General features: G+C 35.5%; 5 protein-coding genes across 14 annotated transcripts; 4 read left to right on the top strand and 1 right to left on the bottom strand.

The window, feature by feature from the left end:
• The first annotated feature begins 7,365 nt into the window (after positions 1–7,365).
• On the top strand, positions 7,366–13,526 carry LOC137403889 (repetitive organellar protein-like). Of its 4 annotated transcripts, none has more exons than XM_068089991.1 (8): positions 7,366–7,397; positions 7,842–8,529; positions 10,701–10,796; positions 11,030–11,257; positions 11,485–11,646; positions 11,880–12,041; positions 12,231–12,326; positions 13,052–13,526. In XM_068089991.1, the coding sequence occupies exons 2-8, from the start codon at positions 7,848–7,850 to the stop codon at positions 13,165–13,167; spliced, it is 1,542 nt and encodes a 513-aa protein (XP_067946092.1). In that variant the 5' UTR covers positions 7,366–7,397; positions 7,842–7,847; the 3' UTR covers positions 13,168–13,526. The 4 variants fall into 4 exon arrangements, with proteins under 4 accessions (XP_067946092.1, XP_067946094.1, XP_067946093.1 ...); XM_068089992.1 differs by lacking the exon at positions 7,366–7,397 and having other exon boundaries at positions 7,693–8,529; positions 11,030–11,087; positions 11,154–11,257; XM_068089993.1 differs by lacking the exon at positions 7,366–7,397 and having other exon boundaries at positions 7,692–8,529; positions 12,231–12,322.
• A 13,780-nt stretch (positions 13,527–27,306) lies between these two features.
• LOC137403748 (uncharacterized) lies at positions 27,307–34,224 on the top strand. Its single transcript, XM_068089773.1, has 5 exons — positions 27,307–27,457; positions 28,932–29,041; positions 29,749–29,843; positions 31,258–31,411; positions 33,997–34,224. The coding sequence occupies exons 1-5, from the start codon at positions 27,398–27,400 to the stop codon at positions 34,034–34,036; spliced, it is 459 nt and encodes a 152-aa protein (XP_067945874.1). The 5' UTR covers positions 27,307–27,397; the 3' UTR covers positions 34,037–34,224.
• Positions 34,225–40,505: 6,281 nt separating this feature from the next.
• LOC137403766 (uncharacterized) lies at positions 40,506–41,690 on the top strand. Of its 2 annotated transcripts, XM_068089798.1 has the most exons (3): positions 40,506–40,690; positions 41,126–41,342; positions 41,430–41,569. In XM_068089798.1, exons 1-3 carry the CDS (start codon positions 40,559–40,561, stop codon positions 41,498–41,500), a joined length of 420 nt encoding a protein of 139 aa, XP_067945899.1. In that variant the 5' UTR covers positions 40,506–40,558; the 3' UTR covers positions 41,501–41,569. The 2 variants fall into 2 exon arrangements, with proteins under 2 accessions (XP_067945899.1, XP_067945900.1); XM_068089799.1 differs by lacking the exon at positions 41,126–41,342 and having other exon boundaries at positions 41,430–41,690.
• On the bottom strand, positions 41,688–44,623 carry LOC137403764 (uncharacterized). Of its 4 annotated transcripts, XM_068089796.1 has the most exons (7): positions 44,458–44,623; positions 43,302–43,706; positions 42,977–43,165; positions 42,738–42,891; positions 42,522–42,607; positions 42,413–42,426; positions 41,688–41,981 (listed from the first exon to the last, which is right to left on the bottom strand). In XM_068089796.1, exons 2-7 carry the CDS (start codon positions 43,697–43,699, stop codon positions 41,959–41,961), a joined length of 864 nt encoding a protein of 287 aa, XP_067945897.1. In that variant the 5' UTR covers positions 43,700–43,706; positions 44,458–44,623; the 3' UTR covers positions 41,688–41,958. The 4 variants fall into 4 exon arrangements, with proteins under 4 accessions (XP_067945897.1, XP_067945895.1, XP_067945896.1 ...); XM_068089794.1 differs by having other exon boundaries at positions 41,688–42,426; XM_068089795.1 differs by lacking the exon at positions 42,413–42,426.
• Positions 44,624–63,835: 19,212 nt separating this feature from the next.
• On the top strand, positions 63,836–71,398 carry LOC137403963 (ankyrin repeat domain-containing protein 24-like). 3 transcript variants are annotated; one of them, XR_010979640.1, is made up of 7 exons: positions 63,836–64,975; positions 68,731–68,826; positions 69,057–69,284; positions 69,514–69,675; positions 69,865–69,960; positions 70,371–70,596; positions 70,892–71,012. XR_010979640.1 is itself a non-coding variant. In XM_068090103.1 (6 exons), the coding sequence occupies exons 1-6, from the start codon at positions 64,279–64,281 to the stop codon at positions 71,005–71,007; spliced, it is 1,395 nt and encodes a 464-aa protein (XP_067946204.1). In that variant the 5' UTR covers positions 63,836–64,278; the 3' UTR covers positions 71,008–71,398. The 3 variants fall into 3 exon arrangements, 2 of the variants coding, with proteins under 2 accessions (XP_067946204.1, XP_067946206.1); XM_068090103.1 differs by lacking the exon at positions 70,371–70,596 and having other exon boundaries at positions 70,892–71,398; XM_068090105.1 differs by lacking the exons at positions 69,865–69,960; positions 70,371–70,596 and having other exon boundaries at positions 70,892–71,398.
• Positions 71,399–71,635: the final 237 nt, after the last annotated feature.

Below are 71,635 nucleotides of genomic sequence, written 5' to 3'. Positions count from 1 at the left end.
ATATCGCAATTCCACATGGAGTAGAGTTTTCATGATCCAAAGCTGTTATTGAGAACATTGAGATACAGGCAAAACAAGAAAATATTTCAATGTTTAAATACCATGCAAAGCATACCACCACAACTGATGACTTATGACAAGCGCTAAACTTTGTGGCCTTGTTGGCATTAATGGCCCCACACTCGTACTTCATCTGACAACTAGAAATAAGAACGAAAATATAAGGACAGCTTATTTTTATTTTGATGAGACTGGGTGTGTAAAGTTCTGCTGTCTGTTAAATTTCCTAATTTGATAGTGCACTGCAATATCTAGTCACCCTGTGTGATTCACTGTTCCTGCCCAGAGCGAATGCCAGTTGATCTGTTGATCTTGGGTGGTCTAATGGTCTTGTGTGGTCTGTCTGACTTGCTACAGTGCCATACGTTTGATTAGGTGTCATTGTTTTGTCAGCCTTTGAGCCAACAACATGTAGTTTTTAAGCCTCATTTTTTGATGCTGATACTTTCTTTTATCTATATTAAGTTTCATCATTACACCAATATCTATCGCATACACATATAATCAAGAGTTAAACAGAAGGTGAATCACATACTATTTAGCAATCTCCTGGATGTGTTATTAAGGTAAATATTATATCTTTCATTTTATGTGTTTTATTTTATATGTTTCTAAATGGCTTTGCAGATGACTACCTGTATAATTAGCATACTTTCAATAACCTTTATCGACAATCGAGTTATTGTTTTATTGTAGTTTCACGGTGTTGACAAGCATATATAATAAACTTTTATTAGAATATACACTATGCCTCATCACCCGTATGTGACAATATAACTACGAACCAGGGGATTCGCTACAGGGTGCTTTGCTTGTGAATTAAAACAAATTACTATAAATATGGCAAAGAACTAAAAGGGCAGTGAGCTGACTGTTTTAAAAAAATAAACATGTTTATCCCATGCATTGTCTTTATTTTTAGATATATCTACTGAGCTGCTACAAACACTACAATATCATTCCATAATGCTTCAAGAAAAACATAGACAAAAGAACATCAAACAATAAAATATGAGGTGGTGGTGGCGTAATACCAGTAATATAAGTAATAACAAGGAGACACCCAAACAGTCTGACCGCTTCCCGCACATAGAATGAGCCGTGAAATATGTTCGTAAAACAAACAATAAAATGAAAAAACATATTGTAAAGACTTTATTGCTTTAAACCATATATTGGGCACTTGTGCATGGTTCACTGGTGATTCATGATAATAGTTTAATTTTCGTTTTATTTGAGTAAACTGAATGTCGCTTCACGTGGTACATGCCTAGCCTAGGAACCTGGTCTCCGGTCTCAAGACACAGTCAAAAATTTGTAATGTTAAATACTAGGTAGGTACTAATTGACGTGCAACATGTGCCAAATAGATTAATAATAATAAAATTAAACAATAATAAAAAATTAATGTGCTAATTATGGAGATTTATTTTTCCAGAAGCTGTGCTGTCCAGATGCAACAGAGCACCTAACAGAAAAATATATTGCTCAGCAAAGACTTGACTCGATCGTAGACTGGCGCTGACCACATTATATGCGGTTGCATTGTCGACACTATCAGTCGCATATGCGTGGCCTTTTACAACGACCACATTTGCCGACCCGTGCCCACAAACTCTATCGAATAATATTGCTGTGCGGGTAAGGATGTACTGAAGAGGATTTATATGCATCGATCTATCGTAAGCCATGTTAAAATGCCTGCAAGGTGTGTTACTATGGATTACCATTAAACACATTACCACTAGGATGCTTTCAAAAATATGTTATACATGTATATCTGCAAATTTATAAGTTATATAATAATAAGCTATTAAATACTGCTAATATATATTATTCAAGAACAAATGTGACCCCGGCCGTCAGAATGTACAATCGTGCGGTAATTGCATTGTTCACAATAGCCGGTAAGCGTGCTTTACGCTATAATATGACTCACCGTTACTATTTTAGTAAGCAGTGGTTTATAGTGCAATGATTTTCAACCACTGTGCTGCGGCACACTAGTGTGCCGTGAGAGATCCTCAGGCGTGCCGTGAAAAATTATCCAATGTCCCTTTTTAATTACAGGTTCCTTAGGCTTTGAGGCAACCTATGAGGTAGGAGTGTTGTATTTGAATGCTAAGGCCTTGATGTAGTAGGCTAAATATCCAGGCACCATGATCTAGGTGCATCTACTCACGTGTTTGATGCATGGTCAATGCATTTAATATCGGCCCACAAAACTCAAAGTTCATCAAAAGCGAGAGGTCGTTTAGTGCAATATACCTAGTTAGGCACCTTTGATTACTAACTAGTGTGATGAATGTCAAATTGTCACTCAAATGTAGGTGGCCTTCAAATAAAGGTGGCCTTCAAATACAGGTTTTGCAGTAATATTCATCCGTTTGGCACACAGCTGACTGATGTACCCGAGAGGCCGTGGTGACAGTCATGGAGAATTTTTTGTAAAGGACAACTGCAAACTCCGAATTGGTCTCTGTACAAGATTCTGACCCGGATGAAGGCCCTAGTATGATTGGTGGGAAAAAGAAAGCAAAGACGGTGAGCTCAAAGTAATATAGTAAAAGCTATCATTCATATGGATTCACGTTCACCAGGGATGAGATGACAGCTACTCCATTATGCCTGGTGTGTGGCGAGAAGCTATCTAACAACGCCATGGTGCCGGGCAAACTTACACGCCATCTCCAAATGAAACACTCTTTGCTTCAAAACAAGCCTACAGACTATTTTGTTTGCTTGCTTGCGTGTAAATACAGAGAAACAGGCAACCTTTATGAGAAAAACCACAAAGGTAAATGAGAAAGCACTAAAAGCTAGCTCCATAGTTTTAGTCCCACTGCTGCACTGTGTGAGGTAATATGTAAACATTTAAAAAGTCTCGAGCAGAAGTTGTCATTTTATTTCTCTTCAGCCACCACTGAGTACTTTGACTGGGTTAGGGACCCATTACCCATGACCCATTGATACAGCCCAGCATCAGTTGGTGGAAAGGATATGACTTTACAAGAGCAAGAGGAACTAACTGAACTGAAACAGGATCAGGTTTAAAACTAAGATTTGCTGATCTTCCTTTGGACAGTATTTGGTTGACTGCTGCCAAAGAGTTTCCCATTCTGGCCAACAAAGCTGTTTTCACATTGCTCCCATTTTCCACCACATATCTGTGTGAGCTGTGCTTTTCAAGCCTAACTTCTATATAAACTAAAAACAGAGAGAGACTGTTGAAGAAGACCTTCGTGTCTGTCTTTCTTTCATTCCTGCCAGGATATCGGCTTTGTGTTTATCTATACAGACCCAGGTTTCCCACATACTGAGTATAAATAAATTGATGAAATATATTGTGATTAAATATACTGTTCAGAGTGTCATTTTACAACATTTTTGGTTAGTGATGTGCCACAAAATTTTTCCAATGTAAAAATGTGCCTTGACTCAAAAAAGGTTGACAAACACTGTTGTAGTGCATTTAACCCTGCTCTTTCACATGGTCTTGTTTATTTTTGTGTTTGACCAATCATAAAGCCAGAATTGCCATTTAACTGTACCCAGATCGGTGGTTGCTATGGAATTTTCCATAACCCAAGATCATAAATATAGGCTCTAACTGCCGGTGTGTGCATGTATGTGGCTATTTCTTGTCTTAATGCTTCAAACTAGAACAAAATAAAACCATCACAAAAGTTATGGCTAGTCCATGCTAGATGAGTATTTCCACTTAGAATCCGAGCCGGCTGCCTCAGATCATAGTGAAAGCGATGATGAAGATTGTGATAATAAGGCAACCTTAGAAAGACAGCTGCTTACGTAATATGTGGCTGTTAACGATAATGGGAATAAATTAAATCAAATTACAAAGAATAACGATCAGTCTATCACTGCTGATAACATTGCCATTCTAGCTGTTGACATCAAACTAATACGTGGGTGCAAAGGTAGGGATTTATCCACTAGTTTTATGTCATCTGAACAATTAGGCCTCATTAGAACTGTGTATCAAGGATTACCGAAGGAAACATTGGATATGGTTGTGTTGGGACAAATTGCCACTAGCTTAACAAACAAACCTCTCTAATGCGCTACAATAAATATCTGCAACGTACTCGTGCTACACTGTGTTAGTGTTAAACTACATAAAAGAGCTCTAGATTGAATGGTCACTTGATGAGTTGGGTTGGATGAGATGAGTTTCCACATCCTGATGACCTCTGTTGTCACTTTTCGTTGACCTTACCATGACCTTCTGTATAGGTAGACAATTCTGAATACACTTCCAACTCTTTGTTAAGTTGTTGGACTGTAATTATATGCAGTCATAGCAATATAGCTTGATGTGAAGTGCCCAGTTCAAAGCATACCCTTTTAATGAATATCTCCAGAACGGTGAGCTTTTAGCCACATATATTGTTAACCTTACCATGACCTTTGGGAGGTCAATGGTCAATCGAATTGAAATAAAAATGCAATGATCTTTTTTTTCAGGGTTTTATTGTGAATGATGCCAGGTTTCATCAATATAGGTTGAGATTAAGTGGTTGGTTGCTATGGCAATTTGATTTGTAAACAAATATCATGATTTACAGATCATGAATCACCAACTTTATTCTGCTTAAACTCAAAACAACAGTTTTAGTTCATCACGAGACCTTCTCTACTAAATCTTGCATAACCTATTCATAAATAAACTGATTTAAAAAAAATTAAAATGCATTAAAATCCTCAGAATTTGCTGATTTTAAGCCTTTAGATAACTCAAAAATGTGGTTTTAGCACGATTGTACATTCTGACTGCCTGGCTCACAAATGACATAAACACACTTCTAATAGTTGCAGAAACAAAAATTAACATTTTTAGAATGAAAATATTTGCTAATTTGCTCAGCCAGTTGCGTTCTGATTGTTGCTTTTGGTGAAACAAGGCTTCTAGCTGAGCAATGCCTTTTACAATTTTTTCTGGCTTCAACTGTTCTTCTGCGCTAACGAACTATGCGATATTAGCGTTCAAACACTTTTTTCAGCAGAGCAAAACTTTTACCTCTTGCAGTTTGCGTAAATGTTAAACCTATAGCATCCTCATAAAGTACCACTTTAAAATTAGTCATTCATATACCATTGTAGATGTATGTCATTTTTCACATACGCCGAAGTATCAAGACCGCTTTAAACAAGGAACTACTTTTAGCCTTTTATTCATCTCGAAAACATTGCTTTCAAAGTTTTAAGAATAAAAATGAAAGCCTTCGGAGTTGGAACAAGGGCCTCAATACAGACAGAAACAGCAAAATACTTTTAATTATTAATGTAACCGAATCATTATTAGCACCTTTTTGAGAACATTTTTTCTACTGGTCACTTGCTAATATGTGTTCATAAAAATCGAAAGATATCAAAGTGGTAGTCAAATGGAGGTCACATAGAATTTGACTGAAACATTTCACTCTAAAATTTAATGGCATTCTGTTTCTTGTCTCTATTTAAAAGTTTTAGTTAAGACTAAATGAGTCAAATAGCTAAAGACTGGTTCACACTATACAGCCATATGTTGGCATTTTCCATCATGCAGTTATTTGTTGTCTAAGACCATCGTAAAATGAATGTATTGCTGAGGCAACCCGAGTACATCAAAAGAGATTTCATCTGTTCATTTTTCTGGATCTTCCAATGAGTCTTCACAACAACCTATTGGATGAGCACCACTTGGGAAGTAGTGATTAACTGTCATTGATTGATTGATTTCTATTTGATTTTATGACAGTTGCTAGATGACTAGTAATTTATCATTTCAGCAATTTCTTTGTCTAGTCAGAATTCAATGGCACCTGACTCTGTGCTTATGTAAACAGAGATGGGTCTCTGATGGTGTGAACATTGTTAATACTGAGCATGATCAAAGTTTCGTGGGATTAACACCAACATATGGCGATTTAGTGAGAACCAGTCATAAAACTAAATATTTGAAAAATGACTCAAAGCACAATTTTCTCAATTTTGAAGAAGGATTAAAATACTAGATTGTCTCCAATTCATATTTTTCATGATACAAAACACAGAGCGCATCTTGGAAGTTAGGAAATAAATTTGATAATTTTGCAGAGAATCTTCATATCGTAATTTCACCATTAACTAAATGCGGTGAAATCTTCAAAAAATGATTGGTTTTCATTTTGTAGCGGATGAGTCTATTGTCCATTTTAACTTTTGTAGCAATAAATTTGGCTCCAAGACCTTAGTTGGGCCAATCGGCAAAGTTAAAATACCTAACTTTAATGATTTAAGTAGGCTTACCTTATCAAAACAGAAACTACCTTTTTGTAATGGAAGGACAAAGCCTTATGTCTATGTAAAACTTCATGTGTCTTTGAAAAGCGTTTCAAGCTCTCAATCATCCTTGACTTCAAGGACATTTATTATCCGCCCTTAAGCGAAGTGTTTGCTTGGTTTGGATATTATTAAGATTGATTGGTATTTAGGGATTTATCTGACAAGCACTTGCCTTAATTAGTAGACCTTGGCTAGCACCTGCCACTAGCTAACTTAATTACTAGGATTGACATCGGCTAGCAAGTGACTATAAGTTATGCACTCTTGTTGCGAGCTGAGTGTAAGCGACTGAAATACTGGGATAAACAACATAATGTACATACTCAGGTCTCTAAATGTTTTCATTAAATAATAACTGTTTGCGATTAGTTATTAATATAATGCACAACATTATACTTAGTTCCTATTAGTAAAACAATAAGGGATATTTGTGCTGAACTGTAGTTAACAATGGCAACCAAAGTTCTACATATAAAGATCTATTTCAATAAAAAATCCTATTTCTCACATTACTGCCAGTGGCCACAATGCCACTACTTATAGTGCCTGAGGCTATTATGTCACTGGTGAAAGCATTTGAGGCCACCTTGTTGCCAATTATATTGCCTGAGGCTACTCTTTCACTAAAAATAGTACTAAAATAATTTTTTATTTCATAATACGAAATTAAAAATATTTCGTGAAAGTTTATTATCAAACTGGGTGGTAATAGTTTTGCTGACTTCCCTAGTGCTTCTGTTTACTCATTTCAAGCGAATAAACCTACCTTTAGATATTAAACAGCAAGTACAACCAGACAATTCATGGCTGTAGAACCAACCATTCAAAAAGCTGCAGTCACAACTAGGGCCTGTTCCTTTATTCTATATCTGATAAATTCCTCATAAATCACTGTTTGAATAACTTTTATTCAACTCAGCCAATCAGGAGACGGATAAATTTATTATAATCAGCTACAAGCTTTAAAGAATCCTGTTAGCAGTCAGAGCAGGTGACAAACAGAGTAGCAACAGGTAAATATAACTTATAATTTATATTATCATTTCTTAATATTGTACTTACTGGGAAGAATAAAGTAGATGAAGAGAGACACTGAGTCAGTGTGATTTTAATATAACTCTGGCCTCCTGAGACTATCACTTTCTACCCTGAGTGAACTCATAGAGTCTGTCATGTAGTGATGTTAAGTTAAGGTCAAGAGGTTCTGGACTCATTCCTCAGTCATAATCAGACCAGCAAACATCTCCTACTGCAGATATTACATGTCTCTCAGCTCTGCCAGATTATGGCATATGTGACCTACTTTTTATTTTCTGCAAATATCCAGAGTTCACCTGCAGCAACTATGTTATGGTTGGCAGCTTTATAAGGTAGCAGGTGAGTCACATTTTTTACTCATTCATCTATCATATTTTACTGTACGCGGCAGCTAATACAGTGCAGTACATATGTTACAGTTAAATATGGAATATTTACTGAATGAGTATGTAAGTCTTGGAAAGATAGAGATCCGTGAACTGAAAAAAGCTGTAGAAACACTCCATCCAGCTCAGTTACTAAAGCTGCTGAATCGTATTATCAGGAGTGACTCATACACAGCTATTATGGTAGCTGCAGAAGTCGGACACACAGAAGCATGTCATCTGCTTCTCTCACCAATCAGAAAAACAGCAGATGAGCTGCTCTTGATGAAGGAGAAGAATGGACGCACAGCACTACACATTGCTGCAAAGAAGGGATACAGCGAGTTTGTTGAGTTACTGATTGATACAGTAAGTGATGAGAAGAAGTACAAGTTTGTAGCTGAGAAGGATGTAGCTGGCTACGCAGCTATAGGAGAGGCTGCACTGTGGGGACATAGCAAGTGTATAGAGCATATTCTCTACAACTTCTCCTCACTGCAGAGAGACTACCTATTAAGTATACAGAATAATGCCCTTTACACTCCACTACATTGTGCAGCGTACAATGGAGAAACAGCTGCTTTGAAAGTCATGTTAAAATCTGTGTCTCCACTGACTGTCTCCTCACTGCTCAACATAAAGAATCGTGACAAACGCACTCCATTGGAGGTTGCTGAGAATAGGGGAAAGAGTGTCTCATCAGAGCTGTTAAAGAGATGGCCTCTGGAGTCTCTAGTAGAAGGTAGGCTTGTTATAATAGTAAAGGTAGGATTGTTATACATTGTGATACCAGCTACTCCTTTGAACTTTTCTACTGCTAAACTCATATATTAGTCTCAACCACTTTCTACTTAAAATCTAAGCTAAATGCTAAAATTTCATTCATTGTATACATTTAATGTTTAGCCCTGGGACAAAACCTGGATTTGCATCTCTATTTTCCTATAAACTCAGTGATTCTCGCAAAGACAAAGTGCTGCTAGTTTAACACTTTATAATCTGAGTATGTAAATTAATATTATTATTTAAAGCTAATAAAATTGAAGTAATGTTTGCAGCTCTTTAAATATCAACTCCCTGTGACAGACCCAGTAGCTTGGCTTTTGTGTTTAACGCTATTCTGTCTGTTAATATTTCTGTACTTTGAAATGTTTGAGATGCAAAAAATTTACTACAATATATTTTAGCGCCTTGCAAACTACAAACAGTATTTTATTAACAGAGCATCTTGTGGAGCATCAAAGTAGTTTCTAACAATACACAATAGTAATTATACTTTGATTATTGTAGCTAGTGGTATACTAGTGAGTCATTCCTTCAAGCTGAGGTTGGAGGTAAAACGTTACACTCCTTTTTTATAAATAGCTAAATCATCTATGCAGCAGTTTGTGAGGGAAGGTAGAAACTGTTACAGCCATATTTCAGATTGTTGTAGATCATCCACAGTGTTTTAATTGTTAAATGGTTTAAGCTCTTAACATAACATGATTTTATCCTTTGTCATGTTTAGCAGTAAACTAAATGACAGACAAAAGTAAATATCGTAGCAGCTTCATGCTTCAATATTCAGGCTTTAAATCTATAACAATACTAATCTTTGATATGAGGATTAAAGTTACAATAGTTGATCTGTCATTGTTAAAACTATAAGACATTGTGTGGTTTAATTTTTAAGTCAGGTGTATAAGGAACATTTAGTATGATGTTGAGTTTTGGCTGAACTTCATATTTGCCGGTACTGTTTAGAGGACTTCTTACAAAATGCCATCAAATTTATTTTTACCAGATGCCTTCAACCTTTCTTTCATTAACACCTGTATATGTGAAATGATGCGTTACTTTTATTCATTGTACACATTAGATATTGTGCCATGTTAGGCTTGGCTGGCAATAGTTACAAATTTTTAAAACTTTAAAACATTTTTGTTTTTTCTTGAGCAATGGCAAATTTCTTCTGCGCAAAGGCACCCTAGCCCCTACTCCAATGCATTTAGTGGCCAATCGTTATTCAGCCAAGGAAATAAGCTTGCTCTTGTATTGTTGAAATTAAAGCTAGTGTATTGAATCTTTGTCAAGCAAATCTTATTAACAAGTGACCAGCCTGCCAAGGTGTGCTGGAGTGTGCTGGTACGCAAGCTCGAGCAGACTGACAGCATTCAGTTAGATGAGCAGACCTGCCAATAGTAGTAGCAGTACGTGACACTTCACTTCCTAAGAAACGTACAAAGCCGAGCATTCTGCCTGCCAAACTCACTTGTAGGTCTGTTAGCCAACCTGCCCACTTGTAACAGTTTCACGCAGATCTTGTACATTGCCTTCAAGTAGAAGATGAATGCTCAATTCTACTGCATAGTACTTAAGGCGACCGCACTCGCCGCCTAACCGACACTGTTGCAAATTTTTTTCTTTCAAAATTGGCTACGTTTCCCCTTTTTTTGCGTCGAGAATTTGGCTTGACTGAACTCGCTTTGAATCTTTCTGCCAGTCTGCCTGTCAGCCAGACTGCAAAATATCCGCCAGTCAGATAACCCGCCTGATCAAACTGGTTTTGAAGCTTACATCTCCAGGATCAAGTTTAAGCTCTGCTGCCCCTATCTGCCTCTACACCCCTCAACTTGCACGCCCCTCTGCCTCTACAGCTATCCGCCCCTGCACTCTTCTTCCTCTACACTCCCCTGCCTCTACACTGCTCTGTCTCTACACTCTTCTGTCTCTACACTGCTCTGTCTCTACAATCCTCTGCCTCTACACTCCTCTGCCTCTACACTTATCTGCCTCTACACCCCTTTGCCTCTACACGCCTCTGTCTCTACTCTCTTTGTCTCTACGCCCTTCTTCATATTGCCTTTTACATTTTTATGGGTTTTTACGGCTTTATGATCTATCTGCAGATTTTTTTTTATCATATTGTAGCATTGGATGACGCTAAACAACAGGTAAAAACACTTCAAGGAAAAAATGACGAAAAAATCTACAAGCTAATGGAAAAAACTGAGCAGCAGGGAAGAGGTAACTCCCTATGTTAGTGTTCCTCTAGTCCATTGTTGGTATAGTACTAAAGAAGATAAGTCAGTTACATTACTTCTGTAGTTTACAAAAAAAGCATTTCAAAGATTTGTTGAAAGGTAAATACGCTAAGGTACATCTAAGCACCAATTTGTTCGGCTCCCGGTGTGATTGTAAATGCAAGGATATAAATTGTAGCATATCTATCAGCTGGTTCTGTTTTCACTATGTTGTAGTGTTGGCTGAGGCTAGACAACAAATAAAAATACTGAAAAAAGAAAGTGATCAGAAGCTTTCCGCTCTGCAAATAGAAAGTGACCAAAATCTCTTTGTTCTACAGAGAGAAAGTGATCAGAAGCTCTCCGCTTTGCAGAGAGAAAGTGACCAAAAACTTTCTGCTCTACAGAGTGAAAGTGATCAGAACATCTTGGCTTTATGGGAAACAACTAAAGAGCAGGAAAGAGGTAACTCCCTATGTTAGTGTTTGACTAGTATGTTGTTAGTATAGCAATAAGGAAAAATTCAGTTACTCCTGTAATTTACAAAAAAAAATTTTTAAAGTCTGATTAGCAAGTAAATACGCTAATTTACATCTAAGCACAAATTGATTCGGCTCCTGATGGAATTGTTAAATGCAAGGATATAGATTGCAGCATATATGTCTCCTGGTTATTTTCTCACTTTGTTTTAGCATTGGATGAGGCTAGGCAACAGATAAAAACACTGCACAAGGAAAGTGATCGGAAGCTCTCTTCTTTGCAGAAAGAAAGTGACCGAAAACTTTCTGCTCTACAGAGAGAAAGTGATCAGAAAATATTGGCTTTACAAGAAAAAACTAAGGAGCAGGCAAGAGGTAACCTTCTATGTTAGCATTTGACCAGTCCATTGGTAGTATGGTAATAAAAACGAGAATTCAGTTACTCCTGTAACTTACAAAAAAAAAACATTTTAATGTCTGGTTAGCCGGTAAATATGCTAAAGTACATTTGTAAGCACAAATTGGTTTGGCTCCTAATGTGATTGTTAAATGCAAGGATATAAATTGCAGCATATATATCTGCTGGTTCTTATTTCACTTTGTTTTAGTGTTGGATGAGGCTAGACAACAGATAAAAACACTGCACCAGAAAAGCAATTGGAAGCTCTCCTCTTTACAGAAAGAAAGTGACCAAAAACTTTCTGCTCTACAGAGAGAAAGCGATGAAAAAATTTTGGCTTTACAAGAAAAATCTAAGGAGCAGGGAAAAGGTAACATTCTATGTTAGTGTTTCACTAGTCCATTGTTAGCATAGTACTGAGGAAAAGAAGTCAGTTACTTCTGTAATTGGATATGCATATCAGAGTCAGGGTAGGCAGATCTATTTACATCCAAGCACAAATGTAAGCAGTAACAGTGTGGCACATGTAACATAAGATTTTTCATGCTCACTTTTGCAGCATTGACTGAGGCTAGGCAGCAAGTAACAATACTACAGGAGGACAGTCAGAAGACGTTGTCATTAGTGCAGGAAGATGCTAGAGAGCAAAGAGCAAGTAATTTTATTTTTTTAGGCTCTATATGACTACTTTCTCTCCACCTCATATCTTAAGTCTCTGGTATAACCCGATGCTAGTAACCTATAAATTACCTACTAGTATATTTTATACTAGCTGTGGTATTGCTCTGAAGGTCTGATTCTATAAGGCTGTTGTTGGTTAATCATGGCACCCTTCTGGTAATTTAATTTAGATTTGTTGACACTGCTTGAGTTACATTGCATGGAAACATTTACTGCATAAAGTCAGGTTTCTATATACATCGCAATGCACCGGCTACAGCACCGTATGCTATCAGCGGTGAAATGAGAAAATACACCTCTGAGTACTGCTGTTCAAATTTTGCTGTAAGCAGCAGGCAAAGTCTTCCTGAAATACACCGTACAAGTGAAGGTCAGCATCATCAAAATGGCATGCTGAGCGAACATTGTTATTTATGTAGTTATTAACGATGCATGTAGTTATTAGCGATGCAGCTTTATGTGAACAGAAGATGTGCGGGCGATAGCAAGTGTTTTGACGTGCAAGCTTACCGCTGCAATCTCGCAATCAATATGGGAGCCAGGCTTTAGCTCATGGTTGTCAATCAAAATGGTAGTAATTTAAATTTTAGATCGACCTAAGCAGATTGATATAGGTTTGTCATTGATATATCTCTACTCACCAGTAAATGGTAATCTTATTTATATATTACTTATAATGAGAAATGTCTGTTTGTTCAGAATTGGCTGCTATGCAGGAGAAGCTAGAAGTGAGGCTGGAACAATTTGCTGCACACCTACAGACTCCAAGTGATACCAATTTGACAGGTAATCAATGTCACGACCCAGAAAGCTAATAGTGTATAAGCCATGACTGATAATCTACCCAGGCAGACACTAAAGATGCCGGGTGACCTACGATTTTTCCTAGCAAACCAATGAGAGGTCTCAATCCGAACTGGACAAATTCCTGCTGGAAGAGAAATGACCAGTCGGCCCTCGAGGCACATAGGCAGGCCTATAGTATATAAGGACATTCAGGAACCCCACTATACACGCATCATTAAAATAATCACACAATATTTTTCTCTGTACTGTAAAACATCCTGCTTGTATTTTATTATTCTAGATTAAATATACTTAGTTTTTTTTCCATTAGGATAATGTTCAGGGTATTAAAATTGCTTTTAGATCAATAAATCAAAAGAAATTTGTTTATGATTTGAGATTATGTCAAAGAGTGTACATTGAAAGAAGTGGCACTATGTCAAGGAGTGTGTTATAAGTTACGAAACATTGTCTCATACCAAGCAATGTGAAGTCTGGCTCCGTATCAAACTAACTAAAACTTGAAGGTTATTTAACGGATAAATCCTCCAGATAATAATTAACTGTTTGTGTAAAATACATAGACTAGACTGCTACCATGTCTTTTTCAAATCGGTTAAAAGTTGTTCCTTCCTGTCGCCATAACAAGGTGGAATAATTGATGCAAATGGCTCAAATAAAATATGTTATTCTCATAATCTCCTGGCAACAGACGGCATTGTGAGTGTTGCAATGTTTTTATTAGGCGGCTATAATTGATATGGATTGTATACATAAGGAGCCTGAATATAAAGAGGTAGCGTATGCTCATCGATTAATAACATATCAATGAATCATGAAGTCAGCGTATGATTAAATTTTATCAAAGTTTTGATGTCAGTCATGGCTAGTGACCTTTTATTTATACTGAGGAAAACAGAGATACATTAATTGTATAAACTACTTATGTTTTGTTTATCACTCATGACGGCTGTACTATTCACTTATACCACGATGGTAATTGTATAATGATATACAGTAATCAGTGAATAACATTAAATAAATAAAAAATTCAATTTCTTTAGCTGATGGGCGATTGATCAGCTAGGGAAATTAGCTGCCTAAATAACCATTTTCATTTGTTCATCACTAGAAGCGTACATTATTAAGAAGTTGTTGCTGGGCCAAGTTGCTATTTATAATCAAAAAAACCGAGGCATAATCTCTAACATACTGATTGACGACAAATGCAGTCATCAACTTTCTTTTATAAATAAATCAGACACTAATGTCAACACTATACTAACAATGTATTTCTATTTGACTTTTGCTAAAATGTGTATATACATTTATCATAAAAGTCCTCTGCCACCATTCTACATATACCTATTATGGATTGTACTCAAATACAGCAATTTACAGACTCTATCATGCACAGCAACATAAGGTCAACAACTACACATAAACATTACCCACAATTATCTTTCACCTGTTAAATAATGATTGTCATTGTTTTACTCAGTGCTGACTTCAATCAGCCTTTTAAGAAGACAATTACCAAAATTCTTTGCTGTTTCGAACCAAAACTGTACTAGTAATATTTTATTATATGCAGTACTTCCAATCATGTTAGCTTACGGTTGATAGGTCAACTAGGAGAAATTAGCTGCATAATTTATCATTTTTCTCTGTTCATTACCTTAAGCGCAGGCCACTATGATTTTGTTTTTGACTTTTTGCACACCGTTTGTGACGAGGACTCTTTGTGAGGGTGATCCTCTGTGATGGGGACCCTATGTGATTAGGACCCCTTTGTGATGAGTACTTTTGCCATGAAGACTTTTTAGAAGGAAGACCCTTTGTGATGAGGACAAGGAAGGAGAGTGTAAAAATAAAACTTTAAATATCTCAGTGCAAACCGAAACACATGAGGAAAAATAATTAGATTGTTTCTTTTGAATAATTTACCAGCACAAGGACCAGTATTTCATTATGAACCTTAACTAAAATGTTGAGTGTGGACAACTTTTAAAACACTGGGTAGATATTACATGTATATTAATAAGCTAGCAGGATGAACAGCTTTGATGAATGACACACAGATATACCTTCAAGTTCTTCATAGGACCATAACAGTGAGGTACGTGGATAAAACTCGTGTCACTCTGAAGTAGCTGTTCTGTTTCTGGAGCTTACCATAAGTAACGGTTCAAGCACTGGCTATATCTTCCATTTATAAGCAAGCGGGATAATCAGCTTTGATGAATGACACACAAATATGTCTTAAAGTTCTTGCTAAGACCACAACAGTGATTTATGTTATTAATAACACTTATGGCATTTTTAATCAACTGTTCTGTTTTCGTGAGCGCTCTATAAGTAATAATTAAAACTCCGGCTATATCTTCCATTTATGGGCGAGCAGGATAATCAGCTTTGATGAATGACACACAAATATGCCTTGAAGTTCCATGTAACACCGCAACAGTGATACATGTTCAAAGCATTCATGGCTTCAGAATCAACTGTTTCAGCTCTGTAAACTGCGTAACCTTAGCAAAAGTAGTGCAGAACATTTTCTGGTAGTTACAATTTGATAACAACTCATACAAACTGAGATATCTTCTATAAAAAGTATCTTTTGAAAGCAGAATATATTTCTAATGACTCTTGCTATAATATAAATGCATAAGGTTCTATCCTACTCACCTCATGCATCCAGCCTGAAGCAAGTGGTTATTGTTTGTTTCTCAGTGTTTCATTTTGCTGAGCTGCATTTGAAAACTTTAGTGCAGACTGCTGTTTGCGCACACACAAAGTTTATTTTTTCAGAAAGGATTTTCAGAATATTTATGTGCAAATAAGATATGCATATATGAGATGCAAGTCAGGGACATAACCATGAAATGTAAGTCTGAGGTGTATGTATGGGATGTAAATCAGAGATGTATGTATGATATGTAAGTCAGAGATGTAGCTATAAGATGTAAGTCAGAAATGTATGTATGAAATGTAAATCTAAGATGTATGGGATGTAAGTCAGAGCCGTACGTATGAGATGCAACTCATATATGCACATATGATATGTAAGTCAGAGATGATTGTACAAGATGTAAGTCAGAGATTTATGTATGAGATGTAAGTCAGATATGTACATTATGAATTGTGGGTCAGAGATGTATGTATTATATGTAAGTCAGAAATGAACAAATAAGATGCAAGTAACTTAGGCGCTATAAAATAAGTAAAACTCCAAAAAATTATAGACACATCATTTCGTTATATCCATTCTAACCCAATACATATTTACTAGAAGAGAATACAGCCTCAAATCAATACATTTATTATCTGGCTGATTAAAAATGCTGTTGAACCTGCACATAGACATGCAGACTGAATGTGTTGAAACAGCTCAGCCTGTTTGTTACCTGCACTTACCTATAATATAGTTGCACCGTAGTCCAATAGTCTCATACTCCTATCTACTATAGCTGTAAAAGGAAGGGGCTCTCACACATGTCCCTATTAAACTAAAAGGGATTTACATGAGTTTAGACTATCTATATTTGTTTCAGAAAATTAACCTGATGTATGAACTCATCATTCCTACAAAATAATGCCTTTAAAAAAACTACCAGATGATTCATTTGTAGTTGAAGTAGGTATGTACATAACAGGCCAAGATGCTCCAAGACTGTGGCCTGATGACATTTGTAAAGTGACCTGCTCACGGCATGGCATGTCCTTGAACTTGATGCAGAAAAACTGTCTCAAATTTTGATTAAGAAAATGGTCAGGTGTAGCCAATTTAAAGTCTAACAGTAAGTCTATTACTATTTGGCGGTTTTTAAAGATTTATTACATGCAAAAAAAACAGTCATATGATACTGATTTTGGCTACAATATTGAGGGAGTGAGATTTCTGACTAGCACAAACAAGCCTTTCAATTTAAGGAACCAGTGGCAAAACAAACTCAATACTATTAATTGAAGAGAAGGTGTGGGTCATAGTGACTAATCGTGTGACAGGAAATGAGTGATGAACCATAACAGCTAGTCATGAGACACGAAAGATAGTTTGCTTGCATAGGAGTTATAGAGGCACTGTTAGTGTCAACTTATTTTACAACAAAAACTAAGAGTGTAATTGCTATTGATTTGTCGTTAATTTAGCTAAACTCTTCATCATATATATTACAGATTCACAGCCATCAAAACATGAAAATTGTATATTGTTTATATGTTTTGTATATTTTTGATAGTAAAAGTTGAAGAATATAAATCTATCAGCTAGAGTCATGTTACATCATATCATATAAAAAGTGTCAGAGACTGTACGCATGATAATTGTAGCATAGTTTAATCTATGTGCCATGGAATGAGATCTTCTCATAAGAGACGTTCATCAAGCAACAGTCCGTAATAGATATGAAAAAGACAAGGCTAGTGAGATAGCAGATACTAATGTTTAGTGACGGCAAGTTTGAAACTAGAAAACACGCTGATCAGTTCATGTATGTATGTATGTATTTATTTTCATTATTTTAATATACAACATATAAAAGATAAACAATTTGTAGAAAATGAGGGTTCACATGCGCAATAGCAGAGCTAATTGTGGCGCCAAACCCAAGTCAGCAGACATAGCAGCTAAAAGTCAATAGACCTAAGCTATCCCAGTAATCCAAGCAGATGTTGTTTCAGAGTCACTTTAAATTGTGAGCATTGGGAATCAAGCATAGACTGCCAGGCAATAGGTTCCAAGCCCGTGCCATCTGATAGGTGACCTGTCTATGTCCACACGTCGTAGAAGAAGACGGGAGTGGAAGAGATAGTAATGAATGTCTAGTAGGGTAAGCTGGATGTGATGAAGGGCGGTTGTAGAATTTTTTATGTGCTAGAATACAAATGCGTAAAGTATAAAGTTGATGAATAGGTAAGATGCTACTAAGTTTAAACAGTGAAGCAGAAGAATATGTGGGAGGTTTATGACACATGATTCTAAGTAATCTTTTCTGTATGTTAAGTATTTTGTTTAGGTATGTAACAGGTGCATTCCCCCTTGCCTCAATACATTATATTATTTTACTGCTTATCAAGCTTTTGTATAGTAATATGAGGGTGTTAGTAGGAAGATAGCTAGAAGCTAGGTAAATTAAACCTAAGCTTTTGTGAAGTTGTATTAAATTAGCTATATGAGCGAACCAATTTAGTGTTTGATCTATAGTTATACCAAGGAATTTTATGTTGTTTGTCTCTGAAATAGATAAATGATTCATTTTTTAAATTTCCAGCTAGCAAAAATTTGTTTGATGTGTTTTTTATTACAATATAATTTGTCTTGTCAATATTTGATGTAAGTTTATTTTGATTACACCAGCTTTTTATTTTGTTTAGTCCAGAGTTTATTGTATCAATCTCATCATTTATTTTATTTGAAGAAAAAAACAAATTTGTGTCATCAGCAAAGAGGTTTGTTTTAAAGTTTCTAGAAAATTTAATTAAATCATTTATATATAACAGGAACAAAGTGGGTCCCAAGATGAAGCTTTGAGGAACACCACATGAAATATTGAGAGGCAAGGAAGTATGCTTGTTTACAAAAACACATTGAGTTCAATTTGACAAATAACTTTCTAAGAGTTTCACAGCTTTATTTGAAAAAATTTAAGCTTTTAAGTTTGTCAAGCAGAATACGATGATCAATTGTTTCAAAGGCCAATGAAAAATCTATTAAAAAAATCTATAAGGCAGCAAATGTGTTATTAGAAAATTCAATAAGAGCCTCTTTGGTGCCTTTTTTCTTTTGAAATCTATATTGATTTTTGCAAATAACGTTTTCTGAATCAATGTGATTGTGAATCTGAGAATTTATTATTTTTTCAAATATTTTTAGAAAAACTAGTAAAACAGATATGGGACGGTAGTTATTACAAAAAAATGAACTTCCTCTATTTTTGTATATCGGTAAAACTTTTGCACCTTTCATAGCATCAGGAAAAATTTCTGAACTAATACATCTATTTATGATATCAACAAGTGGTGATACAATATAATCTGAACATATTGTTACTAATTCGGCAGGCACTCGATAAATTCCTTCTGCCTTTTTATCATTCAATTTTGTTATTTAATCTAAGATAAGTTCTTCATCAACTGGTTGAATAAGAAAAGCTTTATAGGAAGCACTTTGATTAATTACCATATGAGTTTCTTTAGGTATGGCATTTGCTAATTGAGGTCCTATTTGAGTAAAATGCTTGTTAAAACATGAGGCAATTTGAATCAAAGAGTTCAGTATTAGTTTCAGGATCAAGCAGCTGTTTTATTTGTGTGGATTTTGGCATTTTTAATCCGCAAGCATTATTTATAGTATTCCAAAGCTTTCTAGGGTCAAATTATTCTGAAATAATCTTATTAAAATAGCTTGCCTTTGCTTGTTTAATCATACTGGAAATTTCATTTCGTAGTTTGGTGTATTTATCACAAAAACGAAGGCTAAAAGGAAAAGCTTTGAGTTCTTTGCATAATTTGTTTTTGGATCTAATTTTAGATTTAAGTTTCCTTGTTAACCAAGGACATGATTGTTTCTTTTGATTCACCATTATTTCTTTCGTAGGTGCCAAAATATCAAAAGTTTCAACAATTTTATGAAGAAAATTTTTGTAGGCTTGGTTTACAATTTTTACATTGTATACAGCTTCATTCCAGTTTATATCATCAAATAAAATCTTGATATCATCAGTTTTAATGTTATTAAAACATATTTTTGTTATTTTTTTCCGGCATGCTAGTATTCAAATTTTCAAAGCAAACAAATATCGGAAAGTGATCGGATGTATCTTTTTCAATTGTTCCGCAGACTATTTCATGGTTTCAAAGTTAATAAACATATGATCAATGCATGTTTCAGTTAGAGGAGTTGTATGAGTAGGGATGGAAATTAAACTTTTAAATGGCACTGATTCATAATATCCACATACTCTTCTGATTCAGGTTTAAGAAGGTCAATGTTAAAATCTCCAGTGATTTTATGATGTTTACGTTCTACCCTAGGCGTGGACAAAAACAGGTCTAAATCATATAGAAACTTAGCAGAGTCAGAAGATGGAGCCCTATAAATTGAAGTGATTCTCAGTGACTCACCACCAACACCAGCCAGTTCCACTGAGACAGCCTCTGCTCCCGAAAGCATAACTGGTTCAGACGCCATGACCACCAAACTAGTGAACACATAGACCCCCGAGCCACCACATCTAGATTTTCGGCTGCCACCTATAAACACATAATTAGGAATCGGAAAGCAAGTGTGTTGATTCTTGTAAAGAAAAGTTTCACTAACACAAATAAGATCAAATTGAAAACTAAAGTTGGACAATAAATCTGTAAGCCTGTCAAAATTTTTCCGTAAACTGTGAATGTTACAATGTATAATACTAAATCCATTTTGTTTTATATTAGCAAAATTTTCTATAGAAAAATGTAGACAATTATATCCCATTTCCATTAATAATGCAATATATAAGAAGTACACTACTTAGTTACAAGAAAAAAACAGTACTTTTACTGTTATCAATCACTGTCAGTTAAGGATTTCAAATCACTTGCATGTTTAATATGAATAGCAGAAGAATCTTGCGTTTTCTTAATATAAACCGATTGATTACTATTCCATGCATATTTATAGTCATGTTCAGCTTTGTATTTTTGTACTTTATAAAAAAGTTGTTGCACACTGAATGGCAATAGGTCGTTTGCATATATTCTGCTTTTCATTTCATATCCTATATCGGTACTGTGAAGCACTTCAGCATCTTTAGATTTAAATGATTTCAGAAAACTGTTTCTAGCATGGGTTTGAGCAAATCTGACAATCAGTGATTTCTTGCTCTTATTTCGATAAATCGTGTCTATATTGTTGCTCTCTAAGTCAACATTCTTTTTATCAGCGATATCAAGTACATTATCCATTGAAATTTATTCACTATTAAAGGGAACTCCCTGAATAAATTTGATTGCAACCTTCACCTTGCAAACAGTCAGTGACCTTGACATTAATTGTTAACTGGGTTTGGCAATATGCCCAATTCGCAAAATTATTATCAGGATTATAGACTGTGCTGTCACCCTGCCTCAGGAATAGAGGACATAAATAATTGTAAAATTTTGGCTTTCTACATTAGTACAAAACAAAAAAAGAAATATCGGAAAGATTGGCTTTAGAACACCATCAGCTTCTTATTGCTCTTTATTTTACCCTGATGTCTTTGGAATACCTTGTGTAAATTAGGCAATGTTTTAAAGTACAACTCATTACAACTTGGTTTTTTTTCATGTGATTGACTCCATACGCTTCGCTCATTTTCTGGTTTGCCTACAATTGGTGCCTTCAAGAAAAAATTTCCATATCAACCCTTCTCACTTCCTCGTCTGTGGTTATACCCATAATAGATATGAAAAGAAATTGCAATGACAAGAACACTAAAAGAAAACAGCAGAAGAAATGACAACGAACACTTGAAAAACGATAAACATGCAGTAAAGCAACTAAAATAAAGAATGTGAAAGATATAGCAACATAATTAAAATAATTAGAAAAGTGCGCTTAAATTGGTAAACTAGAAGAGCAGGTGAAAATGTGACTACCTGTACATTCAGGTGTTTATCTGACTTGTTGTTAAAACCATTTGAAGAAATCAATGTAGTATAATCCGTTTAAAAGCCTTAGACACAGGAAAGTGGTAATACAATACCTTCCTAACATAGCTACTATACCACTGCGTCCCGTACTGTGTCAAGTTAACTATAAGCTGGAATGTACTAATACCATACCTTCCTAACACAGCTACTATACCACTGCGTCCTGTACTGTGTCAAGTTAACTAGAAACTGGAAAGTGGTAATACCATACCCTCCTAACATAGCTACTATACCACTGCGTCCCGTACTGTGTCAAGTTAACTAGAAGCCGGAAAGTGCTGATACCATACCTTCCTAACATAGCTACCATACCACTGCGTCCGGTACTGTGTCAAGTTAACTAGAAGCCGGAAAGTGCTAATACCATACCTTCCTAACATAGCTACCATACCGCCCTGAGCAAAAAAGACACCCTATATTGATTGATGTAAATTGTTCAGTACAAGCACAAACGCGTTTTAGTTAAGCCAGACAACAGTATTAGCAATATTTCAGTTGTTTTTTTCTAATTTATTATGGCTAGGCACCCAATAATCTTTATCAGAAAGTTTCTTGTAAAAAATCAAAATCAAAGGAGTTATTTCAATTGAGGCATTTGATTAGTTCGATTGACACTTTACTACGCTGGCACTAGGCAATCAAATGTCCTATCACACAGATAGGGCATTTTGATTGTAAAATTGGACTGGTTTCTTATTGTTAGTTTGCCACAAGGCAATTTACTATGAGTGGACTATTAAGGAATTACAAGTTTCAATCCTGATTATCAATGCAATCATCAAAAGGATAAAAGTTGCAATTCCTATTAATAATTGAGTCAACGCAATGATTAAAGCTATTTAATAACATCAATCAGCTAAAAAAGTAAATGATGATCAAAGATCTAAGTGTTAACTAAATCTGATGTTATGAAATGAAAATGTAGGAAAATTTTGGTTTTGAAATTATCAAAAGCTTTTATTGACAGTAATTCGAAAACTGCCATTTGAGTGCAACATTTTTGGTATTGGAAGAAAAAAACTTTTCATGTTCATGTAATTAAAACAAACTTCTCAACGAATCTCGGAGTCAGAATTTCTGATCTAAACTTATGTCACTCAGAGTTTGTCTGATCATAATAAATATATTATGATAAAATTTATAGGAATATGATTGAGGACTTAGAAGTGCAAAAGTGTGTAAAAGCTGCCTTAGAAACAATAAAAATATATCTGCTTCAGTTTGCTTCCCATTGTTGATATACTAGGTGATTACATAATGCTACTCATGTTGCTCAACTTTGTGTATTTTCAGGCCAATCACAATGCCCTGTCTGCAGCTAGGGCGTATCGATTGCCACTTTATGTGTGGTAAATGTGGATAGTGTGATAACCTGCTGCTAATGTCTTTCTTAGCAATGTTACCCTTAGGGGGCTTCTTCTGTTTAAGCCAATGTTTGTAGAACTGTTTTTCTACCACAAGATTTAATACTGCGATAACGAGACAGTGGTTGTATTTAAGAACAGTATATTTAACGATCTATATTACGTATTGAGAATATATCATAGTATGTATGTATGTTGAACTAAAGACTCCTCACAAACAAGATGGGGTTCCCTTATATAGGAGAGAATGACTTGCATAAAATATGTGTGGCATGAGTCAAACACAAGATACGAAAAGGTTGCAGAATATTATTTACACAATTCATTTTGTTCCAGGCGCACAGACAAAGATAAGCAAGCGGATGCGGACAGATAATTAGCGTAGTTGGAATGTTTATGGAGGCTGACACGAATGGTGACACAGACAGTCTTGGCAGGAAAATATGTTGGTCTTGTAGTAATTGTCAGATGTCAAATGATGAACTGTTATAAAAAAATGTTACGTTCTTATCTTTTGTGTATACTAAAATAACAACTTAATGTATAAAAGATATGTAGCTCTGACATGAGAGTTGTTCTGACATCGGTATGTAGAAACCGCAGCTAGGCAGAGGCAAGATGAAACTAGGTCATAGTCAAGATACAGGTATCTTACACCTTCCTCCTTAGACGACGATACGGCGGTAAATCTTCTTAAGATAAAAGGAGCAGGGGTGATGAAGTTGGAGGTTCGACTGTCTATTTCTTGAACGAGGCAAAAGGAATGGGGGTAGAGTGTTGGTGACGAGGGGTTCTTCTTTGTATTGCTACCGTCGTTCCATGTTTTGGTAATGTCTTTGTAAATGTAATCTGCGCTTACAAGTCTCGCATGTAGCCTGGAGCAGATCGCTGCTACCAAATATATCACAACCAAGGCTGCACCTTCATGTATCTTGTCGATGACTCCCAGTTTGCAGTACCCGCTATCCATCAGAATATGTGGTTACTGCTCCTAGCAACAAAAATCAAAATCTCAGCAAAAGTTGTATCAAAATACAATAGTACATTGAGTGACAGCCTAACTAAATGAAGCCTTACCTACTAATCAGGCCTCTGACTAAGGTCACTCAAGTGAACATGAAAGAAAAGGAACATAAACTGTAAAATATTAAAAAAAATTTCAACATGATAAAATACAATGGCAAATAGGTTGCATATGTTGCTCCTCTCCCCTTCGCTCAAGAAAACTTTAGGTGCAATAAAGAAAAATATTAAGGGAGAGAATGCACCTAACACTCAAGATCAAAAGTTCAGCACTAATAATAGGTGTAACATATGCCCCGATGCATTTACAGGAACACAGGAAATGCGTTTTCTCTTCTTTTTTTTTTTTTACTCAATTATATGAAACTACTTAACTTTGTGGAATCGAGTGAGTATAGTCTCCGGGCAGCGGCAGTGAACCGTTGATGGCGTCTCCTAGATGCAATGGGAAATCCTAGTCGGTGTCAAGGTTGTAGTAGGCTGGCTTCTTTGGTTGATGCAAGGGGAAAACGAATTTTGAATGCTAATTCAGCATTCAACAAGAGTTGCATGCTCGCTAATGCATGCTAATTTTGAGGACCAATTTAGAAAGGGTAAGCCAATTCCTGTTTAGCCAAATCAATTACTCTATGCAATAACCAGATATTGATAAGAACTCAATATGTTCTAGCAGACTATAGTACAATTTATCAATTTTGTACTCGTGCATCCTTACTATTTTCCACTTATGTATTGCTTGTTAATCACCGTCTGCTTTTGTTTCATCACTTTATTTAAAGTTGATTGTTCTAATCGTAATTTAACCACCAATGATTTATCCAAAATTGATTCTCCTGACTTGTACTCTCCTTTCAATTTACTAGACATAACCGAAAATCCAAATTTATTATTTTTAATTGTATCTCATCGTCTCCAAGTAATTACTGACAATCCGCATCTATTGATCCAGAGAGGTATGTAAACTTATAAACTAAACGAGATTGACATGATTGCTTGTACGGTAATATCCACAACATAACTACTATCAACTCGTGAACCAATTAAGAAATTAAGAAGTCACCAATTAAGAAGTTGCTTCACCCTAGCCCAAGTTCATGATTGAGACTGATAGCTGCATCATACCTGCGCAAGGGCTATTTCCGTTTCATCACATTGGTTTAACGAAAGTCATCAACTAGCTGAGTTATCTCGGAATTTTAATGACAGGTAAACTACCAATTACTAATCACTCTAGTTTTACTTGCAGCTGATTCACCGAGTGATTACTTCCCAACTGATCGAACTGTCATTATTACGAACGTTTCCACTACTGATTATCTCGATCGTAACTCTACCAACATCACTTCTATCTACATCCACTCAACTGTTTTTTTTTGCAACGAACGGTCTCGACAAACTTTCAACTATTTTATTATCAACGATTCTACCCATCAGTATTTTATTAATTTTAATTACTATTTTTCTTACTTTACAAGTTTATTTACCTACGGCATCGAAGAGACAATCAACTTCCCAGTATTGCCGAACTGATTAATTTAGGTGAAGTGAGCAACTTGGCAACAATTGACGATGACAGTGAAGATTCTTTGTTTGACGCAGCTTCAATTATTAACCAAACTAATAATTCTCCTGTTTGATTCTTCTATTACATTTCTTATTACTTACTATTTACTAATTTTCCATCCTGCCAGCCATCATTACAGTCTGCATATTTACTGTTGATTTAATTTCTTTCACAATCAGATTACGAATTTATTACATACATGTTTTACTCACAGTTACTTAGTGCTGTGTATAACTGGAACTGTCTACTTACTAATATAGTTACGTTAAAGTTATTACCATCGATATTTAGGAGTTAACACTATTGAGCAAATGGGTGAACAATAGTGTTCTCTAGTTCCATGCACTTACTAATACAATTTTTTTTTTAACGCACAATTTCGAGTACAAGATTGTCTATTCACAAAACTAACAAGGAAAAGCATGAAATATTGATGGTACGTAGCAACTAGGCGCGGGGTCGTAGGTTGTATGTATGACGGGGTTGAGAATTACTTGTGTCTGAATCAGTGTTAGTTTGGGTGTGATCTGGTACATCGCCAGTACTCGTTCTAGAATCAGTAGCACGCTTTACTGATACGTACTGCGGAGTATCACTACCAGGGAGCAGAGGCGGTTTGCACTTTTTAAGTCGCTGCAGGTGAGTGACGAATTCCACTCCTACTGGCCTTCCAGCAGCACCCATTGCTCGGATGTATGCGTTTAGACCTCGCAGTTTCGTAATCACATAAGGTCCGTAATACTGACTCGTAAACTTTTTCACTTGTCCGGTAGTTACTCGAGGTACCAGGGTATACACGCAATCGTTAACAGCATAGTCATGCCCTTTCACATGCAAGTCATGGTAATACTTGTAACTGGCTTGAGCACATTCGATGTTGTCGCGGGCTTGAGCCCAAGCAACGGCTAGGGATTCTCTCATGATATCTACACTTGACTTATCCTCGGCATAACTTTTCGGGATAGTTATTGGCATACACAAATCAAATGGTATGTCCAACTCTCTGCCATATAACATGTAGCTAGGGCTGAACTTGGTCGAATTGTGTACAGTGTTGTTGTATGCGTGAAGTACATATTTAGTCATCTGGTCCCAATTCGTCTGTGACCTGTTAATTACGGTCGACATCAGATTACTGAAAGTACTGAAAAATCGTTCAATTCCACCATTGGTTGAAGCTTGAAAGCTTGAAATCGTTTTCTTTTCAATATCTAACGTTTTGGCCAAGTCATTCATTAGATCGGATGCAAATTCCAAGCCATTGTCACTTAAAAGGACATTCATAACGCCATGTGGTAGGATGACAAACTCAATCAAGTTTTCAGCAATTGTTTGCGTTTTCTTATCAGGAATAGGACGAGCTATCGCAAATTTTGTGAAACTGCATTGAAAAGCTACAAGGTATTTTGCACCTCGCTCAGTTAAAGGAAGGGGTCCAAGTAGGTCCATGCTTACACGAGAAAATGGTCGTTCGCATTCGATGGGTTGTAATGGGTATACTGGATTAACGTAACCACGTTTCCTTTGATTGCAGGGCACACCAGCGGATATGAAATCTGCTACACATCGAGACATTCCAAGCCAATGGTACCGCTGAGATAAACGTTTGAAGGTTCTCGATCTGCCTACATGGCAACCAAAGAGAGACGAATGATATGTTGCAAGCAGGTCAAGCTGCAGCGCTTCAGGTACACATAATAGGGCTCTTACCGAGTCGGATGGGTTGTAATACAACACCTCCTCTTGCAAGAAATAGTTATCCTTCTGGTTTTCGAAGTGTCTGTGCTGAGTAGGATTGCAGTCGGTCGGCTTTTCGCCATGAGTAAGAAAACGTATGATTTTAGATAGGTAGTCGTCCTCTCGCTGAAATTTCTTGAATGCCAACAGGTCTTCCTTGGTAGATGACAGGTGTGTTATTGTAGAGCCTACTACGCAATTGTCTGAAATAGAAACTCTTGATAGAGCATCTGGCACAACATTGTATTTACCAGGCTTGTGTACTATCTTTAAGTCGTATTCTTGTAACTTTAGGGCAAATTTTGCTAATCTCGAACACTTGTGTTGACAAGTCATTAGCCATTTTAGTGGAGAGTGGTCTGTAATAACTGTAGTTTCATGTCCAAGAATGAAATGACGAAAGGTTTTACATGCATCCACGATTGCCAGAGCTTCACGTTCATAGGTGGAATATCGCTGCTGAGCTGTGTTTAACACCTTACTGTGATATGCAATGGGATGGTATCCATCCTCAAACATTTGACAGAGCTGGGCTCCTAAGGCAAATCCACTGCAGTCAGTATGCACAAAGAAAGGTCTTGTAAAATCTGGATATCTTAGCACGGGATACTCCGCCAACTTCCTTTTCAGCAAATTAAATCTTGTCTCACACAATTCAGTCCAAACAAATTTTCGGTCATGTTTCAAAAGTTCTAAAATGGGCTTTATCAAATCGCTGTAATTTGGAATGTAGGTCCGATAATAATTAACTAACCCAATAGTCCTACGCAGTGAATTGAGGTCATGAGGCGAAGGAAACCGCAATATTTTGTCCACTAGCTCAAAAGTAGGTTGACTGCCTTTACTTGTGTACACATGTCCTAGATATTGAACCTTATCTCTGGCAAATGATGATTTCTCTGGATTGACCTTTATACCATGTGCTATAAAACGGTCCAACACGACACCCACTCGTTCAATGTGTGTGTCCACGTTATTCTCGCTAAATATTAAAATGTCATCCAAAAAGGAAAGGCAGCTTTTCCAGTTCAGATTTGCCAAGATGGTGGAAATTGCTCTCTGAAAAACTTGTGGAGAGTTTTTCCAACCAAAAGGAATCACCTTGTACCTAAACACCCCATTATATGTCACAAAGGCGCTTCGCTCTCTATCTTCTTCGCTATCTAACCCAATTTGCCAATAGGCTTTCATTAAATCAAGCGTTGTAAAAAGGGAGCTCCCTGTGAGCATCTCCTTGACACTGTCTTGATGAGGTAATGGGAAAGAAAGAGTATGTGTGCATGCATTTACCCTACGATAGTCATTAACTATGCGCATACTCGTACTATTCTTCTTCTTCACTAAAATAATTGGTGACGCCCATGCGCTTTGTTGGGCAGGCTCTATTAACCCAGCTTTAAGCATCTTGTCTATTTCCTCATCTAAGGGGGCTTTGTGTACTACCGGTATTCGATATGGTGCATGCCGGATAGGGGCAGCATCCCTAGTGTCACAAACTCTACCAGACAACCCAGATACTCTGCCTAAGTCAAAGGAGTGAGTAGCAAAAGCATCTCTTTTAGACTCAAGAAATCTTTTAAATCGTTTCTGATCCTGTGTATTCAATACAGATTTTGTCAAGTCAATTTTACTTATAGGGTCAGTTGGCTCGGTATTAACATCTTTAAAAACTTCATTAGCATTAACCACATCCATGTCATCTGCAGGTAATGAAAAGGCAATTCCAAGCGGAGTTCCTTTGAATACTGTAATGTAGTTTTCAGAAGTATTTACTACACGGCACCTCAAATTACTGTCGCTTGGATTGAGTGTCTTTGCAAATAATAAGTCTTCGTGTACTATGGTTGGTTCAAAGACCACATGGTCGTTATAATAAGTTCCGCTTGAGTTGCAAAAGTTATTGTCACTGTACGGTGGAAAAACTAAATCCCTGTCTGCAAACACATTGCAGTACATTCTACTGTCAGCATGTTTAATCGTAGCGCAGTTATTAAACAATTGTTTTCCATGCCTCACAGGCTGTATTCTTAGTCTTCCCAAGTGGTAGTCAACACAAAACCTTCCCAGTTGTTTTAGACTGTCAACTCCTAGTATTAGTGAATATTTGCATGTGTCTATTACTAGAAGAACTGTTTCAATAGGTATATTACCATGGCATCGTATTGGCAAAAAAACCTCACCTAATCCTAACACTACATGTCCACTCATCGCTCTTACAGCTCGAGAAGTTTCTTTTATTTTAGTCTGGATGCCAAGTTTTCTACACAAGTCCATGCTAATTGTGGATACCTGCGCACCCGTATCTATCAGAGCATCATGTTCTTGACCAAGAATTGTGGTACGTATTAAAGATTCATGAACTAAGTTCGACACATTGCACACAATATCTGCTAAGGTGGGAGCATGTTGTCGTGTGTATACTCGTCTTGCTTTTGTCCAAGAGGCTATATGCTTAGTGGTCTGTCTAGTAGATCGTCTGTTTCGTGTTTTAAGTTGGTCAGTTTCCCAAGGTAAATTTCGCTCAGGTGTTTTGTAAGATACTAGCGGAAGGGAAGCTGGCTCTCCTGGAGCCTTAGTGTTTTCCTCTATGTTAGTCATTTTATCTGATAGTATGTCATTGCTATTAGATGGCAATTCATCGACCTCAATCTCCTCAAGCTCATTTTGCTCTAATGGAATTTGGGTATTCCCAGTAGTTTGGTTCAAAGCGATAGATATTTTGGTATTTCTATCAGTTTCCTTAGAGCCAAGGAAATATCCACGCAAATTTTTCTTAGGATCTTTTGCAAATGCTTTCAGTCCAGTGCACATGAGAATGCATCTCCAAACTAAATTTAAGGTTATATATAGACAGCACAAGAATATCCAAAACTGCTTTATGTCCCATGTACCATAGGTACTCAGGAATGAAAAGGTTCCTTGATTGACTATATTGTTTGCCAGTTTGCCGGATTGCAGTAAAGGGTCACTGTGAAAATTAGAAGTTACGCCTAAATGCTCCAGAATTTTTGCTTGATGTGAAGAGGAACTAGCCCAGTCATTTAGTGAGAACTTGTCTCTAAATGTATCCCAGTCATATAGTAATAGTTGATGGATTACCACCTTGTCATGTTCGATGCCAAACGCTGAATAGTCTAGAAATATCAAGTTAAGAGAGTCAGTCTTGGTAATAGGAGTCAAGTCACCGCTGCTATGATGATAATAGTACAACTTGTTCTGTAGCGAAACAGGAATTTCCTGGTTCATTGCACACTCACCGTAGTCCCTGTCATGAAATACTATATTTGTATGAGTGTCGAGCCAAACAGTTTTATTAGCGCTGGCAATATTAATGTTCAAAGGAATCCTGCTAGAGCACGTTTCCGCAGACATTATAGAGTAGTTCTCAATTGGTTCGCATGGATAAACAGATAAAAGGTTGTGAGTCAGCATTGCATAAACGTAGGTATTATTTAGTAGGTGCCTAGCAGCCAATGTTGGGCTTCGCTCAAGTGAACTTGTGACCAATTGCACTAGTGCTTGCATGGCATGACAATTATTCAGAAAGAACGCTTTGAACATGTGATTGTAATTTTGGTGGATTCGTAATTCAAGAGCTTGCAGCTTGGCATTTACTTCGCTATCCGTTACTCGTCCATCAATATCTCGTTTCCCTCGGGTTACATTGTTTACACGGCTGCAAGCTATGCCTTGGTCAGACAACTCCACATCGCCACCACATTCGCTATCTTGACGCACAATCTGATTTTTAGTGAAACTTAAGGCTAACTCACCACTTTCTGCCATCCAGAACCGATCTTGGAACTGGCCGTGGAAAGTCTGGTGTGGCAGGTACTTGCACTCCTCCCTCTCGTCTGGTTCCCAGAGAAGAGCAGAGCCATCCTTCAGGTTGCAGAAGCCAGCGAGGTAGGTGCAGTGGTCTACCACACCAGCAGGGCTTTCCACATTCTCGGCTACTCCATGTCGCTTGAATACACTCGTCTCATACAAATAAGCATTAAAGACAGTGAACTCATAATCTGCGCAACATTTAAAACCAGTGTGATATTCCGGTTCCGCCACATTATCTGTTTGGTAGATTGAACCAATTTGTACCAGATCACCATGCGGGGAGGTATGCCATTTATACATTGAATAGCACGTGTCTCGTGAAACAAGTTGGTCAAGGTAGTCGTCTGTCCTTGTCTGTCCCTCACCAAAAAATCCTGAATGCGTCACAATCCTAGTTTGAATGATTTTGCAATGAAATGCTCCGCTTTTGTATTGGACCAAATTGGGCTTATATAACGTTAATGTCAAATCGTAGGGGTCGTGTGAGGCAGTGGTGTCTGGCAGTATGCAAGGAAGCAATTTCGGTAAATGAAATTTTGCTACAGTATGCCCAGTCCGGCAAAGCATTGGGGACTGAGCTTGGCACATAGTCAAGAGCGCAAGGAATGTAAACAAGAAACTCATGGCATATGACATTCCAAGTCCACTACCAACATTCCTTCTAGTTACACTAGGCGGTCTAGAAGGGTGATAATTAGCCTTTTTATCGCTATTCAATTGCCTCTGCAAACCGCTTGCACTCACTTCACTTGCACTACCCTTAAGGTTTGTCATCACTTGCTCAGTTTCAGCTACATCAAGTGAAATCAATTCGTAGGCTTGTTCCCTGCTTACCCATTCGCTAGGCACAGTAGGAACTACCTTAGTCCTACTGCCGACCTTACTTGTCTCAACATTTACCTGCGAAACCTGTGCTACTTCAAAAACAACCGCGGGTACTATTGTGGCTACACGGTAAATTATTGGACCCATTACTTTTGCTTTAACTTCCTGTGCAACTGGTGCCTCAACATATTCAAAAGCCATGTTGTCAAATACCACAGTTGTATTATCTCGTGCCTGGTTGAGCGCTACACTAGCTGGCTGTCTCGTAGAATTTGCAAGGGGCACTTCGGCCGAAGCATATGCTGCTCGCGGGGGATTTGTGACAGGTTGCTCAGTAACTGGAGATTTTTGACTCGCTAGCCAATCCTTGAACCATTTCGGCATCTCATTTTGCTGGCTATTTACTCTATGCTGGCCTCTATTGCTGCTATTGTCAAAGTTTGGTCTGGGTTGTTGGTACAACTGAAACCTACCCTGCCCTGGCCTTGCCTGGCCTTGCTGACCTTCCCTACTACTCACAGCCTTCTTGTCACAAAATCTAGCTAGATGTTTGTCGGACATACACAAAAAACATTTCCTAACTGTCTTGTCAAATCGTTTGTTTTGAACTGGGTGAGGCCTGCCACTCTGGTAATTTGCGGAAACGTCAGAAACATCAGAAATATTTTTATCTGCTAGTAGCGCAGTTTCTACACCAATTGCAGCTCTCAAAATATCTGATAAGTTTTTGCATGGTGTGCCCATTATTTTGTCTCTAATAGCTGAATGCAAACCCGCTCTGAAGTGAAGCAAAATATAAGGGCTGTCTTCCCCAGCGCTTCCACTCGCAACAATTTTTCTGAAGCGTTCATAATACTTGCGCACGCTTTCCGTGCTTCCCTGTCTCACTGCTGAGACTTCCAACGCTACTTGCTCATCGCCTTGGCATGCATTCAACTTAGTTTTCATGAGCCTTTTTACTTTTTCATAAGTTACCGAACTGCCTTCTGCCCTAACAATTTCCTTTAAATATGCCGCAGCAAGATCTTTAAAATATAGCTGTAAAACCAGCACATAAGAAGACTTGGGCACCTCATTCAATAAACAACACGTTTCAAATTGCGTTGAGAAACTATCAAAATCTTCTTCACTTTTCCCAGTAAAACTTAAGCCAAACCTCACCCAGTCGCTCCTACGAGATTGCCCTACCTCATAGCCATTGCGATCTAATAGGTTGCCACCAAAACTTACCTCTGGATCTTCCGCTGGAAGGAAACGACTCTCTCCCCTCATTGCCGGTCCTCTGTCAGCTATCTCTGACATCCTCTCTGTCAACGTTCGAATCATACGCTCAATACTGTCAGTTTTCCTGTCCACAGCGTCTAGTGCATCCTGCTGCCGGTCCACGACATCACCCATTTGCGCAAACCTCTGGTCGACCCGCTCCATTGGATCTTGAAGACTCACCAATGAGTTTTCCTCACTGTCTCCCATCGCACGCAAAAACTTCTGACACCAGTGTGATAACCTGCTGCTAATGTCTTTCTTAGCAATGTTACCCTTAGGGGGCTTCTTCTGTTTAAGCCAATGTTTGTAGAACTGTTTTTCTACCACAAGATTTAATACTGCGATAACGAGACAGTGGTTGTATTTAAGAACAGTATATTTAACGATCTATATTACGTATTGAGAATATATCATAGTATGTATGTATGTTGAACTAAAGACTCCTCACAAACAAGATGGGGTTCCCTTATATAGGAGAGAATGACTTGCATAAAATATGTGTGGCATGAGTCAAACACAAGATACGAAAAGGTTGCAGAATATTATTTACACAATTCATTTTGTTCCAGGCGCACAGACAAAGATAAGCAAGCGGATGCGGACAGATAATTAGCGTAGTTGGAATGTTTATGGAGGCTGACACGAATGGTGACACAGACAGTCTTGGCAGGAAAATATGTTGGTCTTGTAGTAATTGTCAGATGTCAAATGATGAACTGTTATAAAAAAATGTTACGTTCTTATCTTTTGTGTATACTAAAATAACAACTTAATGTATAAAAGATATGTAGCTCTGACATGAGAGTTGTTCTGACATCGGTATGTAGAAACCGCAGCTAGGCAGAGGCAAGATGAAACTAGGTCATAGTCAAGATACAGGTATCTTACAATAGGGTGTTATGCACACAATGAAAGTGCTATTTCTCGCGGTCTCAGAAGTATGAAATTTTGGGATATATTAGATCCCAGCTCAACTTACATATAAACACCAAAAAAGTGAATTTTGAGAAAAATTGTCAGATAGGGCGTTTTGCTAGCTTGGAGCAGCATACCATAAGCTCCCTGTACTGTGCCAAGTTAACGAGAAACCAAAACATGCTGATACCGTACCTTCCTAACATAGCTACCATACCAATGCTTTGTGTACTCAGTCCTGCACCTGTAGATAAAAGGCAGAGTGTAAAAAAAAGCAAAATTGTATAAAAAGACATATCTGTACACATGAACAGTGTAGATGTATATATAAATCCCATATCTGTATGCAAAATGCGATGTATGTACATCAAAAGAAATATCTAAAAACAAGAAGGGTATAAATGTACATACAATCCGGATATGTGTTGATATGTACATTTATGCAATAGAACATCTACATGTATCTGTATTACCAGCATATCTGCAAATTTGAATGAAATACATGTAAGTATGAACATGTATGTACATGTATGTAAAATCATGCATGTGCATGTGCATGTACATATATATATATATATATATATATATATATATATATATATATATATATATATATATACCCATATTTCCGAGTTAGGAGTTGAATAAATATATACCAGTTAGGAGGTTGCGGAATATAAGGGATTAGGAGTTAACGCAAATATATATGGGTAAGCCTCCTATATGGTCTAATTTATCTACATTGTAGATATATATATATATTTATTCACCTCGTAATTATTATATATTTTTATGGAAATTTTAGGAGAATATGGTATCAGACAATATATATTCATCGCCTTATCATACTTTGTATATATGCATACTAGAAAAACTGTCAAAACTTGGAGAATGTCTAGATGGTTGTTGTAAATTACATATCAATTTGAAGGTAAAATAATTCATACCTCAATGAGTAAGCAAAAATAATGATTACCAGTTAGCAGATTGCTACAAATTACACATAAATTAGAATGTTACCATTGTAACTTATGTAATAGTTACAATGGAAACATTACATAGCTTGGCATAGCTTACATACCCTTTAGTAAGATGCCGTAACTTATATCATTTAGGAGTTTGCTATAACTTGTTTCTTTTAGAAGCTGCTCTGATTTACATATAATAAAGTATGTTGCTATAACTTATAGATCATTTGAGAAATTGATATAATTTGAATTTCACATAGTTGGTAGCAATTATCTATATATCAGTTAGGAGGCTGCTATGGATTGTATATTAATTAGGAGGCAGCTGATATTTATATATCATTTAGGAGGTTGCTATAACTTACATATCATTGCAGAGGCTGCTATGAGTTACATATAATTTAGGATGTTGCTATCACTTATAGATCACCTAAGACCTTGCTATAATTTGAATTTTCCATAGTTGATAGCTATAATTTATATATCAGTTAGGAGGCTGCTATGGATTATATATTAATTAGGAGGCTGCTGACATTTATATATTATTTAGGAGGTTGCTATAACTTACATATCATTGCAGAGGCTGCGATGAGTTACATATAATTTAGGATGATGCTATCACTTATAGATCACCTAAGACCTTGCTATAATTTGAATTTTCCACAGTTGATAGCTATTATTTATATATCAGTTAGGAGGCTGCTATGGATTATATATTAATTAGGAGGCTGCTGATATTTATATATCATTTAGGAGGTTGCTATAACTTACATATCATTGCAGAGGCTGCGATGAGTTACATATAATTTAGGATGATGCTATCACTTATAGATCACCTAAGACCTTGCTATAATTTGAATTTTCCACAGTTGATAGCTATTATTTATATATCAGTTAGGAGGGTGCAATGGATTATATATTAATTAGGAGGCTGCTGATATTTATATATCATTTAGGAGGTTGCTATAACTTACATATCATTGCAGAGGCTGCTATGAGTTTCATATAATTTAGGATGATGCTATCACTTATAGATCACCTAAAACCTTGCTATATTTTGAAATTTCCATCGTTGATAGCTATTATTTCTATATTAGTTAGGAGACTGCTATGAATTACATATTAATTAGGAGGCTGCTGATATTTATATATCATTTAGTAGGTTGCTATAACTTACATATCATTGCAGAGGCTGCTATAAGTTACATATAATTTAGGATGATGCTATCACTTATAGATCACCTAAGACCTTGCTATAATTTGAATTTTCATAGTTGATAGCTATTATTTATATATCAGTTAGGAGGCTGCTATGAATTATATATTAATTAGGAGGCTGCTGATATTTATATATTGTTTAGGAGGTTGCTAGAACTTACATATCATTGCAGATGCTTCTATGAGTTACATATAATTTAGGATGTTGCTATCACTTATAGATCACCTAAGACCTTGCTATAATTTGAATTTTCCATCGTTGATAGCTATTATTTCTATATCAGTTAGGAGACTGCTATGAATTACATATTAATTAAGAGGCTGCTGATATTTATATATCATTTAGGAGGTTGCTATAACTTACATATCATTGCAGAGGCTGCTATAAGTTAAATATAATTTAGGATGATGCTATCACTTATAGATCACCTAAGACCTTGCTATAATTTGAATTTTCATAGTTTATAGCTATTATTTATATATCAGTTAGGAGGCTGCTATGAATTATATATTAATTAGGAGGCTGCTGATACTTATATATTGTTTAGGAGGTTGCTAGAACTTACATACCATTGCAGATGCTGCTATGAGTTACATATAATTTAGGATGTTGCTATCACTTATAGATCACCTAAGACCTTGCTATAATTTGAATTTTCCATAGTTGATAGCTATTATTTACATATCAGTTAGGAGGCTGCTATGGATTATATATTAATTAGGAGGCTGCTGTTATTTATATATCATTTAGGAGGTTGCTATAACTTACATATTATTGCAGAGGTTGCTATGGGTTACATAGAATTTAGGATGATGCTGTCACTTATAGATCACCTAAGACCTTGCTATAATTTGAATTTTCCATAGTTGATAGCTATTATTTACATATCAGTTAGGAGGCTGCTATGGATTATATATTAATTAGGAGGCTGCTGATATTTATATATCATTTAGGAGGTTGCTATATCTTACATATTATTGCAGAGGTTGCTATGAGTTACATAGAATTTAGGATGTTGCTATGACTTATAGATCACATAAGAGTTTACTACAATTTGAATTTCATATAGTTGGTAGCTACTATTTATATATCAGTTAGGAGGCTGCAATGAATTATATATTACTTAGAAAGCTGGTGCTAATTTTATATCATTTAAGAGGTTGCTATAATTCACATATCATTGCAGAGGTGCCATGTGTTACACATAATTCGGGATGTTGCTATCACTTATAGATCAACTAAGAGTCTGCTATAATTTGAATTTCATATAGTTGGTAGCTACTATTTATATATCAGTTAGGAGGCTGCAATGAATTATATATTACTTAGAAAGCTGGTGCTATTTTTATATCATTTAAGAGGTTGCTATAATTCACATATCATTGCAGAGGTGCCATGTGTTACACATAATTCGGGATGTTGCTATCACTTATAGATCAACTAAGAGTCTGCTATAATCTGTACAATAAAACAACAATCTGTATAAAACAAAAATAATTGTTGTTAGAACCTACATATTGTATAGTATGTTAAACTTTAACGTAGGAATCAATAAATTTGTATTTAAAACAACAACAGCCACCATGCTTGATACTAAAAAATTCAACTAGTCAAGTACCATAGAATTGTCGTTGCTTAGTCACCAAACGGAGTAAATTTATTCAGACGTCAAGTTTAATGCGATATTACAAAAGCCTCAATAACAAGAAGACCCTGCTGGCAGTTTAATTTTGCAGCTTCTTGAGTAAGTTGTGGGCTCGGGCATAAGTCATCATTATAATTTTCAAACACCAATTTCTTTTAACAGTATACAGCTCTGGCATTTTTGGTAGTTTGCCTCAATCTTCCGATCATGGCTTTTTGAACTCTCAATTTTCTTTTAGGCTGCATAACTTTCTGCTCACTAATATAAACGAATAATGTAACTCAATATTTGTAAATATGGTCTATGTTATAGTTTCTTATTCAGTCACATATCGCTGCTGCACTGCATACAAAAACTTAAAAAAAATTAGTTGGTAACAATGCATGGACGCAACTCAGTTACTGTGATTGCTAAAATGAAACACACACATTTTTGCTTGCTGTGCATATTATCTACAGTAATAATATGAATTACTTGCACAACATACTTAGTTACTCAATCTAACATACAATAACAGCAATGTCTTTCTATTCATCTTAAGCCACTCTTAGAACGTTAAGTAAAAACATTTCCCCACTCGGGAATGGAGTGTCAGGTTGCAAAACCTGCGCAATACCACAGCACCATAAATTGGGTAGATTCCAAACAAGCCCATTGTGCCTATGTAGAACCCAGGGAAAAACTTAATGTCACATAGAGAGCCAATAAAAATACAATAACATTCTATCTTGAGGGCTTTTTCGCTTTTCAAAACTTCTTTCTTACTGCAATTTATTGTTAGCAATGATCAGTCGGGCTGGACCCAGCACAGTACCAAATTTTTTCTAACTTTAGATCTCTTGACTTTGGGTGGTTTTATTGATCAATAGTAATACTGAGTGCTATTATTCACATTTTACCAGTAATAATAATGCCCTGAAATGTCAAGAAATTGATAGAACATTCTACTCAGACACATTCACTTAAATTTGGAAAATGACCCAAAAAGATATATTTCTCATTGTGTAGTGACTTTCTGATTGTTTTTAGTCAAGCACAGCGTTCTAAGTAATTTTTTGGGCTTGTCGGTTTGACAGTAAGTTGTCAGTAGACTGGCTGCTGCGGCATATTTCCTTATATTTAGTTTTTCTTTAAAAGAATTATTATAATTTATCTTAGAGCTTGTTTCTTGAATAATACATCATAGTGTACAGTGCAGTACAACAGATAATATCTATTGTCGGTATTGTATTATCTATCATAGTCATTGTTTTATGCACATTTTCTGTACATAAAATAATAGCTAAGACTGCTTGATACAAAATAACTATACAAGTGCATTACTGCGGAGTTGGTCTCTTTTAGTCTTCAAAAAGAGCACATTTATTGACAAATACAACGCAATGATAATAAGAAGGTTCAACAACATAAAAAATTCAGCTGGCATTTTTTCTCGCAGCCTTCTTTAGCAAGTTGTTGGCTTGAGCCCGAATCACTGTAACACTTCTGTTAGGCAGCGTTGAGTGTTTAGCATCCAACACTGATCTTGTTGGCAGTTTGCCTGATTTTTCAGTCCAGTACTTGTCAAATTCTGCTATTTCCTCTGCACTTTACCCTTTTCTGCTGACTGAAATAGTAAATAATGTGAATTATCTTTTATAAAAATCTGATAAGCTATGGCTTTGATGAATCACATATCATTGCTCAGCTCCATTCAAAAGTTAAATAAGCTGGTTTACGTGCTGCAAGTCAAAACAGAATTGTTGGTTTCTAAGATACAAGTGAACAATAAGGACATTAATGCTCGTTAGTGTCATTTCTCATTTAGTAATATAATACTTAACCAATGTATTGTTATTCAAAACACACATATACTGTAGAAGGTATTTTGATGACCACTTCTATATACTACTTTAGTAGCTAATTATGAAACTAAATGGGGTGCCACTTGCATGCATGCGATAGAGCAGTTTGGATTTCTATTTGCTTCAAATTATTAGAGAAATGATCAGGATTAAAGATGTAGTTGCGTCAAAAATGAAATTAGGACGCATAAAAGGCTAAAACATCAGCTACAATTTGATGCCATTTTTGTCTTTGTAGACCAACCCTGTCCAGAGATATATGCGTTTGAATGAGGCCCTCTTTTAAAAAGCTCACGTTCCAGCGGGTGCCAATTTCGTGACGTAACGAGTTTGTTTTCTGAAACGAAACCACGAGCGATAAATATGAGGTCGCTTCGTTAGCCAATCACGAGCGCGAAATTTTTATATAGGCCGTAATAAATGTTATCACTCGTAAAACGGGTTGTCTGTGATCTCGAAGATTCTCATTCGATAGAGAATTCTCACCGTTACTGGTTCAGCGCTTTTCACCAATTACTACATACAAGTTATAGTTTTAAAATGGCTTCATGTTCGAGCTACTGCGACTCAGAGTTATCTGAGCAACCTTTAGTCAAAGATAGGAGCAGGCAGCCTATGGTGAAAGCTGACAGGCGTCAGCAGCGTTTTGCTGTAGAGAAAGACAGAATGGAGGTAAATTAACTTAGAGTCTTCTATACCTAAGTAAATGTAATTTTTATAGTCATAAATACATATACTAATTAATAAAATGATAATTCTTTGCTATCTCCAATCATCGTTTCATAGCTCATCTGCCGTTTTACCTAGCTTTAATTTTTTTTCGAATCTTTGGTAAATTAGAGTCATGATTACAAATTATTTTCACTCGTAGGAAGTGGGTAAAATCGATTGATCATTGCTCATCATTAACTACCAAAAACAAAGCTTCGAATTGCTGGTTTTGTATTTATATATTTTACATACCTATATTTTTGTTAAACGTTTACTCATATCGTGATTTTAGATTAGCAATCTAATTGACTCCCAAATTGAAACCTTACCGTAAATACACCTTAGAACGACATCAATGAATGCGTGTAATCATTACGTTTGTTTTATTGATTACAGGATGTTTACGTGGCACCACCAGTTCAGCAGTGGTGCAAGTGTGAGAATTGCCATGCGTGGAGTAAAAAAGAAATGAACATATGCTGCACAAATCACAACATGTGGCATTCCATTCCGCAAACTGGTATCAAATGCGTTACCGAAGCTGACGAAATAAAAGATCTAATAAAGCCAGGTCCATTGAGAGTGGCTTATTATAACTACTGCCACTACCATGGTAAGCTTATGAGGTTTGTAGCTGCTATTTTTACTGCTTACTTCAAGTAAGTTATCAAGATACTGTAAAAGTATGATATTTTGTTAGAGCCCAAGTATCCAGATGCGGAGAGCCTGGTACCATCTGAAAGACTGCGACATCTACAACATGGTGTGTAGGCAGAGGAGATTATGCGCGTATAGATCTCTGGTATTCTGGACATATCCAACAGGACTTAGGAGGGGAGAGCGACGACCACTACCAGCCTGCGTGTATAACATGGTGCGAGCTGCATACCCTGGCACTGAAGATGAGGATGAATACGCAGATATGGCGCATACAGAATTTGAATTTACTGCAGTGGAGTGATTTTTATATACTTTATTTTACAAATATACTATAAAGATATAATTTCTATTTAATATAAATTAATATATTTATACACTTAAACTTTGTAGGCAATGTATAATATATACAAAAATAAAAAAGTAAAAGACAATGAATGCAAACGGCGAACAGCAAAATAAATGTAGCAAATAGAGTTGAACTACGAACAGAGAAAATTCACAGGAATACAGTCAGACAATGGAAAAAATGTGGCTTGACAAACTTCTCGTCTCCTGTCTGGCTGCTTCCTCTACCTCATCAACGAACCTGCAGCTATAATCATCAACAAAAGATAAATGACAAAAAAAATTAAACACTTCATTGTCTTGCCACATCTGCCAAAGTATTGTCTGGCAGACTGGCTTATGAATTATAATCAGCAGTATGATTAGCTATTACTGAGAGATTCTCAGTAATAGCTAAATATTATATATATAAAATATTTATATTGTAAGATTGAAATATTGTAAATATTTAAAATTTAGAAATATTTAAAAAATCAATCATTTTTACAGTTAATAAATAGTAAAAAATTTAACAGCAGCTAGCAACTACAAAATATCTAGCAGAGTTCTACAGTTTGATTTGCGGCAATTAAGTGAAACACTCGAATGTAAAATAGCGTTGTTAGGCAGGCATGAGAAAGCAGCAAGCGTATGACAAGGCAAGCCTATGTTTAGCTTCTTCAGGAAGCACACACATACTTACTGCAAGCAGGCTAAAATAAATATTGTTGTAAAGACAGTGAGTACATATAATCGATGAAATAATACGCATTATCAAATACGAACTAGCAGTTACTATATTTCTTACCCCTCAAAGCTTTCTTCTGAAACCTCGTCTTCCGTCTCACTGTTATCTGAATCTGGCACCCATTCTTCTTCATCCAAGGCTTTACCCTAAAAGAAGCATAGAAAATGAAGAAAAGTGCTATGGCATTTTAGGAAACTCATCTAAGTCTTTAACGTAAAAGAAGCATGAGAAAAGGAAAAATTGCTATGACATTTTATCAAAGTATTTGTAACTTACCAGATCTTCCTCTCGTTCCTGCATCTCATCACTAGTATCACTCTCCATAATTAGAGAATAACGTTGTAACTGCTTAGATGTAGAAGGAATGGAGCTTGCTTCATCGACTACTGGCATTTTTCTTTTAGATGGAGGTGAGGCTGGAAGATCAGGCCTGTGAATAAATGTTTATAGACTATCAATATATATTGTAAAAAAGAATCCCGTCCGACCATATGAAACAAGTTAACTGTACTCACTGTTTAGCATCGGTCTGGGTTGAAATCGACCGATACTTAGGACGGTGAAGACATTTCCGTAGCTGTACCCCTTTGTCAACCTTAGAGGACTTTCCAGGTCCAAAGGACTCGGCAGGCTGATGATTACGAACTGGTATTTTCGATCGTGAATGAGAAAAAAAGGTTGCTGTCCTAGGCACTGCAGGAACACTGTAATATATAGACAAGAATTTTTTTTTCCGTAAAACACGAGTTGTTTTATATTTTCAAATTGGAAGCTCATAACATAACTTGTGAAATTCAAAGATTCCTAGTACTGTGCATTATCACATCTTACACCACTTACGCATCAGCAAGTAAGCCTCGCACCACTGCTCTGCGCTCTCTTGTAGGCAAAAGGGTAATTGGCTTCTGCTTCCTTGGGGTAGCAGCAGAATCAGCTTTAATGTGCAGGTTTCGTGTGGGAATTATATCCGAGTGCTTCTTTAACATGAGCCGGATATCTTCTCCTTGTTGGTACCTGTATTGGTGGTAGTTGCTGAAGCATTCCTCAGTAAAATGCCGGAAGCAAATTCTAGATATGGTTTTATATCGAAAATTTGCTACATGTTTCTTCACAAATGCTGTCCATTTGGCTCGCTGTACATCTGTTGATGTCCTTCCCCGAGGCCAAGCAAATAGATGTTTGGTCTCTTCGCAATTAGCTGCGGCACAGGAGAGAGCCCAATGTCGACTTGAAGACATTTCACTGCTACAACGAAACATTGAAGTGGTTATGCAGACTATTCTTAACAAATAGAAAAATATCACGATATTCAAGTGATTAACCTAATGTGACTTTGAAGAAAATTCTTAATATCCATAATATGGCCGAGATTTATGTTCGTACAAATACGTGGTGTGTCTACCTTATCTTAAAACTAAAAAGTTTAAAGATACGAAAAAGTGAAGTAAGTTGAATAACTACAGCTGTATAACCATGATTAATATTTCATACTTAAAGTATTTTCGTCAATTGAAATGGCAGATCGACTAGTAAACCAGTCGAATGAACTACAACAGCGTTCTGCAATTATGAACTAAAATAGTATGGCTAATGTTGTTTTAATTTATAGAGCAACAGATCAAAACAAATGAAAATACTAATTGACTTACTAACTAAATAATGATTTGCCTTTTCATTTTAGTTTTTGTCAAACACAACGAAAGTTGGAAATTGTGAGAAAAAGTTATTCATATAAATACGAAGGTGTGTCTATCTTATCTTAAAACGACAACGTTTAAAGATACGTAAAAGTGAACGAAGTTGAATAACTACAGTATAACCACGATTAATATTTCATACTTAAAGTATTTTCGTCAATTGAAATGACAGATTGACTAGTAAACCAGTCGAGCTAACTACAACAGCGTTCTGCAACTATGAACTAAAATAGTATGGCTAATGTTGTTTTAATTTATAGAGCAACAAATCAAAACAAATGAAAATACTATTCACTTACTAAATAATGATTTGCCTTTTCACTTTAGTCTCTGTCAAACACAACGAAAGTTGGAATTTATGAGCAAAAGTTATTCGTATTTTCGCAATACCGGTATATCGGTAGTAGCTTGATCAGCTAGTAGTTTCACGTTCGAGTAGCAATTGAGAACTGCGCTGACACAGAGACCGTCATCAACTTAGTTCGCTTGACCTAATTACTGTAGACCGGTAGAATTGGTAGTCGGTACCCAAATGTTTACACAACATTTGGAGAAAGTGAGTAGAACAAATTTTCAATTTTCTTTATTTGAGGCCTTTTAAACATTCATAATAATGCATCTGTAGCAGGATTTAAAATTTTATTCTAGCCAACATGAGCAAATACAAAATAAGATATATGCCAATAGAGCCGCGTAAGGCTAGACTTTTATCGCAAATAGCCGATGTGAATACGAGAGATAGAGACAGGTTGCCAAACGCGTTACGTCATTTTTGGCGAGACTGGGCACGTTTTTGTGGCCTGAGCGTTTTTACGGCGATCAGATTTTTTCGGTTTTAATCTTCAAATATCTTGGCAATGCGATTGCGTAACACAACAAACAACATATCAACTGATAGAGAAAAAAAAAATGCTTTCTTTTAAGATCAACTTAAATTTTGACGCAACTACATCTTTAACATTCATTGAGCAGTCTCAATGGCCAGTGTTCAGAACGATTGCTGCTAAGCTTAGTGTGACCTGACTGGGTAGCTATTTATTGAGTCATTAATTAGGCTAATACTTGACCTATGGGGTCAAGCAATGTGGTTAAACACCATTGTTCAGGTGTTCATTGAAACCACTAATGCCTAGATTGCTCTAGATACCTAAATGCCTCTGACTAGGAGAGCTATGTTTTGTAACCTGACAGCAGCAGAACACAAAGACTAGTGTCAGCATTTATGTAGGCAACGAATTTGACTGAAATACTTGAAAAGTTAGACACCTTTATTTTTTCTACTGCATTTGAGCTACAGCAAAATAATCACGCTTGGTTCCCTAGTACATTGTGTTAGTTTAAAGCCACTTATCATAGCATCACCCACATTTAATCTGATGTCTGAAAATCACTCTTCGGTGTTGATAATCCATGTATGTCACTCTGCACTTATTTAAAATCAATGCATTTTTGATTAGATGCTACTACACAAAGAGAAATATACCCTTGGGTTCTTTTTTTAAATTCATGCATTAGTGATTTGCAAATATATGAAAGCAGAGCCTTATTTAAAACTAAAATCTCGTTGCGTCAATATTTGCAAAGTCATGCTTGCTATTTTAACCTTGACCCAAAACTCCAATATTATAACATTCTGAAATACAGCTAAATTGACATAAGGTAGAATCTTAATTTGAAGGCCATGTTCATTCGAGTGCTATTCTAGAAGTGTTGAAAACTAGAGTGTCACCCTTTAATTGACAACCACATCCAGCTGACAGTGACTTCAACATTCTTTGATCTTTGGATCCGATTTTGGACAGGATGGATAGAAAAATGTTGACAAATTTTTACTAACAATGACTCAGTTACAACAATAGCAATTAATACTTTTGTCAATGCAAATTGAAGCGAGTTTTCTGACTTCTAAGCTTTACAGTGTTTTCGTTAAAGCTTTGAAAGCAGCACCGTGGAAATAATTAATAACTCTATCAGGCTGATAATAATTTTATTGTTTAAGCGGCCTTGATAGTTCGGCATATATGAAAAAACGGTTTAGCAAATATGATGAAATCTGTTCTACTATTTGAGGCTAAAATTTCTTGCACATGCTACAGCATTAGAATAAGCAGTTAACGATGGCATTTTGCAAGCTCAACGCCCAGTGTATATGTTATCACTGAATCACAGCTTAGTTTGTGTGTTATATAGTTTTTTATGTGTTTTTTTTCAAAAGAAGTAATGTTCACTTGAACGGCGGCGTTCTATCTTTAACCGACATCTATTATAGTACAGGTCTAGTAGAGGGGCGTTTAAATGAATGGGGATTCAATTAGAGATTACATAATATTTTATTAACCCTTTCACCGCTGCATGCGCATTTAGGCGAAATCAATGGACGACCGGCATATGTGCATGTTGCGAATTTCCTGGCAATTGCGTAGTAACTTAATTTTATTATTCGTTGACAACATAACTAACAGTCTTTAAGACTTTTTATGGTATTGACAGTGTTGTTTAAAAGTTTCCCTGTAAAATTACCCTAAACTCACGAAGCAATTTTAAATTTTTGTTTAGGACTTTTCAGCATAAAAAGAAACATTTGTTCTTTCTGATTTTCGAAATATTTAGTGCTATTATAGCTTTCGCAAGTACATCCAGAATTGAAAACAGATAATTACTTATGTTGATAACATTATTGATGATTGTTGATGACTGACGGATTAAGATTTTAGTGATTACACATATAATTAAAGTAGCAGCTCCAATAGTGACTCCAATGGTGGTCAAAGTAATAGTTTTTGTAAGAGTAAGGAACATGGTAAAGCATTGTTTTTTGAGATTCGAAGGGATCGTAGCTTCACATAGCATTAGCAATGCACAAAGTAGGAATGCATTAAGTTTTTTGAATAGTACTATTTTTTAACGTGTTGGAAAAATAAAATATATAACAAAAAAGTTTTAGATAGAGTTGAAGCTAATAAAGATTGAACATATATTATGAAGCACAATCGACAATTTTTGCCACTATAATTGGAAGGGTTAAAAAATGCAGTGCCATGGCATTCAAACATAGATTTTATAGTAATATTATTTCTTATAAATTTTTTGAAATAAAACTTTTATTAATGTGGCACGCTCTTGTGGAAACTAACCGCTAATCAGCAACATGCCCCCTTCAAGAAAGCGTCCAGCTGTGCTTCGTACCATTTTCCATCTGGTGGATATAGTGCTTGGATGCGGTGACCTGGTTTCTACCAAAACAAGCAAAACAATTTTAATAGCCCAAACAGATGTTATGCAGATTAAAAAGTGATGCAAAAGATGCCTGTTGTTTTTAGGTTTTTCAGCAAACCCGTGTCCCTACCTCCCATTACTAAAATTCTATGAAGCTGTAATATTTTATCTCATGCGATATTCTTCTACAAAATTGAAACATAGGTTTTAAAGCTTCAACAATTTAAAGGATTTTATTTACTCCAGTCACTTACTTATGACTCAGCCTCTAGTTTAAATCCGTATCAAATTACGACTAAAATGCATCAACTTGTTAATTACAATGAAAATAATACATTCTCATAACTTTATACTGCCCTAAGCAAGCAAAACGCCCTATCTGAAAAGTTTTTCAAATATCACTTTTTTGTGCTTATATGTAATTTAGGTTGAGATCTAACATGTCTCGAAATTTCATATATCTGAGACCACCAGAAATAGCACTTTTCACAATGTGCAAAACGCCCTATCCACATTTACCACACATAAAGTGGCAATCAAAGCACTCTATCTGCAGATACAGCGTTTTGATTGGCCTGAACATACACAAAGTTGGACATTATGAGCAGCATTATGTAATCAAAGAGTATATAAACAAAGGGAAGCGAAACTGAAGCATACATATTTGGTTGTTTCAAGGCAGCTCATACAAGCTAGTGCACTTCTAAGTGCTCAATCTTATTGCTATATTTTTTATCATAATATATTTATTATGACAAGACGATATGTAAGTGACAAAAGTCTCGATTTAAAGATCCGACTCAGAGATTTGATGAAAAATTTGTTTTAATTACATGTCCATTGGAAGGTTTTGCTTTTTTAAAATACTGACATTATTGCACTCAGTTGTTTGCTTTAAATTATTTTTAATAAAAGCGTTTGATCTTTTTTAAACTACTATTTTACTTATTCCTTTCATTTCATGACATCTGGTTTGAAGGATACCTAGATCTTTGATCATCTCTTAACTTTTGAGCTAGATATGGCTATTACAGGGTTTTAATCCATGTGTTGACTGGATGAGTAATAGGAATTGCAACATATATCATTTTGTTGACTAATTGCGGGTTAATATCAGAATTTAAACTTGTAATCCTTTGATAATCCAGTCATGGCAAATGGTCTTGTGGCAAACTAACAATGAGAAACCAGTCCAATTAAGCAATCAAAAGGCCCTATCTGCAGTGATAGGGCGTTTTGATTGCCTAGTGCCAGCTTAGTAAATTGTCAATTTAAGCAAACAAAATGCTTTAAGTGAAATAACTCCTTTGATTTTAAAGTTTCACGAAAAAAAAATTCAGTAAAGATTGTTGGATATCTCACCATAATAAATAAAAAAAAAACAACTAAAATACTGCTAATACTGATGCCAGGCTTGACCAAAACGCGTTTGTGCTTGTGCTGAACAATTTACAAATATCAAGATACAGCGTTTTGCTTGCTCAGGGCAGTATGGTATAGGCTACTAATAATTCTGCCTGTTTGGTGCTATCAATCAGCTAACACTACTAATCAGAATAAAAAGCATCCATAATTATTTTAATGCTTTTTAAAAAGTTACAAAAGTTAGGAGCATCGACAGAGTCACAGATATTCATCAATTGCTGGCTACTGTGCTATATGTTACCATAACTATTTTAATGTGTGTCGGTTAATCTCACAAAGCTACCCTTGTGTATAATTACAAAGTTATCATTTTATGAAAATTAGTAATATTTTCATTCTTTTAGCATTATAAAGTTGGGGTTTCTTGACCTTTTTAACTTGACAATATTACGATCTTGGAATTAAGGCAGTAAAATCCAAATCCAAATTAGCTGCGAAAACCTATGCATTGTTGTTTGCCGTCGCAATTTGATGACATGAGTAAGTTGCTTAGATATAGTATTTAAAGTGGCTCGCCCTAAAGGTCAAAAATGGCCACTACCGGTCTAACCTTTCGCATTGGTATTGAGGCGAAGTAAAATACTTTTTCATGATGCCTTTTCACCATAATATGGTACAATTAATTCAATGACAAAATTGGCAAAAGTAATATAAAACAATTGTGACAAACAAATATACCAATTGTGACATGATTAGTCTGTTCTTCTGCTGCTGCAAAACCCTAAATGGCTAGACGCGTGAAAAAAGCAAAATGTTTAGCGGCTACAATCTCGCTAGAAGGTTGAACTTATGTGATAAGTCTTTAGGTTGTGTAGGAATGAGAGGTTGGCTTGTTTCTTACAATCTATTTAATCAATTGACTAGCATGCAAGAAGATAGCAAGCCATGCCACATTAGGAGAATGAGTCACTTTAAGCACAAACCACAATTGCATAAGTACATAGGTCATTTCTGCTAGTGAGAAGACCTTGGAGAATAAGACCACATTATGCAATTCTGTGAAGATTTTATTACTGCAGTTATACTTGTGCTGCAATATTTCTAATAGAGTTAAAAGCAAATGAGCTGCCCAACCACAACCTCCTTCATTATAAAGTTACAAAGAATAGGAATAACAACAATAGCTTTCATTCGGAGGCTGAGGCTATTGAGAAGTAGAAAGTGAATTAGCTAAGCAGGCAATAGTAGAACACACATAATAAGAGCATAGGCATCATGATTGATGTGTATGCAGGCAATGAATTTATGTACAATTTCACTACCAAATATTTTAGTAAAGCTAGACACCTTTGGCTAAAGAGTGCTAGATATAGGTCAAAACAAGCCAGTGACAAATCTCATGTTATGCATCCTTGTTTGGACACTTTATTTCTAAAGTGTTTAATGCATTGGAAGTTTAACATAAAAGTGTGCCAAGAATGCACAAAGAACATTGACAGCAATAACTGCATAGTACTGACAGCAATAACTGAATAGAACATGATGTTTAATTAAAATGTAACATAAAAATAAACGTTTTATTTTGTTTTGGTAAGCTTGCAGCAAAAATGTTTGCTGTGCACATAAAATATTGTTTTGCTCCAAATACTTTACAAACAAGTAATAATAATTTTATTGATGCAAATTGTACTGAAATTATATTTGCTACGAGCACCAATGGAAGTCAAAATAAGTAATACAATTCTTACAGACCTTTTAAAAACAATGGCCTTTGCTGCTACAGAAAAGTGAGTAGACCCATAGGAAGAGAAGTATATGTTCTTATACTGCTAAAACTACCTTTGGTTCAGAAATGAGATTTGAAAAGAGCAATGAATTATTATAAGCATTGGCAAAATGTTTGGGATGGATAGGAAACAAAGCTGGGTATTGCACATGCTGGTAATTTAGCTAATGTAAATAGATTTCATACACTACCTAATTGAAAGCATCAGTGCAAAATCTAAATACATGTAAATACTTACTAGCCATACTACAGAGTGACCTTTTAATGTTTGTCAACATAACATCCGTACCGCTTTGAGCATCTTGAAATTATATTAAAGTTGCTTTCATTATGAGCTCCCTTTGACATTTTAAAGTATTAAAATGGCCAAATACAAGTTGCATTTTCAGAGAACTTTTAAATTCAAGTCATATGCCACAAAAAGTTCCTCTGCGTTGTTTGTAGTATATTCTAAAAGTGCTAACACTACATTTGTTTTAAATTTTAAAGTTGACACAAATAATTGAGCAAATTATGCAGCTTATTAGTAAAACTTTTGTTAACATCAGCAAACAAACTGCATACATGCTGCCCGATACCGAAGGCCAAAAATAATAATATATATTGCTATTTATATTTTAACCAATAGTTTTGCAGTTTTGTTATTGTACAGCAATTTGTATAAAACCTACTGTATTTCAGGTTTGAGTAACTATGAGTTTTAGTAGTGTTCTGGCCCTTCCTATCGCGTGTTTTCAACATTTTGAGGTAATAATTAAAAGCCATGAGTTGAATTGCGCAACTTCAGCGGCATCTTATATATATATATCATTCGCCAAACTCATTGTCTTGAATCATCAAAGTTCACTAAATCATTCAAAAGGAAATACATACACTTGTATCTCTAATTCTTTTATAGCTTTACCCTTTTACTGCCACCCATGTACAAACTAAGCTACCGGCCTACCGCCAGCCATTTCACCGAAAATTGCCAATTTAGCTTCATGATATGTACATGAAGCATGTATACTATTTTGTTTCAACTTCAAAGTTTATCTATAAACTTTTTGTAATATATTTTATTTTGCTAAAATGTTAACATATAGTGCTATGCAAAAATCAATGTACCTTCACTTTGTGCATTGCTAAAGCTATGTGAAGCTACAATCGCTACGAAGCTAAAACGATGCTCTACAATGTCCCTTACACTTAAAAAACCATTATTTTCACTATCATCAGAGTCACTGCTGCTAATTTAATTATCTGTGTAATCACAAAAATCTGAATTTGAATTGACTATAGTGTCATCAACATACATGTAAGTAATTATATGTTTTCTGACTTGCGCGATACTTAACAAAACTTACACAGAAAATGTCCATTTTTATTTTGGAAATTCTCAAAAAAAAATTTGAAACTGCTTGGTTATCTTAGACTAATCTATTAGAGAAACATTCGAACCACACTGACAATACCATCAAAGTTTTAAAATCATCCGTTATGTTTTTAATGGATAATAAAATTAGGTGACCACGCAATTGTTGGAAAATTCGCAAAAATGTGCATACGGCAGTTGCTGATAGATTTAGCATAAATTCGCATACGGCAGGGTAAGAGTAAAAACCAACAAAATATTTGTCAATCTCCTGCCTCTAAACATGATATCTCAAATCTGATAATTACTCTCAGTGTTGACTGAGTAACTAAAAGTGGTAATGAGTAACCATAGAAAACTATTCATTTTATATAATTATGCAATTGCTCAGCAATTGCAACCATGACTCATAAAGACTAAGAAGAGCAATACTTAATCTCTTTGCTATGCTACATTCCTTTGATTGGTTTGCGCTATTTATATTATGTAATCTGCCAATAATAGATGAATAGAACACAAAAGTGACATAATGGTTTATGTAAGCGTTTAATTAATACAATGCCTGAAAAATTAACAACTTTTCTTACTGAAGCTATGGCTATATCAAATTATTACACTAATTTTTGGCTCGCATGTATAATGTGCTATTTTACAGCAACTTATTGCAATATCGCATACCTTTAATTTGATGTCTGCAAATCAGTCTTTGGTGTGGGCCATCAATGCTTCTCATCCAGCAGTTATCTATAACTAAAGCGTCATTGATTATTTGCAACTATACAAAGAAAAACTACTTTTGGGCATGCTGTTACATTCTTACGTCAGGTATACATTTGCTAGTTACAGTAAAACTTTGTACAGTATATTTTGTGTTGGTGAATTTAAAGTTTTGCTTATCATAGTGACTTTGCCAAAACGTCAAACTTTACTACATTTCAAAATACAACCTTACTGATATAATGTTTTATAGTTTGTAATCTATAATTATGTATATGTTAAAAAATATTATAAATTTCGGTAGATGAAACCTTGATTATTTTGACATATTTTTTATGCAAACCAACGTGTAATTAGCAACATACCTTTTCTAGAAAAGAACATCCAACTTTGTCTAATACTCTCTGCCATCTGATGAATATACTGGCAATAATGCTTACCAAGTTTCTACAAAAAATGAAAAGATAATTCAAGTAGCATAAACAGATATACAAACCAAAATAAATGCAAAATACACATTTTAGTTCACTGGTTAGGTTTTTTTTAGCAAACTTGAATGTCTGCCTCCTACTACTGAAGCTCTATAAAACAGCTAAGCTCTTAATTACTACACAATTACTATACAAGATTCAAACTAAATACTAAAAGTTTCAAAATTCAAAGGCTGCATATACCCACTTACTTGCTTATGCCTATGCATGTACTACTATTACTTACAAAATCATAACTGAAATACGCAAACTCTCACTATTCATGATAACAATAATACAATTACTTTATGATCATGTTATTCTAATAACAGTTTTGACTGTTGGTAGAACCACATTAATAACGTTACTTATCATTATAAAAAACATCAAAAATTATAATAATAATAACTGAAAATAGATTAAAGTTGGAGAATTAACTGATTCACTAAAATAACTATTAATTGTCAGCTGGCGTGTCTGTGTTGATGTTACAAAACTGAACATTCGTGTAACAATAATAAAGTCAAAAATTAGGACTTTACAAAAAGTTTTGATTTTTTCCTTTTTGGTAATATAATGCTGACCTTTCTTGACTTTTCTATGCAGAACAATATCAGCAGTTGGATGACATAAACGGATGTAAAAAATATATCAAACGTGTTCTGTGCTACATTCCTTAAAAATTATAATAATTGAAACATACTTTTTTCACGCTAGTCCTATTTCAATATTAAATAAAATTTATACTGCTTTTCTACAACTGTATGTTTCAAGTAAATAAACTGTAAATTGACTAAAATAGCATGAACAACTTACCGAATGTGACGTGCTCCCTTACATGTAGTCATTCTGCTGCTACCAAGCTCTAGTAGACTACATGGGTGAAGAACTAATAGTCCTAACAGCCACAGCAACATTATAACAGCCACATCTCTCTAGCTGTTATATACTGTGGTTATACTTTTGCCACTTTACTTCAATAAATTTAAAAAATCAATTCTTTGACTAAAAAACCATCTCTCAGGTATTGCGTTTGGATGCAAAGTTTCAAAAAAAGATTTATTTTGTGGCTGGATGCAACGGCATCGAAAATATGAATTGTACTGATTATTGACTTATTTAAACTTTTCCTACAGCCATGCTTAAACATCAGTTGAAACCATAATGTGCAATTATTGTGAATTTTCACAAAAAAGAGCAGATCAATGAGAAACCTTGCAAAAAAAGGGAGTGCTTAAATGGCAGTCTTGAAAACTATAAAGAGGGTCAGCAAATAAATTGTAATGTATTGTAGTTTGTTAATATACAACTTTATTTCTCAAATCTAATAAAGCTATCATAAATATTAGCAAAACTGACTGTATCCGACATAGCTGCTAATTCTTTGTATTTGCTGTTGCTTAGTCATAAACTTATTGCAATATGTTTTTAAATAGATTGCGTTATTAACTGAAACGATACCAAAACAGTTAAAAGTAAGAATGTTTTAAAATTGATATATGCCTCCTAGTTCCATATATAAGAGCTTCCTAGGGTTTATAATTTATTGATAGAAAATTACACATTTTTGTTAGAGTTGTCTCCTCTTTTCCATATATATGAATATAGATATATAAGGCGATTATGGGAATCATGTTTAAAATACTTCTATAGGGTTGTTAAGCACTATAAACACTGCTAGAATTAGGAGGCTCCCTGGACGCCTCCTAATTTTTCAGAGCCTCCTAACATGGATTATATATTGATAGAAGCCTCCTAGTTGGGAAATATAGTTCTATATATATATATATATATATATGCATGTATGTATGTATGTATGTATGTATGTATGTATGTATGTATGTATGTATGTATGTATGTATGTATGTATGTATGTATGTATGTATGTATGTGTGTATGTATGTATGTATGTATGTATGTATGTATGTATGTATGTATGTATGTATGTATGTATGTATGTATGTATGTATGTATGTATGTATGTATGTATGTATGTATGTATGTATGTATGTATGTATGTATGTATGTATGTATGTATGTATGTATGTATGTATGTATGTATGTATGTATGTATGTATGTATGTATGTATGTATGTATGTATGTATGTATGTATGTATGTATGTATGTATATGTACATGCACATACATGATTTTACGTACATGTACATACATGTTCATACTTACATATATTCCATTCAAATTTGCAGATATGCTGGTAATACAGATACATGTAGATGTTCTAACGCATAAATGTACATTTCAACACATATCCGGAATGTATGTAGATTTATACCATTCTTGTTTTTAGATATTTCATTTGATGTACATACATCTTATTTTGCATACATATATGTGATTTATATATACATCTACACTGTTCGTGTGTACAGATACATATTTTTAAACAATTTTGCTCTTTTTTACACTTTGCCTTTTATCTACAGGTACAGCACTGAGTACACGAAGCATTGGTATGGTAGCTATGTTAGGAAGGTAAGATATCAGCACTTTCATGTATCTAAGGCTTTTAAATGGAATGTACTACATTGATGTCTTCAAATGGTTTTAACAACAAGTCAGACAAACACCTGAATGTACAGGTAGTCACAGTTTTACCTGCTCTTCTAGTTTACCAATTTAAGCGCACTTTTCTAATTATTATAATATGTTGCTATATATTTCACACTCTTCATTTTAGTTGCTTTACTGCATGCTTATCTCTTTTCATTGTTCATTGTCATTTCTTCTGCTGTTTTATTTTAGTGTTATTGTCACTGCAATTCTTTTCATATCTATTATGGGTATAATCACAGGCAAGAAAGTGAGAAGGGTTGATATGGAAATTTTTTCTGTAAGGCACCAATTGTAGGCAAACCAGAAAATGAGCGAAGCGTATGGAGTCAATCACATGAAAAAAAACAAAGTTGTAATGAGTTGTACTTTGAAACATTGCCTAATTTACACAAGGTATTCCAATGACATCAAGGTAAAATAAAGAGCAATAAGAAGCTGATATTGTTTTAAAGCCAATCTTTAAGAACTTTATTTTTTGGTTTGTACTAATGTAGAAAGCCACAATTTTACAATTATTTATGTCCTCTATTTCTGAGGCAGCGTGACAGCAGAGTCTATAATCCTGATGATAATTTTGCGAATTGGGCATATTGCCAAACCCAGTTAATAATTAATGTCAAAGTCACTGACTGTTTGCAAGGTGAAGGTTGCAATCAAATTTATTCAGGAAGTTCCCTTTAATAGTGAATAAATTCTAATGAACAATGTACTTGCTATAGCTGATAAAAAGATTGTTGACTTAGAGAGCAACAATATAGACACAATTTATCGAAATAAGAGCAAGAAATCACTGATTGTCAGATTTGCTCAAACCCATGCTAGAAACAGTTTTCTGAAATCATTTAAGTCTAAAGATGCTGAAGTGCTTCACCGTACCGATATAGGATATGAAATGAAAAGCAGAATTTATGCAAACGACCTATTGCCATTCAGTGTGCGACAACTTTTTTATAAAGTACAAAAATACAAAACTGAACATTACTATATATATGCATGGACTAGTAAGCAATCAGTTTATATTAAGAAAATACAGGATTCCTTGGCTATTCATATTAAACATGCAAGTGATTTGAAATCCTTAACTGACAGTGATTAATAATAGTAAAAGTAATGTTTTTTTCTTGTAACTAAGTAGTGTACTTTTTATATATTGCATTATTATTGGAAATAGGATATAATTGTCTACATTTTTCTATAGAAAATTTTGCTAATATAAAACAAAATGGATTTAGTATTATACATTGTAACATTCACAGTTTACAGAAAAATTTTGACAGGCTTACAGAATTATTGTCTAACTTTAGTTTTCAATTTGATGTTATTTGTGTTAGTGAAACTTTTCTTTACGAGTATCAACACACTTGCTTTCCGATTCCTAATTATGTGTTTATAGGTGGCAGCCGAAAGTCTAGATGTGATGGCTCGGGGGTCTATGTGTTCACTATTTTGGTGGTCATGGCGTCTGGACCAGTTATGCTTTCGGGAGCGGAGGCTGTCTCAGTGGAACTGGCTGGTGTTGGTGGTGAGTCACTGAGCATCACTTCAATTTATAGGGCTCCATCCTCTGACTCTGCTAGGTTTCTATATGATTTAGACCTGTTTTTGTCCACGCCAAGGGTAGGACGTAAACACCATATAATCACTGGAGATTTTAACATTGACCTTCTTAAACCTGAATCAGAAGAGTATGTGGATATTATGAATCAGTACCATTTTAAAAGTTTAATTTTCATTCCTACTCGTACAACCTATCTAACTGAAATATGCATTGATAATATGTTTATTAACTTTGAAACCATGAAATAGTCTGCGAAACAATTGAAAAAGACACATCCGATCACTTTCCGATGCGTGCTTGCTTTGAAAATTTGAATACTAACATGCCGGAAAAAAATAACAAAAATAGGTTTTAATCACATTAAAACTGATGATATCAAGATTTTATTTGATGATATAAACTGGAATGAAGCTGTATACAATGTAAAAATTGTAAACCAAGCCTACAAAAATTTTCTCCATAAAATTGTTGAAACTTTTGATATTTTTGCACCTACGAAAGAAATAATGGTGAATAAAAAAAACAATCATGTCCTTGGTTAACCAGGAAACTTAAATCTAAAATTAGATCCAAAGACAAATTATACAAAGAATTCAAAGCTTTCCCTTTTAGCCTTCGATTTGGTGATAAATACATCAAACTACGAAATGAAATTTCCAGTATGATTAAACAAGCAAAGTCAAGCTATTTTAATAAGATTATTTCAGAATAATTTGACACTAGAAAGCTTTGGAATACTATAAATAATGCTTGCAGATTAAAAATGCCAGAATCTACACAAATAAAACAGCTGCTCGATCCTGAAACTAATACTGAACTCTTTGATTCAGATTGCCTCATGTTTTAACAAGCATTTTACTCAAATAGGACCTCAATTAGCAAATGCAATACCTAAAGAAACTCATATGGTAATTAATCATAGTGCTTCCTATAAAGCTTTTCATATTCAACCAGTTGATGAACAACTTATCTTAGATTAAATAACAAAATTGAATGATAAAAAAGCAGAAGGAATTTATCGAGTGCCTGCCAAATTAGTAACAATATGTTCAGATTATATTGTATCACCACTTGTTGATATCATAAATAGATGTATTAGTTCAGGAATTTTTTCTGATGCTATGAAAGGTGCAAAAGTTTTACCGATATACAAAAATAGAGGAAGTTCATTTTTTTGTAATAACTACCGTCCCACATCTGTTTTACCAGTTTTTCCAAAATTATTTGAAAAAATGATAAATTCTCAGATTCACAATCACATTGATTCAGAAAAGGTTATTTGCAAAAATCAATATAGATTTCAAAAGAAAAAGGCACCAAAGATGCTCTTATTGAAATTTCTAATAACACATTTGCTGCCTTAAATGTGAGCAAGGTTATTTTGAGAATATTTATAGATTTTTCAAAGGCTTTTGATACAATTGATCATCGTACTCTGCTTGACAAACTTGAAAGCTTAAACTTTTCAAATAAAGCTGTGAAACTCTTAGAAAGTTATTTGTCAAATCAAACTCAATATCTTTTTGTAAACAAGCATACTTCCTTGCCTCTCAATATTTCATGTGGTGTTCCTCATGGCTCCATCTTAGGACCCACTTTGTCCCTGTTATATATATATATATATATATATATATATATATATATATATATATATATATATATATATATATATATATATATATATATATATATATATATATATATATATATATGTATATATATATGTATATATATATATATATATATATATAACTGCCAAACTGATAAGCATGTCCTAGCAAACCAACCAGATATAGTGGTGGTAGACAAGGAGAACAAGAGGGCTACTATAATAGATATAGCAGTACCCAATGACTACAATATAGCCAGCAAAGAAAAAGAAAAGGTAGAGAAATATCTCCCTCTTGGAGAAGAAATTGAAAAATGCTGGAATGTAAGAACAACTGTAATCCCAGTAGTCATTGGGGCACTGGGCGCAATAACACCAGCGCATAAAATGTGGCTTGCCCAAATACCAACAAATATCAACGCAGGTGAGTTGCAGAAAAGTGCGCTATTGGGAACAGCTAAGATCTTGAGGCGAGTGCTCAAACTCCCAGGTCTCTGGTAGGAGACCCGAGTTAGAGCAGAATTTACCACCCATACGAGGTATCCGGGGTGAGAAAACAATTATATATAAATATATATATATATATACATATGTGTAGGTAGATGTATGTACATGTGCGTACAGGTATGCACATGTATGTTTGAGCATGTACGTGTATATACAAGTATGTACGTTTATGTGCAAGTATGTATATTGATGTGTAAGTGTGTAAATATATATATATATATATATTTATATATACAAATATATGTATAAGATAAATATAAATATATAAATATTATAATAAATAATAACATAATATAAATATATATATATGTATATACATATATTTATATATATGTTTGTACATGTAGGTACAAGTATCTACATGCAGGCACATGAATGAACATGTGTACATATGTATGTACATGTATTGACAGGTATGTACCTGTATGTACAAGTATGTACCTACATCCACATATATATACATGCTTGTACATGTATGTGTATGTAAGTAAATGTATGTACATGTATGTAAATGAGCGTGAAAAACATGTATGTGCATTTACATGTATGAATATGTAGGTAGCTGTATGTACAAGTATATACCTGCTTTCACATGTATGTACATGCTTGTAAATGTATGTAAATGTATGTAAATTTATGTAAATGTTTGTAAATTTTACCTGAATTCCACATGCATCCATGTGGAATTGCGATATTTGTTTGCAAACCAATATCACAATTCCACATGGAGTAGAGTTCTCAGGATTTAAAGCTGTTATTGAGAACATTGAGATACAGGCAAAACAAGAAAATATTTCAATGTTGAAATAAAATGCAAAGCAATCACAACTGATGACTTATGACAACCGCTAAACTTTGTGGCATTGTTGGCATTAATGACCCCACACTCGTACTTCATCTTGACAACTAGAAATAAGAATGAACATATAAGGACAGCTTATTTTTATTTTGATGAGACTGGGTGCTTTGCTTGTAAATTAAAACAAATTACTATAAATATGGCAAAAAACTGAAAGGGCAGTGAGCTGACTGTTTTAAAAAATAAACAGGTTTATCCCATGCATTGCCTTTACTTTTAGATATATCTACTGAGCTGCTACAAACACTACAATTTCATTTTATAATGCTTCAAGAAAAAAACATAGACAAAAGAACATCAAACAATAAAAAATGAGGTGGTGGTGGCATAATACCAGTAATATAAGTAATAACAAGGAGACACCCAAACAGTCTGACCGCTTCCCGCACATAAAATGAGCCGTGAAATATGTTTGTGAAACAAACAATAAAATTAAAAAACATATTGTAAAGACTTTATTGCTTTGAACCATATATTAGACGCTTGTGCATGGTTCATTGGTGATTCATGATAATAGTTTAATTTTCGTTTTATTTGAGTAAGCTGAATGTCGCTTTGCGTGGTACATGCTTAGCCTAGAAACCTGGTCTCCGGTTTCAAGACACAGTCAAAATGTTGTAATACTAAATACTAGGTAGGTACTAATTGACGTGCAACATGTGCCAAATAGATTAATAATAATAAAATTGAACAATAATAAAAAATTTAATGGGATTATTATGGAGATTTATTTTTTCAGAAGCTGTGCTGTCTAGATGCAACAGAGCACCTAACAGAAAAATATATTGCTCAGCAAAGACTTGACGCGATCATAGACTGGCGCTGAGCACATTATATGCGGTTGCATTGTAGACACTATCGGTCGCATATGCATAGCCTTTCACAACGACCACATTCGCCGACCCGTGCCCACAAACTCTATTGAATAATATTGCTGTGCGGGGGAGGATGTACTGAAGAGTATTTATATGCATCGATCTATTGTATGCCATGTTAAGATGCCTGCAAGGTATGTTACCATTGCTTACAATTAACACATTACCACTAGGATGCTTTCAAAAACATGCTATATATCTGTAAATTTATGAGTTATATATTAGTAAGCTATTAAATACTGCTAATATATATTATTCAAGAACAAATGACATAAACTAGCCACACTTTTAATAGTTGCAGAAACAAAAATTAACATTTTTATAACAAAAATATTTGATAATTTGCTCAGTTGCGTTCTGATTGTTGCTTTCGGTGAAACGAGGCTTTTAGCTGAGCAATGCCTTTTACAATTTTTTCTGGCTTTAACTGTTATTCTGCGCTACTGAACTAGGCAATATTAGCGTTCAAACACTTTTTTCAGCAGAGCAAAACTTCTACCTCTTGCAGTTTGCGTAAATGTTAAACCTGTAGCAGCATCATTGAGTACCACTTTAAAATTAGTCGTTCATATACCATTGTAGATGTATGTAATTTTTTGCATATGCCAAAGTATCAAGACCGTGTTAAACAAGAAATCACTTTTAGCCTTTAATTCATCTCGAAAACATTGCTTTCAAAGTTTTAAGGATAAAAATGAAAGCTTTCGGAGTTGTAAAAAGGGCCTCGATACGGACAAAAACAACAAAATACTTTTGGTTATTAATGTAACCGAATCATTATTAGCACCTTTTTGAGAACTTTTTTTTTACTGGTCACTTGCTAATATGTGTTCATAAAGATCAAAAGATATCAAAGTGGGGGTCAAATGGAAGTCACATAAAATTTGACTGAAACATTTCACTCTAAAATTTAATGGCATTCTGTTTCTTGTCTCTATTTAAAAGTTTTAGTTAAGACTAAATGAGTCAAATAGCTAAAGACTGGTTCGCACTATATAGCCATATGTTGGCATTGTCCATCATGCAGTCATTTGTTGTCTAAGACCATTGTAAAATGAATGTATTGCTGAGGCAACCCGAGTACATCAAAAGAGATTTCATCTGTTCATTTTTCTGGATCTTCCAATGAGTCTTCACAACAACTTATTGGATTAGCACCACTTGGGCAGTAGTGATTAACTGTCATTGATTGATTGATTTCTATTTGATTTTATGACAGTTGCTAGATGACTAGTAATTTATCATTCCAGCAATTTCTTTGTCTAGTCAGAATTTAATGGCACCTGACTCCGTGCTTATGTAAACAGAGATGGGTCTCTGATGGTGTGAACATTGTTAATACTGAGCATGATCAAAGTTTCGTGGGATTAACACCAACATATGGCGATTTAGTGAGAACCAGTCATAAAACTAAATAATTGAAAAAAGACTCAAAGCACAATTTTCTCAATTTCGAGGAAGGATTAAAATATTATATTTTCTCCAATTCATATTTTTCATGATACAAAACACAGAGCGCATCTTGGAAGGTAGGAAATAAATTTGATAATTTTGCAGAGAATCTTCATATCGTAATTTCACCATTAACTAAATGCGGTGAAATCTTCAGAAAATGATTTGTTTTCATTTTGTAGCGGATGAGTCTATTGTCCATTTTAACTTTTGTAGCAATAAATTTGGCTCCAAGACCTTAGTTGGGCCAATCGGCAAAGTTAAAATATCTAACTTTAATGATTTAAGTAGGCTTACCTTATCAAAACAGAAACTACCTTTTTGTAATGGAAGGACAAAGCCTTATGTCTATGTAAAACTTCATGTGTCTTTGAAAAGCGTTTCAAGCTCTCAATCATCCTTGACTTCAAGGACATTTATTATCCGCCCTTAAGCGAAGTGTTTGCTTGGTTTGGATATTATTAAGATTGATTGGTATTTAGGGATTTATCTGAGAAGCACTTGCCTTAATTAGTAGACCTTGGCTAGCACCTGCCACTAGCAAACTTAGTTACTAGGATTGACATTGGCTAGCAAGTGACTATAAGTTATGCACTCTTGTTGCGAGCTGAGTGTAAACGACTGAAATACTTAGATAAACAACATAATGTACTTACGCAGGTCTCTAAATATTTTCATTAAATAATAACTGTTTGCAATTAGTTATTAATATAATACACAACATTATACTTAGTTCCTATATGTAAAACAGTAAGGGATATTTTTGCTGAATTGTAGTTAACAATAGCGACCATAGTTCTACATATAAAGATCTATTTCAACAAAAAATCCTATTTCTCACATTACTGCCAGTGGCCACAATGCTACTACTTATAGTGCCTGAGGCTATTATGTTACTGGTGAAAGCATTTGAGGCCACCTTGTTGCCAATTATAATGCCTGAGGCTACTCTCACTAAAAATAGTACTAAATAATTTTTTATTTCATATTACAAAATTAAAAATATTTCGTGTAAGTTTATTATCAAACTGGATGGTAATAGTTTTGCTGACTTCCCTAGTGCTTCTGTTTACTCATTTCAAGCGAATAAACCTACCTTTAGATATTAAACAGCGAATACAACCAGACAATTCATGGCTGTAGAACCAACCAATCAAGAAGCTGCAGTCACAACTAGGGCCTGTTCCTTTATTCTATATCTGATAAATTCCTCATAAATCACTGTTTGAATAACTCTTATTCAACTCAGCCAATCAGGAGATGGATAATATTATTATAACCAGCTACAAGCTTTAAAGAAGCCTGTTAGTAGTCAGAGCAGGTGACAAACAGAGTAGCAACAGGTAAGTATAACTTATATATTATATTATCAATTCTTAATATTGTACTTACTGGGAAGAATAAAGTAGATGAAGAGAGACACTGAGTCAGTGTGATTTTAATATAATTTTGGCCTCCTGAGACTATCACTCTCTACCCTGAGTGTACTCATAGAGTCTGTTATGTAGTGATGTTAAGTTAAGGTCAAGAGGTTCTGGACTCATTCCTCAGTCATAATCAGACCAGCAAACATCTCCTACTGCAGATATTTCATGTCTCTCAGCTCTGCCAGAGTATGGCATATGTGACCTACTTTTTATTTTCTGTAAATATCCAGAGTTCCCCTGCAGCCACTATGTTATGGTTGGCAGCTTTATAAGGTAGCAGGTGAGTCACATTTTTTACTCATTCATCTATCATATTTTACTGTACGCGGCAGCTAATACAGTGCAGTACATATGTTACAGTTAATTATGGAATATTTACTGAATGAGTATGTAAATGTTGGAAAGATAGAGATCCGTGAACTGAGGAAAGCTGTGGAAACACTCCATCCAGCTCAGTTACTAAGGCTGCTGAATGGTATTATCAGGAGTGACTCATACACAGCTATTATGGTAGCTGCAGAAGTAGGCTACACAGAAGCATGTCGTCTGCTTCTCTCACCAATCAGAAAAACAGCAGATGAGCTGCTCTTGATGAAGGAGAAGAATGGACGCACAGCACTACACATTGCTGCAAAGAGAGGATACAGTGAGTGTGTAGAGTTACTGATTGATACAGTAAGTGATGAGAAGAAGTACAAGTTTGTAGCTGAGAAGGATGTAGCTGGCTACGCAGCTATAGGAGAGGCTGCACTGTGGGGACATAGCAAGTGTATAGAGCATATTCTCTACAACTTCTCCTCACTGCAGAGAGACTACCTATTAAGTATACAGAATAATGCCCTTTACACTCCACTACATTGTGCAGCGTACAATGGAGAAACAGCTGCTTTGAAAGTCATGTTAAAATCTGTGTCTCCACTGACTGTCTCCTCACTGCTCAACATAAAGAATCGTGACAAACGCACTCCATTGGAAGTTGCTGAGAATAGGGGAAAGAGTGTCTCATCAGAGCTGTTAAAGAGATGGCCTCTGGAGTCTCTAGTAGAAGGTAGGATTGTTATAATAGTAAATGTAGGATTGGTATACATTGTGATACCAGCTACTCCTTTGAACTGTTCCAATGCTAAACTCCTCTATTAGTCTCAATAACTTTCTAGTGAACATCTAAGCTAAATGCTAAAATTTCATTCATTGTATACAGTTAATGTTTAGCCCTGGGACAAAACCTGGAATTTTCATCTCTATTTTCCTGTAAACTCAGTGATTCTCGCAAAGACAAAGTGCTGCTAGTTTAACACTTTCTAATCTGAGTATGTAAATTAATATTATTATTTAAAGCTAATAAAATTGAAGTAATGTTTGCAGCTCTTTAAATATCAACTCCCTGTTACAGACCCAGATGCTTGGCTTTTGTGTTTAACGCTATTCTGTCTGTTAATATTTCTGTACTTGGAAATGTTTGAGATGCAAAAAATTTACTACAATATATTTTAGCGCCTTGCAAACTACAAACAGTATTTTATTAACAGAGCATTGTGTATAGCATGAAAGGAATTTCTAACAAAACACATTAATAACGATGCTTTCATTATTGTATGTAGTGGTGGACTTGTGAGTAATTCTTTCAAGCTGAGGTTAGAGGTTAAACATTACACTCATTTTTATAAACAGCTAATCTTCTATGCAGCAGTTTTTGAGAGAAGGTAGAAAGTGTTACAGCCATAATTTACATTATGTAGATCATCCACAGAATTTTAGCTGTTATATAGTTTAAGTTCTTAACATAACATGACTCTATCTTTTATCATGTTTAGTAGTAAACTGGATGGCAGGCTAAAGTACACATTGTAGCAGCTTCTTGCTTTAATATTCAGGCTTTAAATCTTTATTAGTACTAATCTTTGATATAAATATTAAAATTAGAATAGCTGATCTGCCATTGTTAGAACTATAAGACATTGTGTGGTTCCATTTTCTATGGCAGGTGTGTTAGTAAACAGCTAATGTGATGTTGAATTTTTGCTGAATTTCATATTTGCTAGTACTTTTTAAAGGACTTCTTATAAAATAACTTCAAAACTATTTTACCCGATTCATTCAACCTATCTTTCATTAACACCTGTAGAAGTGAAATGATGTGATACTTTTACTCATTCTACACATCATATATTGTGCCATGTTAGGCTTGGCTAGCAATATCTTGAACAGTTATAAAACTTTAAAATATTTTCGTTTTTCTTGAGCAATCGCAAATGGCTTCTGTGCAAGACGCACTTGCCCCTACCCATTGCATCTAGCAGCCAGTCGCTACTCGGCCAAGTAAAAAAGTTTGCTCTTGTATTGTTTGAATTAGAGCAGGTGTATTGACCCTAGAGATGCCCCGATTCTAACTTCACCAGCCGATTCAGATACCGATCGGATATACCGATTCTTATAGAAAAATAATCCGATTCAGATACCGATTCAGATCTTTTGTGTTGCATAGATAATTGTTAATTTTATTACACAAATATGATGCAAAGAAAATATAAATATTGATGCATTTATTTGTTTGTATTTATGGAAAAAGATATACATGTATATTAAATTCACATACTGACATACCATGCATCTAGTAACAAAACAGTCCATGTTTCTTGTAATCTGCTATTAATAATGGTAATTACTGTTAGTGGTACATCTTTCTCTGTGATAATGAAGTCTGTTTTTTACTGCTGAACGAACTGATGCACCGGTACAAGTTTAGAGTAAATAAACGTTTATCTAAATTACCGTTAGTGATTCAATTATCTCAGTGAGACGTCCTTATCTTCCATCACTAGCGATGTAGCGAGTCGTACTGAAGAAGGATTCACTTGCAACAGATGATGGGGGGACAGGCTAAAGACCGATAAGCCACTCAGGTTATTTTATGCAATGCAAACGATACATCACATCATCAGGATCAAGAGAGATACGTAAATAACTTTATGCATTAACTGCTCGTCAATGCAAATACCTTTATGCATTCTATGTACAATACTAGCATTACTTTCGTAATGATAGTATTGTACATAGAAATGTTACACCGCACGCACGCTTTCTTGTTTCGATCAATAGTCTCTTGTTCGTGATTGGCTGCAATAAATCATATCGCTGTAATTGGGAAATACTGCACTTGTTGATTACGTCCTGTCTAAAGCCAAAAGATTCCTCAGCTGTGTTGACGTTTATCAGGCTATAGACATGAAATAAATTGTGTGACAGGCTTGGAATTCATTAGGTGAAAGTAAGGAACTTGCAGCTGATGATTTTTGATTAGTGCAGCAGGCTAAAATACGGTTTTCTGCTAAATAGTTGATCTGCAAAAAGTATCTGAAGTTTCCGATTTTTTAAGAAAAGATCGGCCGAGACCGATTCAGATACTTAACACCCATATCGGCACCGAGACCGATTCCGATATTGAAATCGGGGCAACTCTAATTGACCCTTTGTCAAGCAAATCTCATCAACAAGTGACCAGCCTGCCGGAGTGTGCTGGTACGCAAGTTCGAGCAGATTGACAGCATTCAGTTGGATCCACCGACTGGCCAATAATAGTAGTAAAAGTAAAAGTACAAAACCGAGCATCCTGCATGCCCCAGCTGCTTTCAAGTCTGCCAGCCAACTTACCCATTTGTAACAGTTTCATGCTCATCTTGTACTTTGCCTTCGAGTAAAGGATGATAGCTCAATTTCACTGCAGAGTACTTCAGGCGATTGACTCGCCGCCTTGCCGACACTGATCGCAAATTTTTTGCTGCAAAATCGGCCACGATTGCACATTTTTGCGGTCGAACATCTGGCTTGACTGAACTCGCTTTGAATCTTTCTGCCAGTCTGCCTGTCAGCCAGACTGCAAAATATCCGCCAGTCAGATAACCTGCCTGATCAAGCTGATTTTTGAAGGTTACATCTCCAGGATCAAGTTTAAGCTCTTCTGCCCCTATCTGCATCTACACTCCTTCGTCTGCACACCCGTCTGCCTCTACACCCATCTGCCTCTTCACTCTTCTTCCTTTAAATTCCTCTGCCTCTACACTCCTCTGTCTCTACATTCTTTTGTCTCTACACTCATCTGTCTTGGCACTTATTTGCCCTTACACCCCTCTGTTTTTACACCCCTCTGCCTCTACACCCCTCTGTTTTATAGCCACTGTATCTACACTCTTCTCCCTCTATGCCCTTCTATCTCTAGACCCCTCTGCCTCTACACCTCTTTTCTTTTACACCCTACTGTATCTACACTCCTCTGCTTCTATACCCCTCTGCCTCTACACTCCTCTGTCTTTACATTCTGTTGCCTCTACACTCATTTGCTTTTACACTTCTCTGCCTCTACACTCCTTTGTCTTTACACCCCTCTGCCTCTACACCCCATTGTATCTACACCCCTCTGTATTTACACTTCTCTGCCTCTACACTTTTCTGCTTCTACACTCCTCTGCATCTACACCCTTCTGCCTCTACACCCTCTGCCTCTACACTCCCCTGCCTCTACACCCTTCTGCCTCTACACCCTCTGCCTCTACACCCCTCTGCCTCTAAACTCTTCTGCCTCTACTCTCTTCTACACTCATCTGCCTCTACACCCCTTTGTCTTTAAACTGTTCTTTTTCTACACCCCTCTGCTTCTACACTCCTCTGCCTCTTCACTTCTCTGCTTCTACACGCCTCTGTCTCTACACTCTTATTTTCTACAGCCTTCTTAATATTGCATTTCTAGATCTCTGCATGTCTCTTTGGCTTTATGCACTATATGCAGCTTTTTTTACTATATTTTAGCATTGGATGAGGCTAAAAAACAGGTAAAAACACTTCAAGGAAAAAATGACCAGCAAATCTACGAGTTACAGGAACAGACTGAGCAGCAGGTTGAAGGTAACTTCCTATGTTAGTGTTTCACTAGTCCATTGTTGGTATAGTACTAAAGAAGAGAAGTCAGTTACCTCTGTAATTTACAAATAAATTGCATTTCAAAGTTTTGTTGGCAGGTAAATACGCAAAGGTACATCTAAGCACCGGTTTGTTCAATTCCCGGTGTGATTGGTAAATGCAAGGATATAAATTGTAGCATATCTATCAGCTGGTTTTTATTCACTACGTTGTAGTGTTGGTTGAGGCTATGCAACATATAGAAATAGTGCAAAAAGAAAATGATTGGAAGCTCTCTGCCCTGCAGATAGAAAGCGACCAAAAACTCTCTGCTCTACAGAGAGAAAGTGATCAGAAGCTTTCCGCTTTGCAGAGTGAAAGTGAGCAAAAACTTTCTGCTCTACAGAAAGAAAGTGATCGAGAAATCTCAGCTTTACGAGAAATAACTAAAGTGCAGGCAAAAGGTAACTCCTTATGTTAGTGTTTTGCTAGTCCGTTGTTAGTATAGTAATAAGGAAAAAATATCGGTTTCTCCTGTAACTTACGAAAAAAGCATTTTAAAGTCTAGTAACCAGGTAAATATGCTAAGATACATCTAAGCACCAAATGGTTCGGCTCCTGGTGTGATTGTTAAATGCAAGGATATAGATTGCAGCATATCTATCTGCTGGTTCTTTTTTCACTTTCTTTTAGGGTTGGCTGAGGCTACAAAACAGATAAAAACACTGCAAAAGGAAAGTGATCGGAGGTTATCTGCTCTGCAGAGAGAAAGTGACCAAAAACTCTACACGTTACTGAGAGAAAGCCAGCAGAGAATCTTGGTTTTACAGGAAAACACTGAGCAGCAGGCAGAAGGTAACTCCCTATGTCATTGTTTCACTAGTCCATTGTTAGCGTAGCACTGAAGAAGATAAGTCAGTTACTTCTGTTATTGGCAATGCATGTCAGAGTCAGGGTAGGCAGATCTATTTACTTCTAAGCACAAATATAAGAAGTAACAGTGTGGCACATGTAACAGAAGATTTTTCATGCTCACTGTTGCAGCATTGACTGAGGCTAGGCAGCAAGTAACAATACTACAAGAGGACAGCCAGAAAACGTTGTCATTAGTACAAGAAGAGGCTAGACAGCAGAGAGCAAGTACATATTTTTCCATTGGCTCTATATGACTATTTTCTCTCCATCTCATATCTTGTGTCTCTGGTATCATCCGATGCTAGTAACCTATAAATTACTCACTAGTATATATTATACTAGCTGTGGTATTGCTCTGAAGGTCTGATTCTATAAGGCTGTTGTTGATCAATCATGGCTCACTCCTAGTAACTCCTAGTAACAGTGTGGCACGTGTAACAGAAGGTTTTTCACCTATGGTCTTTAAGACTATTTTCTCTCCATCTCATATCTTGAGTATCTAGTATTACCCAATGCTAGTAACCTATAAATTACCTACTAGTATATATCATACTAGCTGTGGTATTGCTCTGATGGTCTGATTCTATGAGGATTTTGTTTATTAATCGTGGCTAACTTCAGGTACCTTAATTTAGATACGTTGACACTTCTTGAGTTACATATTATGGAAGAAATTACTGCATAAAGTCAGGTTTCTATAATATACATCGCTATGCACTGGCTACAAAACCGCAGGCTATCAGCGGTGAAATGAGAACCTACACGTCTGAGTACCACTGTTCAAATTTTGCCAAAAGCCGCAGGCAGAGTCTTCTTGAAATACACTGTACAGGTGTAAGTCAGCATCATCAAAATGGCATGGTGAGTGACATTGTTTGTGCGGTTATTAGCGATGCAGCGTTATGTGAACAGAAGCCGTCAAGCCTATCGTCGCAGGTATTTTGCCGTGCAAGGTTACCACCGCGGTCTCGCAATCGATATGGGAACCAGGCTTTAGCTCATGGTGCTCAATCAAAATAGCAGTTTATTTAGCAATTTAAATTTTAGACCGATTTTAGCAGATTGATAGAGGTTTGTCATTGATATCTTCCTGCTCACCAGTAAAAGTGACTTTTATTTATATATTACTTTTAATAAAAAATGTCTGTTTGTTCAGAGCTGGCTGCTATGCAGGAGAGGCTAGAATTGAGGCTGGAACATTTTGCTGCACATCTACAGACTCCAAGTGATACAAATTTGACAGGCAATCAATGTCACGACCCAGAAAGTTAATAGTGTGTAAGCCTTGACTGACAATATACCCAGACCGACACTAAAGATGCTGGGTGACCTTCATTTTGGCCTAAGCAAAACAATGAGACATCTCAATCTAAACTGGCCAAAATCCAGCTAGAAGAGAAATGACCAGTCGGCTCTCGAGCTAGATAGGCAGGCCTATTATAGTATATAAGGACACGCAAGAGCCCTACTAGACACGCATCATCAAAGTGATCACACGATATTATTCTGTGTACTGTAAAACACCCTGCTTGTATTTGATTTTTCTAGATTACATATAAATGTACTTATTCTGTCAAACTTATCTCTTCATCCATACATATTGCACTGTTAGACTTTTTAAACAACCACAATATATAACTAAATACATTATTTTAAAATTTGTAACTTTTCTATATGCGGTAGCAATAATGTCGAATTGATGAACAGGACTAATAGTTTATATTAAGGTATATTTCAGGGTGTTAAAGTAGCCTTTAGCTCAATAAATCATGATAAATTTGTTTATGACTAGAGGTTATGTCAAAAAGTGAACATTGAGAGAAGTGGCACTATGTCAAGGAGTGTGTTATAAGTTACGAAACATCGTCTCATACCAAGCAATGTGAAGTCTGGCTCCATA

This window comes from Watersipora subatra, chromosome 9, assembly GCF_963576615.1.
Source record: "Watersipora subatra chromosome 9, tzWatSuba1.1, whole genome shotgun sequence".
Lineage (NCBI taxonomy): Eukaryota > Metazoa > Bryozoa > Gymnolaemata > Cheilostomatida > Watersiporidae > Watersipora > Watersipora subatra.
The sequence above is the reverse complement of the archived record's forward strand: the minus strand, read 5'-3'. Positions and strand labels throughout refer to the sequence as shown.

What these genes read in the sequence shown, in the direction of transcription:
- LOC137403889 (XM_068089990.1), top strand. Translation starts at nt 7,833, where the DNA reads ATGTTACAGTTAAATATGGAATATTTACTGAATGAGTATGTAAGTCTT. An exon ending in TCTGGAGTCTCTAGTAGAAG is followed by an intron (nt 8,530 to 10,700) that starts GTAGGCTTGTTA and finishes ATCATATTGTAG; the next exon opens with CATTGGATGACGCTAAACAA. An exon ending in AACTAAAGAGCAGGAAAGAG is followed by an intron (nt 11,258 to 11,484) that starts GTAACTCCCTAT and finishes ACTTTGTTTTAG; the next exon opens with CATTGGATGAGGCTAGGCAA.
- LOC137403748 (XM_068089773.1), top strand. Translation starts at nt 27,398, where the DNA reads ATGGCAACCAAAGAGAGACGAATGATATGTTGCAAGCAGGTCAAGCTG. An exon ending in ACTCTGCCTAAGTCAAAGGA is followed by an intron (nt 29,042 to 29,748) that starts GTGAGTAGCAAA and finishes CTTTTATTTTAG; the next exon opens with TCTGGATGCCAAGTTTTCTA. An exon ending in AGGTTGCAGAAGCCAGCGAG is followed by an intron (nt 31,412 to 33,996) that starts GTAGGTGCAGTG and finishes ATTTTGTTCCAG; the next exon opens with GCGCACAGACAAAGATAAGC.
- LOC137403766 (XM_068089798.1), top strand. Translation starts at nt 40,559, where the DNA reads ATGGCTTCATGTTCGAGCTACTGCGACTCAGAGTTATCTGAGCAACCT. An exon ending in TAGAGAAAGACAGAATGGAG is followed by an intron (nt 40,691 to 41,125) that starts GTAAATTAACTT and finishes TATTGATTACAG; the next exon opens with GATGTTTACGTGGCACCACC. An exon ending in TAACTACTGCCACTACCATG is followed by an intron (nt 41,343 to 41,429) that starts GTAAGCTTATGA and finishes ATATTTTGTTAG; the next exon opens with AGCCCAAGTATCCAGATGCG.
- LOC137403764 (XM_068089794.1), bottom strand. Translation starts at nt 43,699, where the DNA reads ATGTCTTCAAGTCGACATTGGGCTCTCTCCTGTGCCGCAGCTAATTGC. An exon ending in AGGAACGAGAGGAAGATCTG is followed by an intron (nt 42,608 to 42,737) that starts GTAAGTTACAAA and finishes TGCTTCTTTTAG; the next exon opens with GGTAAAGCCTTGGATGAAGA. An exon ending in TCAGAAGAAAGCTTTGAGGG is followed by an intron (nt 42,427 to 42,521) that starts GTAAGAAATATA and finishes TATTTATTTTAG; the next exon opens with CCTGCTTGCAGTAAGTATGT.
- LOC137403963 (XM_068090103.1), top strand. Translation starts at nt 64,279, where the DNA reads ATGTTACAGTTAATTATGGAATATTTACTGAATGAGTATGTAAATGTT. An exon ending in GACTGAGCAGCAGGTTGAAG is followed by an intron (nt 68,827 to 69,056) that starts GTAACTTCCTAT and finishes ACTACGTTGTAG; the next exon opens with TGTTGGTTGAGGCTATGCAA. An exon ending in AACTAAAGTGCAGGCAAAAG is followed by an intron (nt 69,285 to 69,513) that starts GTAACTCCTTAT and finishes ACTTTCTTTTAG; the next exon opens with GGTTGGCTGAGGCTACAAAA.